A 64,439-nucleotide genomic window follows, 5' to 3' on the forward strand; every position below is an offset into this window, starting at 1 on the left:
CCGGCTTTTTTTTTTTTTTTTTCTTCCTTCCACGCATCTTTCCTCTTGCTTGTGCACATTGCTCGTGAAAGCACATACACGCGTTATCAATCATCCTGTGATAGTCTTCAAACATTTGCATGGTCAGAATCGACAGAATGATCTGCTGAAGATCAGCAGGGAGCTTCAGCCGCGCTGAGAACGGTAATAGATCGGCAGTTAGCTGCAGCTGTGCTGAGACATCCTAGCCAACGAGACCAGTTGCTTTAGCTTTACTCTGGGAATCCAAGTTAAAGTCCAGCCAGGCAATCGGAAGCAGTATAGTCTGAGTGATATACGTATCCAGAACTGGCCAGTGAATAAGCCACATCGTCATTGTGCTTTTTATTATCTAATCAATGATGACCTGGCTAAGACATCGTATCGTCCATTGAAAATATTGTTTTATCGGTTCAGATAACAATTAGGCCTGTGACGTAAGGAGGAGCTAAAAAGGACAATGCCTTGCTTGATTTAAAGGCTTTATATAAAGTCTTAGAGTTCTCCTCCTGACTCTCCTAGCTTTCCAAAACTACCAACCACCCTACACCCTACAATTTCGCTTATCAAATTGTCGCCATGTCCTGTAAACTATTTGTTGGGTAAGTGCTAGCCTAGCATGACTCTCAGATCCCTCTGTTGACAATACATAGCGGTCTTGCCTGGGCTTCAACAAGCGACAGCCTCCGACAGCTCTTTTCAGAATTTGGTGAAGTTCTAGATTCGGTTAGTCATATAATTTCGACGATACTTGCGGAATAATAATCTCAATCAACAGATCGTAATGAGCGACCGCGAGACTGGGCGATCAAGAGGCTTTGGCTTTGTTACATTCAGTAACCAGGATGAGGCTGAGGCTGCAATCAATGCTCTGAATGAGCAGGAGTAAGTAGCAACTCGTGCTCTACTGTTATCTATTACTTACCGGTTAATACTTAGGTTTGAAGGTCGCCAGATTAGGGTAAGTATGGCAAATGCCGGTGGTGGCCGTGGCGGTGGCCGTGGCGGGTATTCCGGGGGCCGTGGTGGGTATTCCGGTGGTGGCTATTAATAAGACGGCGATTGTCGGGTTTCTGACTAAATTGACGTCTATAGTACTGAATCTATTAAAGACAGATCTAGCAGTTTTGATAACAGAACAGAGGTAACTTGATACCGTCTTCTATTAGTCCCAGTGTGGACTGCCTTCAGCAACACTATCTGCAATGAACCCTTTAGCAAATGTAAAGTCTCTGCCTCGACAGGCTGTCAGATGGCTGTAATGTTGATATCTATCATTATGAACATCGGCTTGTGGCAATTCAATCGGGCGTATTAGTGGAGGAATAGAAGAATTGTTGGGGGAGAACAGATTGGATTCAGCGACGAAATGGAACAACTTGGGATTGTCAGATTACCGGAAGCTGCAAAAGCGTCTCTTTGCCAGTAGTCTTTGGAAGACTGCTACTAAGAGGCGGGGCATTAACTGTATCTTTGCAGTCTTTGCAGTATCCTAGACAGCACAAGTGACCAGTGAACGAGATATTTACTGCTCTGGCGAAAGAACGCAAAGGTTGTTTGTTAATGCTATCTAGGGCACAAAGGAAATGTGCTGATGGGCGACAAGGTGAAGGGTTACTGACCTAAAACAACTTCAGAATGAACCGCAGTTTATCCCATCCAATATTGTTACAGCTCGGACCAGTGATACTATAAAGGGAATAAGACCAAAGACAATAAACCGATGAGTGGTATAGCAGATCCTGGCTTACCTCAGCTGTAAGGGCTGAATTGTATAACTACATTCAAAAACAAAAGAAACATGTCGATGGGCAACAGGTGAGCTATTGGGTCTACAGACTGTATCAGACATCATATCCTGACATGTTTTGTCGAGGCTCTCGTTGTAGAAAACAGCGAAGGCCACAATGTGAGCGACGAGTAGATACGGCCAGATAAAGCGAATTGCAGAGAACACAGTCTTGCAAGTAAAAATAACAATGACTCCGAGGATGGTGAAGAATGCGACGTAGCGCCAGTACTGCGCCGGTGAGCCATAGCTGCTAAGGAACTCGTTGAAGTAAGCAATAGCTACCCACACAAAATCCGGAATGTTGTTATCGATAGAGTGATAGATGCCGGATGCCTTGATGTGATCCACGAAAAGTGAGTAAATGATGATGAATGAGTTAATGCAGTAGCCAACGCAGATATCTACGATATAGCTGACGATTTTGTCGAAGAAAGACATGATGAATGATTTCCTTTCGGCCTGAAGTAGTTGTTTGGGGGCGCTTCGGCTGTTGGTGGAGACTTGGTAAGATACCTATTGGGTGAGTTGGGATTGCTGAAGTTTAAAATTAGCGAGAGGGGCAGAGTATTTATATAACTCGAGTACAGGATGTTCATACTGAAATGGTCTTGTTCTGGAATGTAGAAGTTCAACAAATAAACTATATATTCTCTCATTCTATTGTACCTATTCTTCAGGACAAGAGCTATACTGTCTCAAAGCACAATAAGGAGATAGACCACAACTTATTGTTCAATGTCTCATTTGTGGATATCCAGTACACCAGCTTGTTCACCTAGGATAAAAAGTAAGAACGTCAAGTAAACCAGAGAAGGTGCTGCTGCTGCTAGTAGAGTTACCATAGCCAGAACAGTCACTAGAGATGAGCCTGTTCCGTCTGAAACACTGCGCAGTGTATCGTGTATTATAGATGTGTTCGGTATTGTCCTGCCGTTGTGGTCAAAAGGACTGTCTAGACTCCTTGGCGTTGGCCCGAAGCGAGATAATACCCGTCTCGCTTAGCATCTCAGCCTCTCTACTAACCCAATCCATCCCATAGACCCCATAAATAGCACAGAAGGATCAGAATCAAACCACCTTACATTCCAAAGAAGCAATCACAATCTACATGCAAGCTCGCAATTGACCCACAATGTCCCAAATCCTACTTGACTCCGAGGTATAAAACAACGCGTAGTAAGCCTCTTGAATCATCGTCACTCAACGCTCATTACTGTATTTCTGCAAATCATCACACTCGTTCAACTCAAAATGGCTCGATCAATCGCCCTTACCGCACTTCTCTTCGCTCTGCCTATCGCAGCTGAGATCACCAACACCCCTGTCAATTCCGCCACTGCCACTGTCGACACGCAAGATGCGATCTCGTCGGTCGAGTCCTCAATCACCTCCCTTGAAAACACTATCCCTATGACGACTGCTGCCCCCGAAACAACCCTGAACTCGGACGATATTACCATGGTAGTCTACTCCACTCAAACCCGAAGTAATGGTATAGATTATATGGCATCAGCGTATACTCGGGTCAATGGAACTTTCCCCCCAGCTGCTTACCCTACCGATGTCGTCGACAATGCTGGATCTGGATTGGTGGTTAAGTCTGCCGGACTTGTTGGTGGACTTGCTTGTGCTCTTGCCGCTATGCTCTAGGCGAATTTTGTTGGATACACATAAGGATATATTTACTGTTGCTCGAGCGTGTAGTTAGCCTGTCTCAACGCCCCATTAGTCCCTCGCGGCAGTAAAGCTTTCCGATAGTTTCTCTTCTTATTAACTCTCTTACTATAATCCACTTAGAAGCACCTCACTGCAACGCTTCCTTGTCTTCAACGTCTTCATCATACTAAAGCTTCAATTACTGGGTATGTTCAGATCATTAATTACTTTTGGTGAGATAAGTTTCAGACGATAGGGGATAAGGAAAAACGCTTTATCGATAAGATAACATGTTATCGATAAGAAGAACTGATAGCTGTTAAGGAAAAGAGTAAGTGAAGTGATTATCGAAGAGAAAATGGCTGATCGTCCCGCGCTAATCACATACAACTTTTGTTCTAAATTGCCATCCTTGGTGAGCGATGCACTATTTCATTCAAGTCTACAATACAACAAGTAAAACCCCTTATAACTTAATTCAATGGTAGATATACGAAGCCTGACAAAATGACACGCTGAGCTGAATGCAGTTCTCCTGCAAGAATCACCAAATATTGTTACGGAAACTACCCTACAAAGTCAACTTACTCCAACAGCACAGTGCAATTCCCCAGCCCAGTACCAAGAGTGGAGCGTTCAAGCGCTCAGACATCTCAGTGGAGGGCTTGTCCGGCGAGGCAGACAAGCGAAGAGCGCAGTTCTTTGTCAAGACCGAGAGGCTAGCAGGGTCCCCTTGTTTCACGCTCCAAACTAGCTCCCGTCCTTTCTTGTACCGGCACAGGTCTGCGCTCTGGAAATTGTTAGTGGAGGTGAGCACTGTGAATTAATCCCTGCAACAGAACGCGCGATCAGAGCGCGCTATCCCAGCCTCCCCATTTCAATATCTGGCAGGCAATAGAACACAAATGCGGTGAAAGGTGAGGCGCTCCTGTGTCGTTGCGATTGTCATCTGCCCTGTCATACTCCGCCAAACACCTGTTCCAAATAACACTACTATTGATCTATTACTTTCTCGTGCAATCCAGATGTGCATTACACATCGACGTCAGTTATTCGCGTTGACACAATTTTATTTCGCTTGTCTATGTGATGCTGCAGAATCACATTTCAACTCAACAGCTGTGAAATGGATGATTATACTGCATGTCTACATCAGACATTAAAGATCAATTGAACAGTTTACCCTAGAGCTTCCAATACAAAAACGTAACGCTGCAGATCGTGATAACGTTAATTTCACAGGTCCCCATCAGTTGGCATTGCAACCTTTCCTTCCCCGGAATGTGGACCGGACGAGCCGCTCCGATGTTTCCTCCACTTGGTCGAAACGCAGCTGCAGATCCACCGTTTACACTTGCATCTACTTCGACTCTATAGTCTAATTGCAAGGAGACACTATCGGTGTCTGCCGCAATACTAACAGCGTTTAGTTTGACTTTAGTCCTCGAAGCATTTTATCAGTTGCTGCCAAGTTCAAAACTTGGCTGGACATGAAGTCAATTCGCAGTACATGAGTCAGATCCCAGTTTATCAGTAATGTCACTCAATATACCAGAGTAAAACAATGTAGTCTGGGATATAAGACCTAAGCGTCAAATTGATATCACAACACAGATAATTCATCTCAAATTAATGACGCAGGGATCGACCCACGTGTTCATGTGATGGACGAACGTTTCAACTGTTCTTCGGATAAGGCTGCAAAACAAAGCATAGACCACATGCTAGTCTGCGCATCTTCGACTTCATCTCAAGATGATTGTTCCCGGTGCAACCGAGCGCAGCACTGCGAAGATTTTCTCCATCAAGGTAAAACACCAGACTTTAAATCTTGCAGTAGTATAATCTACATCAGCTACGCTTACCATAGCGCGACAGATATCGCTATGATGTTTGTTTCAAACAAAGGGCCAGCCTTATGCGAAACGTGTTTTCCTTCCCATGGTCCGAATTACAACGGATGAGATCATCGTGGTAGCTCAAGCCTCAGTTGACAATCAGGAAACATAAATACTCGGTCCTCTGCGCCAGTTCATCAATTATTCTCACAGCAATCCATTCATTCAATCATTCAATCATTCCATTACATTCTTTCCACCTCTTCAACAACAAACTTTTTGTCACTCTTTGACTTTATCTACTTCTCTTTCCCTCTTTACTTTATACCCTTACCTTTTCTCAAAATGAAGTTCTTCACTGTCTTCTCTGCTATCCTTGCCTCTGGCACTGCCATGGCTGCCTCTGTTCCCAACAGTATGTTCTGCCCTCACTATCATTGAAGCTTGTTCTAACATCATATAGCCCGCGGCCTGTCTTCCACTCTTGCCACCCGAAACGTCGAGGTCCAGGCTAGCCCTGAGACCAGGGATGTCAAGGTAATTTCACCGATCCAAGACACCGAGGAAGCTACTGACTGTCTGAACAGGATGACATTACCTCTTTCTTTGACTCTATCATCCCTACCTCTGATGAGAAGAGCCAGACTCCCGAGGGAGTTGAGAAGCGTGATGTTCTCGAGAACATTGTCGGTGGCGTGAAGGGCCTTGTCCCAGGCGCCAATGCATCCCAGCAAAAGACAGACTACAACAAGCTCATCAACCATGGCTACAACGTCACTGCTGAATACTTCGGCTCCGTCGATCTCAACGCCAAGGCTAATGTCGGCATCGAGTGGGCTATCGGCAAGATCACCACCGTAAGTCATCCCCAACCAGACACATAAAGCACATACTAATACATCCACAGACCATTCCTGGGGCTTCTATCTTCATATCTCTTCTCAGCGGCTTCAAGATCGCACTTGGCAAGCTTGACCTGAACGCTTGGGCTTCAAGCGCTCTGGCCATTGTCGGCAAATTCGTTTCTTCCACCGACTTCAATGCTGCTATTACCGCTGCTATCAAGTTCTGCGAGAACATTGCCAGCCAGGTCTCTGCTGCTTCGGCTTCGGCTTCGGCTTAGGCTAAGGCTTACGGTTACGCTGGAATGATTGAATGATGCCTGGGCGGGTACTAGGTAGTTAGATTGCAATACACCACTATTGACTAGTGAATCTACTTCTTGTGATTTGGACATTTTGTGCTATATGTAAGAGTGGGAGGGAGGGCAAATGTGATGCCAGGTGATCGATGAAGACATGGAAAGTCAGATTGGGCTTGAGTATCCTACGGTTATTACTTTGCCCTGATGTCTCTAGCGCTCTCCGTTCTTTTTCAGCCATTTCCCTTTGGACCAAATTGATTCCATCAACCGAGATAAAAATCCGCGATCTGACGACACTGTACTGACATCGCGCTCAGTAGCATAGCGAACATGAGTTACCAAACCTGGATTATACGATAGCTTCACGCTTCTAAAAATTGTCAGCGTCAGTGTCAGTATGCAAAAAGAGGTCGAACGTACCTTTCTTCGGTAGAATGAACGTTGCTGCTGAAGTGGTCCACCTCAAAGACTGGTAATAGAGCTGGATGAAATCGATCGCCTGAACCTCTACGCCATATTCTTAGATGGGCGGCATCAACTATATGACCGTCTTCGCTATCAGAAGCGCAAGCCACTATATAGTCGTCTTCAATATCGGTATCGGAAACAAGAGGCATGCTTAGAGTGATGTTCTGGACCTGCTTCAGGGGTGCCAGCGCCTCTTTAATGGACTCAACGCCTAACTGTGTGATGTCATATGGACTTTGGTCCATGTTGTCGGCGTTCTCGTCAAGGAGCAATACAGTCGAGCGAGCAGCTATCCAGACATTGAGGGCTGTGAGGTTCTGTAAAAGATCCAGTCGTAATGCATGAAAGTCAGAGGAACTGTGTCGCTCTTGCAATTCCGGAGTGATGATTGGAGACGAAGAAGGCAACAGCATGGGGAAGACTGGCTCTAACGATAGCTCGATATGTCTGCCATACGTGCGAAATCCAGGTGGTGGAATAGCCACTTGGCAATCTTGGTTCCAGCGATCGGGCACTTTACAGAAACCCACAAACAAGTTTAGAGCAACGATGTCTGTGAAGATAAAGGTCGTGGATTCATATATCGACTGGATGCATTCTGAAGATCTGGCAAAGAATAAGCGACATGTCTGTGGTTTTGAATGTTGGTCTCACATAGTGCGGCATGTTAAGAGCATACTTAAATAGGGGCTCCATGTCGCTGACCCTTCCGAAGTTTGACTCCAGCAAGGTGTAGGAGAAGAACACATGGTAACGCCTGGGCTTGCATCGTCACCATATACCTGTCCGATGCGTTCTCCGCAAGCAAAGTGATTCTTCCAGGCAGAATATAGCTGCAGAGCATAGGTCTCATTGCTGAAACTCTCACCCAACGCAACCCCAAGCTCCATCCTGGTTTTATTTATGGCCTGTTGAAGGCCATCTTCTACTTCAAATGGCGTCGTACATTGCCATCGGCAGAAGTGAGATTTCGTTACGTCATTCTTGTCATGGTGCCAAATGATGTGTTGGCGAAGGCCGCAAGAACGCCATAGCTCGAGATATACCTTGTCGCGAAGTTCACGAGGAAAACGCGTAATAAACGAGGACTGAAGCTGTGAATCAAATGACTGTTCGGACATTTTCGATTAGTGTTGAGGATGTTAAGCTTATGTTCAAGCGGGGAATATGGTGTTTTTTTTAAGAACACACTTCCCCCACCTTTCTCTTTTGCAGATCATTGACGAAACACCGCCTCTCACCCCCAAATACGATGGACTGCCAGGTGGAATATCATAGTGCATCCTGAAAGCACCGATATGCGATATGGAGACATGAAAAGCTAGCACGCCTCAACAAAGAACCCAAAAGTCATTTTCTCATCAGTCATTCCTTGTCAAAAGAAAGCTATTAATGAATGGTATGCAATGGAAACGCTCAGCTATGTATGCAAGACAGCCGCAGGCAGAGTCTGAAAGAATGAAGTGGAGGGCATTGTTCCTTCTACGTTGTGGCGGTTGTGGCGCTTCGCAATAATCGCTTAGCACAAACGGGATGTAGAAAGACCAGACGTTGAATCATTTTGGATCAAATCGACAAGTGTGAGCAGACAAAGAATTTCAGTCAGCCACAGCTCACTCACCATGAATGTCATGTTCAGCCCTGCCAAGTCTTTGATAGCCCATCTATGACGGATCCTATCTTTTTAAGCAATTATAGGACGTTTGAATGAGATGAACTGAGTTAAATAGTAACGGAGCCCGTTGTTGAAATCCCATCTTTTGTGGTTATACTTCTGTACAATTACAAACAAGCATCAACACCAAATCAACATCATGTGCGAAACCAACTCAGTCACGTTGATCTGTAACGTCCCCGTCGAAATCTACTTCCCTCGCAAGAAAACACATATCTGCCCAGAATCCACTTCTGCGCTCAAATTCACGGCTTCATTATCTACCACCTCCTCCAACAATTGCGCGACAACAACCCAGCCACCATCATTACCAACGACAAATTCATCATGTGAATGCTTCTTGGGGTTTGCAACCTTGACTTCAAACCGATCGCCTGCATTATCGTCCCCGCTCTCAAGACCAGCATCAAATCCATTTGGCGCAAGATTGTTCAGTTCGAGATGGTCAACAAGGCTTGCGGAAAGTGGACTTTTGACAGAAGGTACCACTTTGAATCGATTGAGGCACTTGGGATTTGGTACAAGACTATTCTGGGTGAACCCAACGCCTTTGAAAATGGACGACCGGTGTTGAGCTCCAAGGTATGTTATATGTGAATCTAGGGAATGAATGATGGCAGTAACTAGGAGAAGAAGAACGAGAAGCAGATGAAGAGACTCCAAATCAAAGAGCCCAAGAGGGTTTACATACAGGAAGAAAAGAAGGGGCACGTGCCTGGGAAGGATAGAGGATCTTCGCTTTCGTAAAAGCCTCACGAGGCATGCCTCCAAAAATCAACCAAGGATTGATCAGAATGGAGCGGCGTTTGGCTTATTAAGCTGACCCTTTCACCTCTGACTGCCATTGCTCCTGGGTCCAAGTCTCAGGGTCTTGAAGGCTTACCAGAAGTCATGCACCAAGGTAGGTTTTGCAACGGCAAAGCCGCAAAGGAGTTGTAACCATATCAATAGCTATGAGTTGTATGTATTGCTTTATTTGTAGTTATCAAAATCAACACCCTCAACCAACTGATCTTGAGTGATACAAACGCTTGATGATGGAAGTGAGAGAAAGAGTGGAGCCGTCCGATTCGGGATCAAAATATCCTTATCCCAATCCCTCCGAGCTCCCAATGACCAACGACTGGGCCCCTGGCTCACCTCTCTATGCTGATTGATGTTTCCAGAGGGTTCGCTGACTGTCCACAATCGAATACCCAGCCAGCCAGCTCACGGGGAGACTTGGCCACGCATGTCTTAAAGCTGCATCGGCCTCTCGACAGCCCGAGCCCGATGTTTCAGTTCCAGCCACATACCAGTTCTGCCAGCCTATCCCACTGACAGCGTTCCAGCCTGTGCGGATACTGGCGCTTCCAAACCGGCTCAAAGGTACTTTTCTCTTTCCCCCTCTCAGTCTCCTCCTTAGATGAGGTATTCCTGAGTATACATGAGCTGGCACTGTGGCTTGATGTATGTCTTGCTGGTTGGAGATGGCGCTGAGGCTGGACATCAGCTGCAACGGATCGGACCGTTAGTTATCTCCTGTCAGTATGGGGTCAGGTCGTCAGAATGATTGGTGGCCGAGAGCATCAGTTTCAGCGAGCATAGAACAGCGGTCAGCTTATTCCATTTGACACCCTGGAGCTTAGAACACATTTATTGTGCTACCCATCTGTCTGTGCTCTGTGAGTTACTCAATTGACCAAAACTCATACTCCACAGACCATGGATAGAAATTTTGCTAGACCGACGGCAATGCGTCATCGAGCAGATATCCCACGATTGGAATCTATCATCTGCAATGGCCGCCAAGGCCAGGAAAAGCCATTTTCTAAGCGACGTAGTGCAGAAGGCCTCAAAATCAAGCCACACCTCGTATTCGTATCTGTGCAACAAAGCGGTTAAACCTGGCTCCACCGCTTCAGGTGTCCTGTAACATGCAAACACAGCGGCTTGTACATCATCGCATAGCAATTATTCCTCCATTCTAAACGCATTTGGATGAAGGAAGGCTGTTGTGTTTGCAGATCGTCTTGATCATGTCGAGGTTCGTACCGCGCCCGTTTCTTTTGCATTGTGGCCTGTGGCACGTGGCATTTACTACCGTACAGTCCAGGAAGTCTAGGCTATTGCCCACATGAATCCCCAATGTACTCTTTCTCGCGTGCGGCACACCGATGAAGCCCTGCCCGGCTATGTAGTAGAGAGATAACGGCCCTGTAATATCAGGGAGAAACACGTACTGGAGAAGTTCTCCACGCCATGACATTATAGTGCACAATCTCACTTTTTGCCCTTCAAGGCACTCAGAACAATCGCTCTCAAATGTAACTCGATTCCAACTAGCTAGACCATGAGAGCAGAGTCAAAGACAATTGTTTCCCAATATGTCGATAGCATTTCTTTTTCTCGCTGCAAACTGCGGCCTGCAAGGGGCCACCTACTACTGCAGCATCAATCAAGCCTGATGAATAGGGCTCGTTCGTCGTTCGCCCTGGATGGTAAATTTGCTGCGGCTTCCGTCACACGAAAGCCTTGGATCATGGTCAACGTGAGTTATAAGTACGGCATCAATATGCCGTAGAGATGAATACGATATGTCAATCTATACAATGGCTTCTATCATGTCTGACGTTTCACCTGTATTTCCCTATCTTGGGCGCAAGGACTGTTTGGACAATTCTTACATACTATCTCAGCCACTCTCCCCAATCGGCTCCATCACTTCTACAATGGAGTCTGTGAGTTTCTGCTCATCAGATTCCTCTTGCTCGCCTCCTCCCTTTGCCGATTCCTGTATTCCCGTCAAGCGGAAGTTATCGGAGCTTTACGCGGATGAGCAACCTTGCACCCTCTTGCCTCCCGCAAAACGTGTCAAGGTCGATGATGATCCCAATCTGCCACGCGTGCAGATGACTTGTATGAAGCTGTTCCTACTTGGAGTGTAAGTCCATAATGATTCATCACAACTGGTGTTGAGTACTAACCATGCAGATTGAAATCGTATCACAGAACCCCTAGCCCAGTTCCTAAAAGAAAGGCCGCGCAGACCAAGATGAGCCACGGAACAATTACCCATGTACTTCAGCGACTGGATTGTCTTGGCATGGTTGCTCAGAACATCAACAATGCGCTTGACCAAATAGAAAGGAATGTACATGTCCTTGCATCGTATATGGGGGATGAAGCCGGCAAGATCCCTGATAGTTTCAAGCTGGCCCGTTTTGGTTGTAAGAAGTTACTGAGTGCTTATAATGAGAGGCTTAACTATCTGGATGAGCTGAGTTGAGGGGTGTGAGCAAACAAGGTTTAATTAGAGGGCACTAGCAACGGGCCGCCCCGGGTTGAGATGGTGTGTTCTTGGGACATGCGATGCGCCAGGTCAGAAGTTAGTCTCAGATAGCAGGCACAACAAATGCTATGATGGTCCAGTTCCACAGTATCGAGCAACCCCCCGAAATCGCTCCCGCCTGTTGCATGATCCACACACTCGTGAAGACTGAACACCAGGTCAGTATTTCCACGGTTATGGCACGTGTTTAACAGAGAAATTCTCCTCGGTGGATGAGACAGCCAAAATAAAGTAAGTGGTTGGGCGCTATCCAAGTTACTTCTATGCCGCACAGGTCAAGGTGACGAAGCCAGTACCTTTGTTACTGCCCCCATCTCCATTGTCTCACTCGCCCCGCTGGGCAATCCAGACAACAACCTCTGTAGGATTTGATTGGAGCACTGCAGTTCCGGAAACACGCAGAAGACGAGACTCGCTTATGCAGCATTAATACGTTCTTGATCAATCACACATAATAACAAATCATCGCATTGCAAACTATTGTTAATTGTCTCGATATCATACAGCGCTTTGCATCATGGCAACTCCATTCTCAACCCGAACCTCCACAAGATCGTCACACTCTAGCATTAAAGGTGGAATCATCATCTGGAAGCTGTCCCGAGGCACACGACCATCCTCACATATCTTCCTGAACTCTTCACAGTCGCCAAGGCACCACCACATACCCCTAGGCTCCATTTTTAAACCATAACGTCCATCTGGAAGCTCAGAAAGGAAATTGCTTACATCAACATCCCTCACAAGCGGCACACCGGGTCTCAAGGTCGTTAGGACATCCAATTCTGGTCTTGAGTCATGTTGCGGTAGTCTTCCACCGCAAAGACCTGGGCTCCGCGGTCCCTGCACAATCCCGTTTGTAGAAAGGTCGAGTATCTGGATCGTTTCTTCGGGCGCCGGATTCTCATCGAGGATCCTAGGACGGTTATCATCGGGCGTAACATCGTAAGCGCCGTGTTGGACGAGGAAACTCTGACGACCGCGTGTCTGGACGCTAACAGGCTCAGATCCCATGTTGGTAACAGAAATGGCAAGCCAGGTAGCATTGTCGCTTGTCTTCAGCTGCATCTTGGTTTGTAACTCTGGTGGCCACAGAAGAGACTCCATGACTTCAAAGATTGCCTGGCCATCGACTCTACGGCTAATCAACTGACATCGATCTGTTTGTCGCGGCTCTTTTTTGTCGACGAAATCGTATGCGCTCGGTCCAAGCTGCCAGCCGGATACATTTTGAACTGCATATTCTTTTCCTGCTTTGAAGAATGAAGCAAGTTCACTGTTGGGCTCAACACGGTAGTGATATTCTGTTATCCAGTTTCTCCAATTCCCTGCTCTCCCAACTGGGGAGAGTAGAGTGAAATATTGATCTGGACTGTCGATATTATCGAGTTCCCCGACATCGAGTCGTACGTATTGCTTCGTTCTTGGGTTATACTCTCGCAATTGCAGAAGGTCGTTGGACAGCGCGTATGGGACATCGAAGATAGTTCCTTTTGTATGGATACGTAGTGGTCGAGGGTCCGTATCGTCGCGGCGGCAAATACCGAAGATGATAGTAAATGGAAGTCTGCCTGACTGGTCGAAGACTCGATAGTTTCGGCTGATGACGGTCCAGACCTTGAGTGATGCCATAGTGGAAGTTCTTTGTCTCTCGGCGTAAGGCAGGATACTAATCGACAATACAGACAAAGCTATCCAAATGCGAGAGTTGGAATTGCAGGTTCAGGGTTACTGTGGTAGGTTTGCAAGAGTTGATGCAAATGTTGAGTTCCGGGAATTTGGGCTGTGGTCATCGTTGCGTCATCTAGCCGCCGCCATCAACCCGTCTGACCCAATGCTATGCTTCGCCTGTCCAATGAGTTCGGACTTGACCGAGCATAAAACTGGAACGTTGTTTGTGACAGCTAATGAGTCACACTCGATGATCTGCAAATGAACAAGCCTCTGTCGATCTTACATCACAGCATCCAGGAATCCACCATAGGCGAGCAGGTGATGTCTCAAGAAATACTAGGCAACTGAAAGTCACTCTTTTGAAGTTGTGCTATTGCGACGGCTGTGTAGTAAGACCCTCATCTTCGGTAATTACTTCATGGGGTAAGTCATCTACAACGCAAAGCAAAAGTTCTGTTGTTGGTTCTGAGGAAACGCAGAATTACAACACCGTCTACCGAAATAAGGTAGGATCTGCAATCAGGAGATTTATGTTAGTAAGGAATATCGTCAGAGGCTCAAAGCGCGCTCGGAAACTCTACTGCATGTCAACTCTTGGCAACCAACCAACACTCAAATCTCCAACCAACGCAGTCGGAATATTCTTCAGCACTGCTGGAATCGAGATCGCTGCTACGTAGGGATTCTGATATCACGACTTGACAACATCCAAGCAAGAAGAAGCTCGAGACTAAACAAAACTTCAGTCACATAATTCCAAGTTCCTGTCCTAATTGGGTTTCCCAGTATAATGATTTGTGAAGTTGATACCATTCTCTGTATACATACTTCGGCTCTAGTTCCTAGAGTTTGAAGCTCCTATAGGGAAATAAAAGATATCGCTCGGACTGAGAAGAAACAGGGCATTGGCATTAAAGCCTTGTGCTTTGACTTTGTTGGTTCTGGGATAAATCGAGGTGGAGGTGAGGTAGTAACGTAGGGATCCTCATCTTGAAAGTGTTGGGTCTGCCATAGCCAGAGATATCGGCGCATACCATGGCAAGTTCGAGTCATTGGAATCAAACACCGGACAATTGGATCTGTTCGATTAGCATCATACGACCAGAGCCATGAATTATAAATAGTCTAGAGAGATCACTGCTAGAGAAGAATACTATCCAACAATCTACACTTTCATCATTATCATGTCTTTCATCAAAGGTCTCCTCTTTTCAACCTCACTGGCAATTGCCAACGCCAAACCAATATCTCCTTCCAAAGTTGTGAGAGCCGCTGCCTCACCCTCCACCTTTCCGCTTGGTGATGCTTGTGAAAACGAGTGGAAGTATCTCAACTTTGACTCTGGCAGCGATGCTGATAAGGCTCACCTTCAGAAACTGCACGATGTCATCTGTAATGGAGAGCTCCGTGCCGTTGCTGCGTGGGGAGTTCAGGCTGCGGAGGACAGTAAAAAGTCCACCAATGTCGCCTACGATGTCTTCTTCAGCGCGGAGGAAGATATACCAGCCACGATCCAAGACGTTCTGAGCCGTATCGCTGGCCAGAGCACTACCGAGGGAAAAATTGGAAAGATAGTAGGGACGATGATTGTCGATAATAACGGTAAGTGTGCTGCTATTCCTGATACGGTTGATGTACTAAGAGACCTAGACTTTAAGGGACGTTGTGACGGCAAAGAGACAGAGGCCTACACTGATACGGACACGGATAAACGCGAGAAGATCCATTTCTGCGATCTTGGCTATGATAAGCCAATTGGTGGAGGAGACATCCAGTGTAGCAGCCTCGACAAATACCCTAGCATCAAGATCGATACGTTTTCCCGCGTCGCTCTACATGAGACACTTCACTACAGTACAGTTGGACCGGCCTCTAAGCTAGACTCACAGATTGTCGACCAGAAGAACCGGGATGGGGACTATGCGTATGGACCGGAACGCGCCCATGGCCTCAACGATCCAGACCAGGATGGTCAGCCTGGTAAAGCGGAGAGTAACGCTGATAATTATGCCTGGATGGCGGTAACTTCCTGGGTCAGCTACTTATGTACTCCTGAGGATGAGCAGGATGCCTGGGACAGTTATTTTTCCGAGGATCCGCCTGAGTATTAGATGCTGGATAATGTACCTGCTTGGAGTGACTAGAGACTGGTGTACGGTCGTTTTTAGAACACTGTCCGAGTGGAAAAGCTGCATCAACCATTAATAGTATGGCAACTGGGAGGAGATTTAATCCATCAAAGCTGCTCAAACAAGGAGTATCTATTACTTGTAGTAAATGATTGTCCTCTACGACTGTTCATCCGTCGTCTGCTCCATTAATTATTTCGCTGTGTCAAGATTCATTCTCAACGTTAACCTGTTCCTCCAAAGGATGCCTTAACCCAAGCCCGATATCGGTCTCGATCCATTGTCTGAACGCCTTCAACGATGTAAGAAGCTGATTAGCGCCATCAGCGTCTCAACATCGCCAACGTCCAGCTCCTGCGCAATCACGATCCAGGCTCCATGCAGCGGGGCAAACCAGAGATACCACGGCCCTCCAATCACCTGGATCATTGGAGCTGTAGAAATCCTCTTTACACCAAATACAGAGATAAGTCTGAACCATGATGTTGTACAGAGCGACAATGGGACTGTTCGCCTACTTCCAGACGTTGCCAACTTGGTTTCGATGCAGATCGCGACAGGAGCGAAGCATAATGGCGGGTAGTCAGTTTGGTTGATAAACTGCGTCTCCTTCAGTTGACCCCAGGCTATCTTTGCAGTTATCTTTAATGAACTGAAGATACTCATGTGACATATCGGCGCTATTCGCTACCCGTAGCCATCCTCCAGTGAGCCAGATGTGGAATGTGAAGGTAGCTATCTTGCTCTCAAGCTCAGCTGCTCTTCCAATATGAACTGCCCGACTAGTCAGGGACAGTGCCACTGGCTATAGTGGGTACCTCCGAAGTTATTTGAGTTCATCTTATCCTGTACTCGGGCCATTGAACAGCTAGCTTGTGCACCGGATATGAAAGTTTAGAAAAGCCTAATTGGTTAACAGTCACGCTGTTTAGTTACCAGGCAAAACACTAACATACTTAAAAGACTCGTCTCGCATGTAGCTTCCTCAGTGTTCACAATATTTAATGGAGCTGTTGAAAGCCATAATCGATGCAGAGCTAGCCTGTTCAAGAGTACAACTGTTGAGTGCATGGACCTTCAAGGATTCTCAGCTGCTTAGAGTGGTTCGCTAGCGTGCAGTATGGTGGTTACGTGGCCCCGGGCTTTAAACCCGGTTCATTGGTAGTTGTTGATCCATGTCTAGAGCCGTAATCACTTGGCCAAGGGATCTGGGCCGATTGATCGCCGTATTATTTGAGAGACCTTAGAAAAAACTTCGTCTGTCCAGAGCGGTCTGTCTGTTCAGAACGCCTCAAGTGTCGATATGGTCTTGGATGCCAAGATGAATGACCCAAAACGTCATGGAAAGAGCCTGTCGGTTTTGGAGTTGAGAGGCTTTCGATCTACTAATCTTTGCCAGTTGGTTAATACTGTATGGTCTCAAACATTCTTCCACATTACCCACAGCCCATGATCCTCCAATTCGATCCTTCTTAGCAGGCCTAACTGGTCAAGTTTTTCCGTCGCTCGCGTTTGGTAGTGCTTGAGTGAAACAAGAAGCCCAATTCGAGTCTAGATTAGATAGTTGTCTGCGTGAGACATGGTATACTCGGTCATCGTTGATCTCGGTGCCCTGACTTTCCGTCTTAAAGCATCGTACCTTGTGCTCATCGTTCCAACGTTTCGTAGTTTGCTTGTAACCTCGCCCTTCCCTGCTCGCTCTCATTCTTTCGCTCGATACGCTTTTTATTTAGACGACGCACTGTCGTCTTACGTTGGATTTTCGACGGGGCGTCGAGGTTCCGGGCGATGATGGAGAGGATGGGTCAAATAGAGCATCTGTTTTTGCCGGAGAGATTAGCCTATACCTACACTTAGTTTTGAAGAGAAGTTACTCAAGCGTAGGAAGGGGGATAACGGGTGAGTCAGTGCTGATTTTGGGAAAACATTGTGCGGGTGGAAAAGGATCAGAAGGTCATGTCTGGTTTTCATAGCTCGAAAGTTGTGACCCAGTGCTCGGCAGCGCGGGAGGATGATGAGTCCGTGGCAGGTGAAAACTGCATTCGATGAAGATATAGAGACGAGAAAATCAGAGTCGGCCAAGGTTTAAGCCATGCACAGTTTTCGGCAAACGAACGATATGGAGAGGTCAAGGGTCATAAATTTGAAAGACTACCGGGTCCCTCGCACTAAAGGCGGTTCAGTGATTGATCCACTGGAGAGCGCAAAGCATTAGTGGGTCGTGGCGTCAAAAAAGACCTATCCATTCAACTTTAGCGCCTACCGACCGTCATCACGACGGGAAATGATACGAAACCTAGGCCTGTCAAACTCGCCCGTCACGGTGCTGGATACATTGAGCCGAGACTATAAGAGACGAAACAGTTTGGTCATTTCGAATGGGCCTAGACTAGTACATAGGTTATTTTATTATAATATCCTAAACCTAGCTTATCCCCCTGAACTAAGAGACGAAAGAATGTGCAAATTTAGACCTAAGAATCCTAACCCTTAGAGGGGGTCTCGTCTGGTACCCTCCCGTTTAGAAAATGGTCGTTCGAATCAAGTGTTGGACATGTGGCCATCGTGACCATGTAAGATGATTGGTCCTGTTACCCACGGGGCTCCAGTCTATGCTAGGAAGGAAGAGAGGTAGTGTAAACAGGGTATTTTACGATTTTTATCTCATTCATCCATGGGGAGGGTGGTCCCTCTGAGTTAACAAGGTGGTAAACTTTCAGGACGAGCATTCTTCTGATGCGTTATCTGAGCCTCTAATGAGAGATGCAGTCAATTTCTATGAACCCAGAGCGGCGCGTTGCAAGTGCGGGAAGCAAGGGGACGACATACAAGAGACATTTGTCCAACAACTCATTCCACAACCTGCGAGGTCGATACATACAGACAAACACGTGCTGCACCACTTCGGCGTCACTTTAACCATCAATTCATTGTTCTCTTGGAATGTCGAGGTCGACAGGAGGGAACAATGCGTTGTCAATGGACAAACTGGGCATCTGACAATGGAAGATCATTGCTCGGCATGTTCAGTGGAACATTAAGACTTCAGCAATTTCGTTCAGCAGTTACAGCACCCGCATTTAGTGGACCCCAGCGCTGACGCTTGGTAAGGGCTGCTCAGCCAGCGCAAACAAGGATCGGTAGGGCTGACACCTATCGCAAATCGGAATCCGAACATTCGTTGTCAGATTTGGAGGCCACAAGCAAGGCAACGATGTTTACTCATCGAGATGGTCGCCAAGACCACCGGTTGTGACCAGAGTGTAATAAAAAAGAAGTGAAAAAGGCAACGGTCTGGACACACCGGTACGACTAATTGACAGACAATATCAGCATGGTTTGCAGCAAGGTCGTTCAGCTTGGGCAGGCTGTGACTTGTTGGGTCTATCTAAGCCTCTTTACCGTTGGACAGTGCTTACTTGTTCGGGCAATCATACCAATGAGCAGTACCCACAACAGGTGATCACGATAACTGTGTTGGTCAGCAACGGTAGACTGACGTAGACAGTGACACAGGGTTATCCGTTGCGGCCTCGACGTTTATGGTCTCACTTCATATATCCCCGCTCCGTCTGCTCGATTTCCAAATAGCAACCGGCACGCAGAATCACTTCTTCCCAGTTCCCCAAGACTTCAATATGTCTATTGTGGGGCCCTTGGAAGACGCAGACTCTTCCCAAATTCACTTGCTCAAAGAACATATTCCGCCTTACTCGTCAGCGACTTCGTACGTCAACCGTGATATTACAGAAGAACAAGAGCATCTTGCATACATTGAGGAGTCGAACGCTGGCTTCAGGTCTACAAAACCATCTGACAATGGATATCAACTCGACGGCCCATCTCGGGCGCCTTGTGCCACTGGTATCACAATCCGTAAGGCATCACGCTACAAGCGAAACTCGAAAGGCAGAGAATTAGCGAAATTGAATAAGAAAGAAAGCATCCTATGGGTCTGGAGACTGGAGCCGGTTCTGATGTGTGTTGGGACTGGGTTCTTTGCTGCCATTTGCTTAATCTTAAACAAGTATAACGGAGAAGAGCTACCAGATTGGGACTTAATGGGCCTTACCCTCAACACACTGATATCTATCCTTGGAACGTTCTTTCGTGCCATCGTGGCGCTAATTACCTTCGAGATCATTGCGCAGCGCAAGTGGACTTGGCTCTCGCACGACAGCTTCAAACCCAGGCGGGACGTTGAGATATTTGACAGTGCCTCGCGAGGCATGTTTGGATGTCTGCGTCTAGTCCCTGTTATTATGATTCGGGACCTCGTGGCACTGGGTGCTATCGCCGTTGCAGTACTAACACTAGGCATTGGCTCCTTTACTCAGCAGTCAATCCAAACATACCAATGTCTTCGAGAGATGCGGCCGGAAGATGGAACAGCCACTATAGCTGTCGCAAATACCATTCAGTTGGAAGACTTCACTACTCTCATGGCTAATTTGCAATTGAACGTCAAGATGAAAATAGCGATGAGCGACGCAATGGTATCACCAAATGACGTCAGTTCGTTATTCAACTACCCTTCTGGAAACTGCACCTTTGCGACTTACTCCGACTCTCAAGACAATACAAATCTTTTATCACATTCAAGTCTTGGTATGTGCAGCAGATGTATCGATCTATATAACCTGGTCCGACATGAGAGACCCTCCGGACCCACACTCCCGATCAATTATTCACTGCCCGTCGAGGTTGGTGGAGAGAGGATGAGAATTGCTCTTGGGGATATCCAGGAGTTGGAACACGGCACATATATTAACGTTGCAACAGGAATGAACCTATCTTGGACCCACCAGGTTGCCACGCCTGACTTGCTGAACCGCGCACGTTGGTCTATCGCAAATATTACCTTGCTAGGCATATCCGAAGACCATTGCGGCATCGGACCGGATTCAAACATAACCTGTCCAAATACATGTAGTGAGGAGTCTCGAGAGAATCGGAGTTGCTTCGTGGATTCAAGGCGACTCAATGGACGGCCCACCGATTATGCAGCGGCCGCCTGCATCATATATCCCTGCATAAGATACTACCGCGCACAGTTTAGAGATTCTAAACCAGAGGAGACGGTGGTTTGGGATGTCCCTATGAGGAAGCAGTGGTTGTACGGACCACTCTTGTCGGCAGGATCTGGGCCCTTGAGAGCCGACTGGAAAGGTATCATGCAGCCATGTCTGGTCAACGGCACCTTGTTCACAACATTGAATATGTCCTCCCCATCGCATACCATTCCTAACCCCAGGGAATTGGTATTCCACGCTAAGAATTGGGCTTCTGAGTCTATGATCAGCTTGTATGTAGGGCCTCCCAGCATGATTTTGCCAAGACCGTTTCATCGTCGGCACTCTTTATCAATAATACTATATCTATGCAGCACATAGAAGATACAATGGAGTCTGTCGCCATGCGAATCACAAATGAAATGCGAAAGGTTGGACGAGGCCCTTTCTCAGACGCACAGCCCCTCGTGAACGGCACTGCTTGGGGAAGTCGTATTTGCGCTCGCATAGCATGGAAATGGCTTGTATTACCAGGAGCATTACTCGTGGTGTCGTCGCTGTTGCTGGTATTGACCGTGGCGAGGGATACGAACAGAAGGAATGCCTGGAAGAGCTCGATCCTTCCCTTTCTACTCATGGATCATCCTGGCGTGGAGATAATGGGATTGAGAGATTTGGACAAGACTGCCGGTAGCCTGGAGGTGAAGATACAGAATTGGCAGAAGTCAGGATCAAACAGACGAAGGGAAGAAGAAATCCAAAAGCGAGGAAGTCTTGATTGGCAGTTTGAAGGCCAGGGATAGGTACAGGAGGATCGATCAGGAACTCATCCAGCAGTATGAAGTTGGCCTCCCAAGAGACTTCGGCCAGTAGTTTAGTCCGTGGCAAGAGCAACGGCTAATGAGGCATTGACCACAATTGGTTCACAACGTCGCACTTGAAGACTGATTTCGACGAACACCTATTGCTATGAGTGGTGCGTTCAAGTGCAGTTGGTCCACCGCTCGTCAAAAGTCAGAACTTGTTGGTAAACTGGCAAGTATCGCAAGCGACGCTGAAGTTGGGCTTGTGAATGATTGGCAGATCATTACAGCTCAAACGCCAGGCCGGTGGCCTACCGAAGTACCTGGTCGCAAACAAAGAGCATTGTCGAACAGATTGGCGCAGAGGGGGATCACGATGGAGTCGCGAGTGTGACGAAATGTGGATGGGAGCTGGTTTTCAGAGTTAGTGGACTTAGCGCTGGAAATATAGGGCGTCTCTGTGTTGGCCAGGCCCTACCCTGCGGAAGACTGGTAGGACGAGATTTTTTCAACCCTCGGTCATAACCATATTGGAGATGAATTGGCTGCCTAATCGATGAATTCTTTATATCTTGTGCCCATCAGAATTGGTGCAAGTTCAAGAGGCCTTGGTCAAAAACTGTTCGTGTGTTGTTGATTAGGAATGTTTGGTGAGCAAAACTTCTCGCTAAGTTCTCGCCACCATCTTTACCAGCACCCCAGCCATGATTGCTGTCGCTAACCGCCTCCCCCAAACTCTCCATAGGTGACAGCCCACAGCATACAGATTTGTATCCAATTCTCCATCAGCTCCCATCGACGATACGCTCTGTCCAAACATGCAAATAAAGATTACCATGCGACTCAATCTACGATGGCACTTTTTTCCACGTCGAGATCCTTTAATCATAATGAGGTCCATGAGTGGTTAGCTGTCAAGTTGTGTCCAACTAATCACTTTGTCTAGGAATCAGAAAGGCCACTGCAACAACGACAGTTTAAAAGTGCGGTCCATCGACGGTGAACATTTGCAGCTACTGTTGTGCGATGAATGGGAGTCGCTGCTCACAGCGCCAGTAACGAATTGCCCGTCGAATATGATCTATATAGACAAGGCTTAGTCCTGACGACCAGACAGCTTACAATCAACAACTCAGACAGCGCACCTCACAGATCAACAACATCACAACATTGATCATCTTATCAATACAACCCACCCCGAACAAATAACATGTGTACCAAGACTTGGGTTACTACCCTATGCATGGAATGCAAGAAGACGAAGCTGGGGACTGACGAGATGTTGGTGCCTTGCGGGAGAGGATGTACTAGTCCCAGTCAGGGAACTCGAGACGTCGTAAGTGCCTACGACAGGTGTACTCAATGCCTCGACAAGCAGCGGGACAGCAACATGGACGCGCTCAAGGGTTATCAGAAGGAGTTGGACAAGGGAAAGGTAAAGCGAACCGGTAGTCGTATGGGCAAATGATTCGATGCATACAAGGTGGGGAGGGCATTGTGGTTTCAAAAAGTTGGCTATGAGAGACGATAGTTAGGAATTGAGAACTTCAGGATGTCTTGTGACTACTTGTCCGCTGTGAAACGTCGGTATTCACTACAGCAGTGTCTTGAAAAAAGACGAAAATTGCTAGTCTAAGGTCGCGTAGGATGACTCAACGTTCATAGAGCTCAATGTCGCTGCCTCAAGTTATCTAAAATGTTTTTTTTTTCATTGACCAAACTCCAGATAGCGTGTGCGATGTACTACCCTACTGCTTTTCCTCCGGAACTCTTAGAATCATGACTCAAAATACCAACCAACCTATCCCTCTTGATACACTTCTCAAACGAAAAGCTACTCGCCAACTCCTCAAGCTCATCCTTACTCTTGTCTCTGAACAGCTCCGCCAACTCCCAACCCACATACTCACTCATAAGACATTCCCGAATAACTCGTTCAAACTGACGCTCGAATGTCCAGATCTTGGGATACTTGGTATCTCTGTACTTCTCCAGCACCTCATCCTTCAAACCCTGGATGAACGGCTCGTACAGATGCTTGACGCCATCTTTATTGACGACGCCCCAGAAGTCAAGACCCAGACGCTGTTTCTTCGTCACAAAAGGTGCAATGAGTCGCATGTAGGGGGACTCAGGGTCAAGGTACACCATTCCTTGATAACCAATGTCCTTGTACAGCCAAATTGACCAGCTGACATCTGTCTCTCTGTAGATAGCAAGTTGTTCCTGCAAAAGATTGAAGCGCTTCTCGTTGGTCTTTACACCTTCCTCTCCCTCCTTATGCTCATTCTGATATACAGGACCGAACTCGCCGTTCCAGATAGGTACGTTCTTCTCTCTCATGAACTGCACCTTGCGCTCGAAGCTACTGCGTAACTTGGCGTTTTGATCGTCTGTGCCCTCGTATTGCTCTCCGATGGGAAAGCCGAGGAAGCTATAGTCGTGGCAGGCATACACAGCGTTGGGAAAAGGCTTGTTGGGGAAGGCGCGGAAGTCCATGGCGTAGGTGTTGCCGTCGATAAATATCATGTGGTCGGGGTCAACGGCTCTGACCTCCTTCTCAACGCGTTCGTACCACTTAATCAGTCTATCGCCGTAGTGGCCTGAAGGAGTCTTGGACTCATCGGCAGGTTCGTTAAGGAGATTGTAGCCAGCGATGGAGGGGTTACTCTTGTAGTGTTTGGCCAAAGCTACCCAGAGTTTAGTAGCCCGGTCTTGATGGTCCTTGAAATCCCAGAATGCTGCGCAGGAGAGACCAGAGTCGCTATGCCAATCCTGATTCTGACCGCCAGGAACGGCATGCAGATCAAGAACAGCATAAAGGTTGTGTCTGGCACAGATATCCACACAACGATCCAACCAATCGAATCCCGATTGCTTGAGATTGTCGGGTTCCATATCATCGATGAAATGACGATAATTAAATGGGATACGAATGCAGTTGAGACCCAGTGAAGCGAAGTAAGCAGCATCTGAGTCTGTGAAGAAGTGGTGGAGAAGTCTATCGAAGAAGTAATTGGCCTTCTCTTCACCGAGAACTTCTGCCATTTGCTGGCGATGTTGGAATTCGTGGCCTGCATAGCCTGTTATGAAGTTCTCCATGTTGAGCATGCCGCCGATGGCGGTGCCTTTGAGAATGACTTGGTTACCCGAGGGGTCGACGATCTTGCTTCCCTCTGTGTGGAGCATCTTGCAGGTTGTAGACTGAGGTCGAGCCTCGTAGGAGCCGGAAGCATCTGTTGTTACGACCATGATGAGGATTGGCAGAATAGAGAAGGGATGGGGATAAAACGGATATCATGAAGTGTTTGATGGATGGAAGCCAGTATTGGTCTTGACCTAAATACTTTGAACGTCCTCAAGTGGAGTCACCAGAGGATTCGTTACGGGCGACACTCCCCGATAGTCTTTTACCTCGACACCACCATAAATCATACCCCGCACGTAGTGGACCAATTCATGACATGCCAAGAGTCGGGGAAGTCGTAAGACTAGTAAAAGACAAAATTATTGAAACAGTTTATGTCGTTATCATTACTGATATTTTCTTACATCAATCAAGTCTCAAGCATCCGGCAAGCCATGCAGGACCTCCTCCAAGAAATTCCGATGATTCGCCAACCCTGGCACATCAACCTCCCACGCTCTCAAAACCTGCATTATCCTCTCACACGCATCATGCCACCCAGCTGGCATTCCCGAGCGCAATAGCCGAGCAGCAAGCAAAACTGTCGCAGAACGCACAAGCGCCCGGATCATAAGCCAAGTGCCGTGATGACGATGTAAGAAACCAGCTTCGTTGACCTCTACGTTCAACACGTGATACTCTAATCCTTTGTCTACAAATCGTCTGCCCGGAATGGGTGTTGGGATTCCTTGTTCAAGTGCTGCAAGATGGGCCATGACGAATGGCCAGTAGAGACGTTCGTAGAAGTTGACCAGATGGCCGCGTAGAACGAAGCAACAGACGTTGTCTTCTACTGGGGTTGATGATATGGATAACTCTGGCGGAAGGCTTTCGGACCATTCGTTTGCTTGCGTCTCGTACGATGGGACGAGAAGAGCAAGCTGTCTTAAGAAGTCCATATTGCAGCTCGAAGCACGATGTAATTCCATGATGTCATTACACGTCCTACTGGAAATTCTCCTCAGACAAATTTCGGACAGATAGAACAACCAAGCTGTATTCTGTCTGCGAGACGCCGTAGTCTTGGTCGACTCAAGAGGGTGAGGCGGCGTAGGGAAGAATGGAGGGTACAGCACACTCGAGGCATAAGGCATGCTAAAATCTGGAAGAGATAATTCCCCTCGAAGCTCTCGTTCAGACTTCCAAGCCGACCAGTACACAGCCTCTTGCTGAGTTTCACCCAGTTGTTGATCTGGTTCCGAGACACTTGCTCTTTGGAGAAAAGGTAATGTTTGACATGTCGCCAACGCTTGAGAAAAGTAGCGCCAAGCTTCGAATGGTCGAAAGGTGCTCATGAGAAACACTCCCGAAAGAAAGAAGCATTGTGCGGATATAATATCCGACCTGGCCATGAGAGTTCCAATCCTCTTCTGGGCTGCTTGGAACAAAGCTTGCGCCTCCAAATATGGGGTCGAATCAGCTCGAAGATGGTAAGTCGCATCAAGAGGCGTAGCGATTTTTCCCAAAGCACAGATGAGTAACGTCAAGCATGAATCGGGGGACCAGTCGATTCCCTCTATGATAACATTGAGAACTACCCTTCTCGCGGCTGCTTCTTCCAGAATGGGATTCTTGCAGTGGATATGATCAAAGAAGTTATCCAAGAGCACTTTGACACCCTGGGTATCGATGTCTGATAGAGATGAACAGCCCGGGGAATAAGACGGAGATGGTTGGGGAGGGTCGTTTTGCAGGGTTGTATGGGCTGACATGTCGCGGGAGAGAACAGACCAAAGAAGCAGAGACTCCATTTTTTCTGGCAAGATGCTCCTCAGGGGAATTCCAGACAGCTCCCCCTCTCCAGGTACATCTTCAGGTGTTAGTTCCCGAACTGTCGGGGCTTCATTTCTGGTCTCCCTCAAAACCTTCTCCAGGTCGTCCAGGCGCTCTAGAATCTTGAGACTTGCGGGGTCAAACGAGGAGAGATCAACCGGGGACTGGATACAGTTCGCCCCGACGCGGAGACAATAGGAGCATGATGGCTTGAGGTTATCGCATTTTGTCTTTCGACTTCGGCAGACTTGACAGGCTGTGTTGGCTCGTTTGCGGGGGTAGAAGGCTGTTCCACGTGGAGCTGGTCTCTTGCGGCGTTCCGGTTGTTGGGGATCGGCTGACGCTTGCGGAGTCATTTTGTCATTGAAGAGTACAGTAGTAGGAAGCGGATGAAGTGTGAAGGACAGCGAGGGATTTCGTCGCGGAGTATCGCTCTTTTTTACTTTCGGAGCGTGCCACCGCTACTCATCGGGGAATGTCGCTCATAAGGTACGAAGTGGGACTAGTCTTCCCCCGCGATCCCCAGGTTGGAGCGACAGACGATCGCTCCACTACCCCAGACTGGCTTAGACCCAGCTAAACACCTTGTTTTTTTCTTCAGCTGAGACTTGAATCTTCTTGTCATGCGATCTCATCCGATACGACATCAAGATGGAACGCTATATATAAGAAAGAGATGACCCTCTGGTTCATCTCCACCCAGCACTGCATCCACAACCGATCAATCCAACATGGAGTCCTCCGGCAAGTCAGATCTCGAGCTCCAGGCCAAAGTTTCTGGAACGGAATTCGTCAACGATAAGTCCAATGCTCTTCAGGTAGACCGCCAAGCTGAGCATGAACTCACTCTCAAGCAATGCTTTCGCCAACATCCAAAGATCATTCTCTGGTGCTTCTACTGGTCCATCGCTGCTATCGGATGGTAAAGACACGAGACTCTCTACACGCAATGACTAACAACCTTAGGGGATTTGATGCACAAATCAACGGCGCCATGATCTCCGTCGCCTCCTTCCGCCGTGACTTCGGCTACGTACAAGACGGCCAAGCGATCCTCCCCGCCGACTGGCAGACAGCCTTCAACACCATCACCTCCGTAGGTGGTTTCTTTGGTGGATTTATCTGCTCCTACATCTGCGACAAAGTCGGTCGAAAGAACTCCCTCGCCATGGCCCTCCTCTTAGCGACCGGCGGTACAATCGGAGAATGCATGTCCCACACCAATGTTGCCTTCCTCATGTCCAAGCTCGTCCTCGGTCTTGCGTTGGGTTTCTTCCTTACCCTTGCTCCGCTGGCTACGTCTGAGATCTCACCCGTTGTACTTCGTGGCATTGCGACTGCAGGTGTCAACCTTGGCATCGCGATCGGTCAGCTTGTTTCGAACAGTGTCATCAAGGCTTTTGGAGAACGAACGGATCAGTGGGCTTGGAGAGGCGCTCTCGCTACTCAGGGCATCTTCATCGTCCTTCTTGCGGCTGGACTGCCTTTCGCGCCCGAGACACCGTGGTATCTCGTTCGCAAGGGTAAGATCGAAGAGGCCAAGAAGTCCATCATCAAGCTGTACGGTTCATCTGTCAACGTTGATGCCAAGCTGGCTACCGTTCAAGAGACTATTGCTGAGGAGCAAGCGGCTTCTGTTGAACAACCATCGTGGGCGCAATGTTTCAAAGGAACAGACCTCATTCGAACCATGATCAGCATGGGAGTGTTCATCTGCCAGCACTTTGTCGGAATCATCTTTGTTCTTGGCTACTCGACCTACTTCTTCCAACTTGCTGGTCTTGAGGAGTCCCGCAGCTTCGACCTTGGTGTTGGCGTCACAGCATGTGGTGTTCTTGGTAACATCTGCAGTTGGTTCGTTGTCAATTCTTTCGGTCGACGCAAAGTCTTTCTCTCTGGTATGGGAGGTCTGACTATCCTCCTGTTCCTCATTGGCATCATGGATGTGGTTCCTACCGCGGCTGCCAAATGGGTCCAGGCTGCTTGCACAGTCATTTACGCCTACGTTTACTTCGCCACCGTTGGTGCCATGGCTTTTGCAGTGCTGGGTGAGACAGCTTCTTTGGCACTCAAGGCTAAGACCATGGCTTTGGCTACTGCTACCCAGTCCGTCATGGGTGTCGCTATGAACTTTGCTATCCCATACATGGTGAACCCTGATCAGGGCAACCTCAAGGGCAAAGTTGGCTTTATATTTGGTGGACTTGGGCTTCTTGGTTTCGCCTGGAGCTGGATCTTTGTTCCCGAGCTCAAGGGCCGACGATACGACGAGATTGACCACATGTTTCATAACAAGGTTAGACCTCGCAAGATGGGAGAGCACAAGCTGTGAGCTTCCACAGCTCACTGGGATGAAAGTACAAAACCGTGTCTCCTTATAGGTAATATTATATGTGGAGGTAATTTTCGCTTTGATAGCCATTTAGTTCAATTGAATTCACTACTTATTTTTTTCCTTGGCCTTGTCCGTGAAGTATATCGGAAGAACCAGCCGCCAAGATCATGAGTGATGAAGTCATTTGGTCACCTAAGGCTAGTTTAGACAAGCTCTTAGGCGACTTTATTTCAGCTTCCTAAGTCTAAGAGGACAGTTCTTTTCTCACCCACCTATTAACCAAAAGTGGACTATGGGAGTTCAGACGATCAATGGCTGGTCATAAGTGTGGATCTTTTATTGATCAAAATACGATGGTATTCCTTTTACTGCTCGTCTACTCTTAACACTTGTTGCCACTCTGAGCGACGCCAGCATTCCCTTGGTTTCCAGCGTTTCCGTTGTTGCCGGTGTTGGCTCCGGGAAAACCGTTGTTACCACCGCCGTTTCCGGTGTTTCCTCCGGGGAAGCCAGTGTTTCCGCCGGCATCACCACCAACATTTCCTCCCGCGTTACCATCAGTGTTTCCACCAGCGTTGCCGCCTGCATTGCCTCCACTGTTTCCTCCGTTGCCAGCATCGTTACCGGCCTCTCCGCCGCTTCCAGCACCAGTGTCAGTATCGTTACCAGCATTTCCACCAGCTCCAACTCCAGTGCCGAAGAGCTTAGAGTTGACAAACTCCAAAGCTTCCTTGCCATAGAGCTCAACGTATTGCTGGTGATGAGCTGAATCATTGCCGTTGCAGCAGAAAGGATCTTCGGCGTCGCAGTAAATCTTGACCTTGTCGGCGTTGGGGCAAGTGAAGCCTTCGGGTCGAGCATCGAACTGGGATCTGTTAGCTTATGCTATATGTGGATGTCATGTCTAGATAAACTTACGCCGCCTGCATCGCAAGTACCCACTCCATAAGCAAGACCATTGATGTAACGAGGGTTACCCAACATGACGACAGCCTTGACTTGATTGACCGCGCTAGCCGAGAGAGGAACTGTGGAATCGGAGATGGAAGCTCCATTGTCTGGTCCTCCACAGATGTTGTTATCCATGATTTGACCGCCCTGGTAATCAGTTAGTCAAATAAGAGAAAACGAAGAGGTAAACATACCTGAGAATAGCCAATCATGACAATCTTCGTATCGGGACACCTCTCACTAAGAGCATTGACAGCTTTGGTGACAGCCTCAGTACCCTGTTTCGCGGAAGCACCATACTCGACATTCCCACAAGAGGCCTGACCACCGCAGGCAGGATAGTCAATGGCTTCTGAAGTCGCGCCCGCATGATCAGCCACGATCATGTCAATCAGCTTACCAGCCGAACCAAGACCCGGTGCCACGGATGTCTCACGAGCACCAAAGATGTGAATCTCGGGACATGACTGACCCTGCGCCTTGGCTGCCAGAGCGTTGGCCAGGATGAGAAGGCTGGAATTAATTGAGGCACGCATCTTGTCTATACAGATCAACTGTTTGAGATTGGGAGGAAAGTCGCCAACAGGATTTCATTGAGCTTTTATCTAAATACTAAAGGGCACTTGTTGCAACGTGCGCATGAATGATCCGCCTTGAATCGACCCACGATAACCCGTTTCCCCGTCCCACATATCCGGTTGTTTCAGCCGTAACGGAGAAATGTTCTACAACAAGCTTAGTGGATTGGTGGATTTATCGAGATTAGCCTTGTTTGAAACGACTTGTGTTTTGTGATCAGCAATGTTTATGCGTTTTGGATCCACATGACGCGACTGGACCATGGAATTAGCTGCCGACGGGCCGAAGATGTCATTTTCAGGTGTTGCAGATATATATAATTAAATGACCTGGGATGATGTGACGTTTGAACTTTTGGTACCTATGGTTAAATAAGTTCTCAGCTGAAGTTCGTCTCTGGCTTGATGGGATGGAGCCCCACCAGGCGACGCGCTTGAACAATTGAAGCAATTCTCGCGAATGCTGGTCTGAACAGATTCCTCTGATACGTTCAAGAAGTTTCTTCGACTTATCCTATTACGTTCTATCATCAGTCGTAGTTGCTGAGCGCATCTGATGAACGGCGGTGGATTACCCGGTTAAGTAGTATAAAAAGATAAGCCGTGATGTGTGGTGCCACCAGGCGACGAAGTCGGTGGGAGTCGCACAACCTTACTGGGAAGCAATCAAGGTGTATTTTAAATTTTGTATTAACACTGCGGCGAAAGTTATCCTGCAAACACAGTTTCCAATAACAGCTCTGATCCGCCATGCTGGTACCGCAATCACCACTGCGTTTCTTGGCATCTTACCCTACACTAAGGTCGTCATTATTCCAACAGCGATCTACCGTACTTGGACTTTTTGACTAGAGAGTAGAGATCCGAAGACTTTGCAGAGCCTCGAGACATGTATATTATGCTTGAGTGTATTATAAGAGTCCCTTTAATAGTCCTCACATGGGAGGTGAAGTTGCATGCTGAAACGGGAGTTAAAGATTGAAAAACCGTTGCTGAGTAAGTTATAGCAGTGAGTGTGAAGATCGATGTGGCAAAAGAACGCATACGTAAGCACTGCGTTCAATCACGAATCAAATGAGCTGCAACAGCAAGAAGGAGGATGATAAGGGCTGCCTTCAATTCAACTTTCTAGAAGCGATATCCCGTTCCCAGAGTGGCAACAGAGGCACGGTGTGGGCGATTGAGACGTCGATGAGTCCAGGTACGACACTACTGGCTGAATAAGTGGCTGGTGTCTCAATCTTATCAAGTGATTTGTTTACTTCTTGTAAAGTTAATGAAGCTATTTTCCAACTTACCTGGTGAGGCGAAGTTACCGTCGCCTCCCTTCTAAGACGTTGGATCTTATGACTCAGACTATTGTTAAGGCTCCGATAAGCCAAGATCATCACCTCAAGAGATCGCGTCTTTGTTTCTGCATTCCTTTCCGTTCATGACCACCCTCAATTACCGCAAGTCCAACCTCAAAGTTCCTCCACCTACTGGACGGCCCAAAATCACATCTGAAATCCGATTTGGCTGTTGAAGTTACGTGCCATCTGCTGTGGTTCAAACCGACAACATCCCAAATCCATTGTATGTAGATTTAGAATCTTGGATTCCACTCTTTGGACCCCCAACGACTTCAAAAACTACACTGAAATCTATCAATTCATGGAGTTCTGGTCATTAGAGGATGAGCAGCTTCCAAGCGATGTCATTTGTATCGCTGAAGGTTTTGGGGCCGGCGACCGCAATTTATGGCCTCTTGTCAAAGGTTGCGAGATGATTGAGCAGGTGTCAAAGGCTGGTAAGACATTTGCGATCCCAGTCAAAGACTTCCTTTCCAATGTCAAGGAAACAGTATAAAACCTTAAAGCTGATACCTGTGGGTACCAGGATTACAACCGAGGCGGAGAAAGCACCGGAGCGCGAAGGAAAAGAACGAATCACTTTTGGTGATGAGAACAGTCAAACTCAACAATGGGAAACAGACCTAGACGTAAAATGTGTGGGGCAGATGTATCATGACCACGGCTAGCCACATTCATTCAATCGGGAGGCCGCTTCTAGAGCTATTGATAACTGGTTGGAGTTTTCAGGCGCAGATTGGACGAAAAGGTCACGAGGCTATGGCTGGGAGCAAAGCCCGAGCGATTGGATTGTATGCATATGAATGCGTGTGAATATGTACGGATTCGAATATTCCTCCACCATCCGACTCTTCCCTGGGCGCGAAACCCAGGCGTGTCTAAGATAACGCGTCCAGAAGAACGTCAACTAAACACATTGAGTACGTCCCTGAGCAGTAATAGGGCTGATTCCAAATCCTTTGCCGCCAGCATTGCATCTTTGGCTTCGCTGAGTCAAGGCACCGCCATCCCAAGGCAGTGGCTTGGCGGCATTTGCGCACTTCTCTTCGCAGCTTCCGGCTCCCTGTTATGGCAAAGGTGCCCAGGTCAGCACCTACTCTTTTCTTTTTCACATCTGCATTGTAAGGGGGGAGCAAGTGACTATGACTTACTGTTTGAACACAGCAGTGAGATGCATCAGGGAAAAGACACTGGCACCATATAGCAGCCTGGGCAGAGGTGGCGGCGAGGATAGTGGCGAGAATTGCGAGACGGACCATTCTGGCGATTTAGAGATGGTGAAGGTAGACTAGAAGATGGGTGATAGAGTGCAGAGTTGTGCTAAGGCTCGTATCGTTCACTATGGGAATGGGACACCCAGACTTTTAAAGGCCTCTCCCGGGACATCAAGTGTAGTATCTTTGTGACTCGGCTAAAATCCGGTATCCTTCTTTGACAGCAGCAAGGGTATCGTGCCGAAGTCCGTGAAGCTCGTGTTAGTCGCAACGGTCTCTGGGTTTACCCCAGCAAACGGAAGTCTGTAGGGCCGAAAGTCTCAATTCCACGAATCGGTAGATACATCAATACACTATCAGCTTTTCCGGCTTTCTTGGCGCTGGGAGATCTTTGCAACGTTGCCGATGGATATTTCATCATCCATGCTAGTTCCATCTCAAGGTCCCACGTGGGTATCTAAGATAAGTATGTACTTCGTAGACCATTTAACGACAACGCTTCAGTCAAACACCTCCTAAATATATCCATTAGTAGAATAACAGATATAGATTTTGCACTGATAATTGTCAACAATCATTCAATTATTCAACAAACTGCTCTCTGATACCTATACGGCTGTGAGACGGCCTATACGAAAACCAACTTTACAAACGAATATTCGAATGTGGCACCATGTCGGCAGTTGCAACAGGGAAATTGGGGTGGGACTTTGTTAAACGCTATTCTGTGGGTTGTTGTCGGTGAGATAGATAGTGACTTGTTCGGCCAAGATGCCGGGCTGACACTGACATATGCGGGGAATGACATCTACAGGGTACAGGGTTCACACTTATATTGCGCGATATCTCCAGGACATCCTAGTAACCCTCAGGGTATGAGAATTGAGAAGAATTGACGCTCAAGCATAAAAGACGAAATAATTTAATCACTTTATGGCAGCTTGAACCAGTACTTAGGTTGCTTTATTATGTTGCCTACATGGTAGCAACGAATATTCTCTTGGAGACACTCACAAGACTATGCAAAAATGAGGTGTAGTAGTCTAGACACTGACGTGAATGTGACTTCGTTTGGTTGTGACATCTAATTAATGAGAATCGACGAGATAGGCCAACCCTTTCTTCCACCACTACTTCTCACAAATATGGATAGCCTGCACGTGGACAGATAACTGGCCTCGAGTATCAGTTCATCTGGTACGATAGAAGCGGCTTGGCAGTCCACTGACGTGCTCCACTGCGGAACTCGGCCTGAACTCTAATGGCGTGCTGAGTCAATTCCCTTGTCTCGTCTCTTTGAACTTCTAGATACCTGGTTGAGAACCCGGTTGGTACCACTGGAACATGTTGTACACAGATCCGTCACAAGAGCTTTGTTTCTATCCGTAATATGGGAATAGGGTCAATAGCTACTTAAGCGTCAGTCAACCCAGGAGTAATTTACCTCCGCATCCTTCTTTATCTACACCCAACAAAGCACCGACATCAAAACCAGCACAAAACCACCAACATGGTCCGACTTTCCGTCCTCGCTGTTATTTTTACTGCCATTAGCAGCGCTGCTGCCATCAACCTGACAAAGGTTTGCCAGTGCCTCTATGCGGATGGCTCCCACTGTTGTGTTCTTGTAAGTCATATAATCTGGATACCCTCTCTATGTTATAGTGGCCTGACCCGTTGAATGTGCATAGCTCCCTCAGGGCTCCTGCCAAGATGAATGCCGTTACGCTGGTAAGGGCGACAACAAGTGTAACGCTGATGGAAAGTACTCTAATGTGAGCTGGTTTACTGGTGTTGGTCGTCGCAAGTGCGGTCCTGAATAATGGGAGGGAAGAATGACGAGTGGAAATTGGGCAACTGGAAGATAAAATAGAGCATCAAGACTACGAAGGGCCTGTAATAGCTATAGAATCTGTTGTAAGATAAAGATGTGTAATTAACATCTCATACTCGGGCGACGGCTACTACAAATGTTCAATTGCACGACTAAACCAGACTTTACTCGTACACTAGCGACGTTAAAAACCCCTATGACCAAGAGCACATCCAAAGGTGCCTGACTGAGCCTGGCGGATGGGGAGCAGACCTTAAGATGAAACAATTCTATGCGCCGCCAAGGCGCTCAGATATAGTCGATTTGGTTTTGTTACGATCACCTTACAAAACAACCTCAGCCTTATTAGCCGGGTCCCGTAACCTAGCTAAACCCCGGCTTATTAGACCTTCGTAAGGGATAATACCCCTTATTACCCACAACCTCGTTTTAGACTCTTTAAGCTTTAGTACAATATTATTATTAAACCTACCTAGCCTCCTAACTAACTATTACACGTATATAATAATTATTATCCCCCCCTCTAGAGGAAGCTATCCTTAGCTTTAATTTACTTTAAATTATATTAGTAATTAAATATACATAGGTTATAGCTAAATTATAGTTCTCCTATAGTTAGGTAGCTATTATCTTTGCTTATTATAGCTAATAGTAGTAGCTCCTTTTACTATCTCCTAGTACTAGTATATTGTAATAGTTAGGTTTCTAAATAGGTAAACTAGTCTATTCTAAGTTTATATTTAATAGAGTTATAAAGTATAGTACTAAGTAATATATTAATATTACATCTCTTAATAGTAAATAAAAGGTATTTAAATAAAGAAGTATTATTAATAGCTATTAAGCTAAGTATACTAATACTAAGTAAATATATATAATATATTTAATAAGTAAGTACTTTAGTAAAGCAAGTACTTTAAAAATCCTTACTATTATCTTTTAATTACTAATAAAAGTAATATAACCTATTTAATTAATTAAAATTACTTACTATACTCTTTTCTAGATACCTTTAGAACTACCTAATAGATCCTTATATTATACCTAGTTTTACTATATATACTATATTATTAAATACCTAGTTTAACTAACCTTCCTTAACTACTACTTCTTAATAACTTACTTACTATCTATATATTAATATCTATCTAATTAATTAATTACTTATAATACTTTCTTTATAGTTATAGGGTTTCCTTTTTATAATTTAGTTCTTTTTAACTTTTAGTACTAGCTTAGCTTCTTATTTCCCTTTTAAAAGTTTTAAATCTTATTTCTTATTAGGATAGTTTTATATATAGTTCTTTTTACTATCTTAGTAAGAGATTAAATAACCTTAATAATTAACTCTAGAAAGTTATTATAATACCTTTTAAGTTAACTCTTAAGGTATTTAGTTTAAGATTAAGCCTTATTTACTATTATTAAGGTTTTTAAAGTCTAAGGAAAGAAAGGCTTAGCTACTTCCTTAGAAGGTAATATAGTTTATAGCTATATATTAAGCTTTAAGATAATATAATTAGGGTTAAAGGGAGTAAGCCTAGTTTCTTTAAAGCTTTCTTATATATTACTTTTAGTAAAAGTAGCTTTAAAAGTAGTATAAAAGGTATTAAAGAACTTAGTCTTAGAAATATAGGTTATAAAGTATTTAATTAGATACTTTATCCTTTACCTATATACCTTCTTAAGTATTATAAAATACCTAATATTAAGAGGCTAAAGTAGATAAGATATATAAGTAAGTATATAAAAGGTAATAATCTTATTATTCTTATAATATTTTTTAAAGTTAATAAAGTAATAACTTTTATAACTATTAAGGATTAAAAGGTAATAGAAACTAATTAATTACTTAACTATAGACTTATTAAAGTACTTTAGCTAGTTAAGACTTAGCTAGTTATTTATCTATTTGTTTTAGCTTAATATAATAGCCTAATTACTAGGGAGATTGTATTTTTAGTACTAATTTGTAAGGTAATATTAGCTTATACTAATAATAAATAGTAAGATTAATTAATCTTTAGTATTAATTACCTAGATTATAGTAATTTATTTATAGTTTCCTAGCTATATTAATTTTAGTTTTCTTTACCTTTCTAAGCTTATAATAACTATTTTAAACTATATAATACCTATTATAAAGATAGTTTTATTAAAGTTCTAAATATTATTTAATTAAATACTATACTTTGTAATTATATTCTTTATAAGCTAAAATTAGCTATAAATAATTATAGGATCTTTATATTTAGCTTTTTAGTAGTTATATCTTTAAAATAAATATATCTTTAGCTCTAGTTATTACTTAATAAAGTTATAAGCCTAGTATATATTAATAGGGAGTATATTATAGTTAGTAAGAAGGGAATTAGCTATTTCTTTTATAAAATATAATTATAAGGGAAATCCTTGTAAATCTAGGTTAAGAATAAATTACACTATTATATTCTCTTTCTAATTAGATAGCTTTTATAAATTTAGTATTAAATTGTATTATAATTAAATACTAATCTAGTAGTAATATAAAGTAAAGTAGTCAACTTTATAGATATCTATAGTATATTATAGGATTAGTTTAGGGTTATTTTAAATAGCTTAAAGAGTAAGAAGAATCCTAGCCTTATTTAAGGGTTATAATATATTAGGTAGTTAGGAATTAATTAATTAAATAGTTAAATATAAGGTTAAGGGATTTTTAAAGTACTTACTTTACTAAAGCACTTACTTATTAAATATATTATACTACTATAATTATAAAGGGAATAATAATAAGCTAGAATACTATTAGTCCTAGTATAATATAGTCCTAGGCTACTATTAGTTTATATAAGTATTAGTCTTTTAATAATTAGTTATATTATTAAAGGTTAGTATAAGTAAGGAAATAAAAAATATAAAGTATATATATATAACTACTTTAATTATAATATAATCTCTCCTTTCCTAGGGTCTTATTCCTAAGGCCTATTACCTTAATTAATATTATTCTTCTTTTAGTAAATCCTAACTTAAACCTTTTATTATTATATTATACTATATTTAACTATAATATATATAATAAGCAAGTATTATAATTAAGTAAGTATTATACTTTTCTATATATTCTTTATCATTTATATAATAAGATTTCTATAATTTAAGGATAACCCCTTTAGGGTAGGTTAAAGTATAGGCTTATCTTAATAAAAGTTACCTATATTAACTAAACTCTAACTATTGCTAATAAAGCTTTAACTTATATATACAGAAGGCTACTATATAAGGTATAGTAGCCTAGCTCTCTTCCTTCTTTCTATACCTATACCTATACCTCTTATACTACTATATAAGCATATAGTAAGTTAGTTAACCTTTACCTATTACTATATATTACTAACTCGTTTTATAGTAATACTAACTAAATACTGCAGTATTACTCTAATTACTAATTAGTACTATAAGCTTAATAATAAAGAACTTAATAAGCTAAAGATTACAAAGGCCCTTATATTAATTTTACTAGGGTCTATCTTTATATAAATAGCTATAGAGCTAGTAGTAGACCTTAATAAGGAGTATACTAATAAAGGGAAAGTAGCCTTAGTAGCTTTTAACTATAGATTTCTCCTTTTTATTTACCTTAATACTAAGGTACCTTAGCTTCTTAATAAGCTAGTATTCTTAAATAGACTAATAATAAAGCTTAAGATAAAGGTAGCTTTAACTAGTAATAAAAGTTAGTTTTTAAAAAAGGTTAATAAAGACTATTACCTATACTAGTTTATTTTCTTAACTAAGTAAGTAAACTATATAGTTATTGTTATAGTTAGGGCTCGGTAGGCAGGTAGACAGGGAACGCTTTAGGTAGAGTTAGATCTATTGCTATAGATAGGTACTATAGGCAGGTTAGGCTCTATTAACAAGACATAGCTTAAGGAGCTACGTTTAGGATCTAACTAGCGGTCTAGCTAAGGTTGCAGTAATAACGTATTGCTATGTAATCTAACCTACACTTGGGTATAGGGTAAGCAGGTCTGGTCTTGCGCTGTAATAGTTATAGAAATTACTAAAAGAGCCCTAGTAGTTAATATAAGGCTATAATTACTAACTTAATAATATATAGTATTCTTAGAGGGAAAGAATTAGATATATAAGGTTTTAAAAAGGGATTATATTTATATATTATTTATATATTAGTAAAAGTTAAAGTTAAGGTTACTTAAAGTTAAAAATAATAACTAGCTTATTAGTAGTTTAATTAATCTAAGTTATATAATAAGTTATATACCTTCCTTAACTTTTACTACTACCTTAGCTAATATATATAACTAAGTGTTATTAATAGTATTATTAATAGTAATTATATTTCTTATAAGTATAGTTAATTATTTCTTTCTTTACATATAGTAGATTATAAATATAGTCTCTTAGAATAGGTCTTAATACTTTCTAAGCTTTATTTTTAAAAAAGCTTATAGTATATTATACTTTATATTCTTATAGAGAAATCGCTTGTTATTGCAGCTAAGATGCTCTTTAGTAGCTATTTTCCTAGCTAGCCCTTCTAATATAGTTATCTCTCTGTTTAGAAATTATATACAATTCCCTTGCTAAAATAGCTAAAGAAGCTAATAGCTAAAGGCTGCTAGCTTAACCCTCTGTAGGACTAGGTTAGAATTAGGTATAACTAGGACTAAGGCTACCTAGAAGATATCTATATTCTATAAAAGTAGCTATAGGGCTTCTTTAATCTCTATAGGCTTAAGGTATATATTATCTTTATAGTAGTAGGCCCTTATAGGTGTAATACTAGTATACCTTACTAGAATTAATATAGCTATAAAATAGGTTAGTAGTATAGAGTAATAGGGGTTTATTAACTTACTATATGTAATATTAGGTATAGTTATAGAAGGAAGGAAGGGGGCTAGGCTACTGTGCCTTATATAGTAGCCTTTTATATATGTAACTGTGTTAGCAATAGTTAGAGTTTAGTTAATATAGGCAACTTTAGATAAGATAAGCCTACGCTTTAACCTACTCTAGAGGGGTTAACTATAAATTATACTTTATATTCCTTAGTATTAAACTATATAAAGTAATATATTTAGTAGTTATATATACTAGTAAGAAATTCTTATAGTTTATTTAACTTACCTTTATAGGGATCTAGTTAATAAGGGTAAAGGATTTCTCTTAAGTCTTTTCTAGTAGTAATAAAGGTAGTAGTATATTTAATATACTTTTTGTAAAGGTTCTAGCTTTATTTAGCCTCTTTATTTAGTCTTTTAGTAAGGTTAGTTATATTAGCTATCTTATTTTCTAGGTCTTTAATTTAGTTTCTAGCTATTTTTAAGTTAAACTGAGCTATATTAAGAAGTTTATTATATTACTTACTAAGCTTATAAATCTTTTACTTAAGCTTAGTAACTTTATTTTTATAACTACTTAAGTAAGTAAAAGTAATATTTACTTTATTCTTATCTTTAGTATTTATAAAAAGGTTAACTTTCTTTTTCTAGGTAAGGTTAGTATTTAGTAGTATTACCTAAGGTATCTATTAGCTATACTAAGTAGTAAAAGGTTAGTTTAAAGTAATAGAAGCTATTATATAAATATTACTTAGTATTATATAGTATAATTTAAATAAAAGCTATTAATATATAATAGTTATAATTTCTAAGAAATAAACTAGTTTATACTAGGTTTATATTAGTAAATACATAGGGTATAAGTACTAAGTATTATAAAGTATTATATCTTTTAATAGTAAATAAAGTAAGTTAAGTATATTTAAGTAAAGAAGTCTTATTAATAGCTAGTAAGCTAAGTATTTTATTTAGTACTAAGTAAATATATATATATATAATAATCTTACTAGTATAATTATAAGCTTTAAGAGAAGGCTTATAATTACTTAGGTAAGTTAGTAAGTAAGTTTATAGTTAGTATTATAAGCTTAGGTAAGGCGTATATAGGTATAGGTAAGCTAAGCTCTAATTAGTAAAAAAATATAAGGTATATATAATATAACTACAGGGATTGTAATAAAGATATATTTATAGTATAGAAAATAAATTATTTAATATATACTACTTTTTAAAGTAACTTAAGACTTAGCTACTAATACTATAAGTAATAGTATTTTAAGATTTATAAGATTTACTATTAGCTTTATCTTAGTTAATTTACTTATATTTTATAATAGAAAATAAAGAAATCTACCTTTAATTTTATATAATAGCTATATTTAAACTTAAGTAAATTATTCTTAGAAATAAATAGTTATTTCTATTAATGTAAAAAGTACCTTATTACTAGGGTTTAGACTAACTAAGTAACCGGTAGCTCTGTCTAAATACCTAGTAGCATCTTCGTACTTTGTTAGGATCTCCAGTGCATGTAAGACCCTTACAGCACTCATATGCACCGTTGTTACAGATGTCTCCTTCGGTTCGGCAAGCGCGTTCCTTCTTACATTCCCGAGCGGCTGAAACTTTAGGGTTCACCCAGGTGCAAACATCACTGCAGCACTGCAAGTCAACCCGGCAAGCTTTGCCGAGAGCACGGCATTCGTCCATCTTGCATACTTTGAAAGGCTTGTCGTCCACATCGCGGCAAAAGTAAATACCGCAGCAATCTAAAGAAGAGCTGCACTCTTCGCCAAAATCTTTGCATTTACCAAAACCCTAGAAACATATTAGTGGCCTGAGGAATTGAAAGGCATGTTCATACTACAAACATCACCTGGTCTTCTCACGTCATCGTCGTCAAAGTCTTGTGCGTAGACAATAGCGACGAGCATTGCAAAGGTGCCGAGAACCGGTAACTTCATATTGACGGAACAAAGCTTTTGTAGGTAACTGATAGAAGATCTGTTGTTGGTATTTGTGGTAGTGCAGTGTTCAAGTTGTTAATTTTGTAGATTGATATTTGGGGTGATAGAAGAGGGCTTTTATACCTCTTATCTGCTTTGCTAGATAATGCATTGTCTAGTAGCATTAGTAAAATTAACTCTTTAGTTAGCACTGGTACATTAATTTGCTAATAGGATACAAGGAATTCTAAGGAATATCTTGTACCCAGCCCCCTGGACCCCTAGAATACTAGAGAGGGAGACTCCTCCCGTTATTTAATAATACGCTACTTTATATTTCCGGGTTAAAAATCAGAGTAACAGAAGAGAACAGCCTCTAGCCAAACTAACTTAGCTTTTAAATATGTGGACTGAGACACGGCAGAGAGAAAGGGCAATTAAAGGATCCAGGATATAGAAAAGAGAATAAGAGTAAAGGAGACAACAGCCTATACCTAAACTGACTTAGTTTCTAAGTATGTAGACTGAGACAAAGCAGAGATAAAGTGCAGGTAAAGGATTTAAGATATAGGAAAGAAACTAAAGGTTGGCTAAGAGATAGTAAGGAAAGTGAACTAATAAAGTAAAGATTAAAATATATCTCTAGTAGAGTTGAATTTAAACTGTAGTACTAGGTTATTGCATTAGATATATAGGTTATAATAAACAGGGAATAATATATTATAAATATACGCTTGTTGTATAAGAGTTGTACAGGTCATAAGTGATCGGGACAGTTCGCTAGTGTAGGCACTTGTCTTAGTTCTGTTTGACCCCACCTTTGTGCATTGGCCGCGGATTTGCTTCTGCTCATTCCCATTCGTTGATGAAGCCCAGCAGGCGGTTGTAAGGGAGGGTAAGTGTGGATTCGTGTCATTCCAAGGACGCTACAACTGCATATTCACAAGATGTGTTCATAAGATGTCAAGTATCATTTCTTACATTGCAATCTGTGTTTCAAGTCAGGAACTAATGATAAGCCATGCACCTTCTCTTAAGCAGTGTTCAATGTACTAAATCATTCAGATATCATTGACAGGGTCGATCAGGTGCATTTCCATTACCGTGTAACGGACTACATCTCTTACTGGCGTCAGCATTGCATCGGATAAAATGAGGCCTGTACTGAGACATAGTATTCCAAGATCAATTTGACGATAACTTCCTTGGAAAAAGTCCATTGGAGTCTCAGCAAAGTATAGCTGACTTTTGACGAGCGATCTGTTTGACTCACCGCCAATTACTCTTTCCCAATATGAATCTGAGTGCATGGCAAGTTAATGGCGTTCTACTCGCCACTGTGTCAAGTTTCGAATTTGGATTGGTTCATTGATTTGCCGGCATTGTTCTCTCTTGTCTCACAGACTAGCGGTGAGACTTATGCATAGTCATGACCGAGACAAACGTCTCGGCAACTTGAATCCTTGGTTTTCTGCTTTTCAGCGTAAGCAGTCTTGAATTTCGTGTTTCACAGGGTATGTCCTTTATCAGCTGCGTATATTTTACCAATCATTCAGATTCATCAACTGGGGAGGCTTGAACCGTTAACCATGGTGCGTAGGCCAGTCTCGCTAGTGGTAGATATTTTTTAATTAACCCAGTGTCTTGCAGAGATGTTTTAGTAACATAACACGGATTCTCTTACACTCTGAAAAGTTAGTGTCTTAGAGAAATTATGAGCTCATTTTAGGAAGACGCCTCCATTTCGAAAAAAAAAGGTGCATTTGAGACTTCATTTTTAACTACCTCATGTCATATACGTATACCCAAAGCAGATCCAAACAAAACAAGCAAGTTCATTTGTCTGAAAACGAGACAGTGGCGTGAGGCAGTGCATAACAGACGATATGCCCAGCGGGCAAGATAGACCTACGGCACTCGAAATGGGAAGTCTTTGGGGACCACAATGGAGGCCCAGTGACACCAGACTATGGTAGATGTTGGCAAAGTCTCTTCAGACTCCCCTACAGAGTTTCGACTGCTTGTAAAGCAATGCCAGAGAGTCGAGACTATAAGTGACGGTTACTTTTACATTGATAGACATGCCTCTCTACTTGACTTTGTGCCCCAATAGGAGGATAAGTATGGGCAAGTGGAGACTAGCGTTGAGCCACCAACATTCCTATATCGTTCCTCGCTCTGTTTACGCTGGAGTCGCCATACATGTACAGAGTGGCGTTTCCGTGTGATGAAATCATGAAAGAGGGGAAAACCTTGAGTTTGGGGCTGTGTCTAGGACATACATATGCAAGAGTCCCAAAACGCCAATTCTGTCTATAGGATTCCATCTTGTGTTTCAACATGCCGCGACTCACGGAGGGTAAGGATGAAAAACATGCTTTGACGTGTGAATTATTGGAGGACCAAGAAACATAAATAGCTTGCTGTCTCTAGCATATTCAGTCCTCATCTTCAGATAAACGTTCAAGTCAGACATCCTCATTACAAAATCCTCACCTCCAAACATCATCATCATGAGTGATGAGCAAGTCAACAGCAAGGAGCCCATCTTGGAAGAGGGCAAGTTCGAAGATGCCACTGTTAGTGGAAACACCATTTATGTAAGTTAAATTTATATTTTACGTCTACTTGTGAAGTCCTTCTTCTTTGCTAACTCTCATGTCAGATTCGCTGGGATGTCAAGGGTGGCGGTGATCGTGATCACTATCCCGGTTTTGACACCTGGGAGCCTTTGGAAGGCACTCCGTAATATCACCCAGAGTCATATATTATTTCTAATAACTAATTTCGAATGCAGAAACATTCAGGGTCTGACTGTCCGCTCCGCCGTCAACGTCTGGATCTATCTTAACAAGTAAGCTGTCTCTTTACAACTTTGTGTGAGGGTTCATGCTAAATATAGATAGTGATAGTACCGACAACAGATTCTCCGGCCCAACTGAAGGCAAAAAGAAGATCGACGCTCGACGTACCTCTAAGTACAAGGTTGTGCAACGTTGATTTATCTCAAGTGCTATGGTTTGCTTATTCCAAATGTTTATATCATTAAAATTGATTCAGATCTTAGCAATGTAGCAATGCAGAATATGCTGCTCAATGCATAAGAAGAGATAAATTACTTATAGTCACTTATTATTCACCAATAAATAAACCCTGGCCAGGTATCTAAATTTCCTAATCTACTTGTAAAGTTATGTAGCAGAGCATTGTATAGATAGTTCAAGTTAATCTATAACTAAAAGCTTTTAATTACTGTAAACTCATATAAAGGCAAGGGTATTAACATTAGCCTTAATATTAGTGAATTCTCTATAATAAGCTACATCAAACTATATATCTACAAAGAGATGGTATGGTGGCAGAGATGGTATGGTGGCAGAGATGGTATTTTTGTCGGAGGACTCATCTACCGGTGCGTAGTTGACACGGGACATACCGGGTCGTCGAGAGCGACTGGCAGCAAGGCTAGGCGGTGTTGAGGTGGTTGGCTGAGGAGCTGATCGTGGAGTTTTTACTCTAGCCAAGGCTTTCCAAATTGGTCCCAAGTCTACTCCATTCTCCTTGGTGCGGTTATGCGCTGTCGTAAGTCCCGTTCGTTCGAGTGCAGACTTTTGGGGGTGTTCGTGGATGCCGGCTAGCGACACGATGGATTGAGGGACGGAGACTGTATGCTAGGCGGAAGACAGAGCGCTGAGTAGATTTGCTTTGGACGAGACAGCGTTTTGCGAGTGTTGTTTTCGTCCCACACGCAGGTGGCTCAATGAGCGAGCGTGGTCTCAGAGCGAACGGCGGCCATCGAGGCTATCGATCGGTTGAATGAGGGCTGGGCTCGAGGAAGCTGTCGGGTGGAGGCGTAAATCGGGGTATTCGACGGCGATTTCGGGATATCGAGAAGTAACATAATGGTGGTCTTGTGTGAGAAGGTCGTAAAGATGGTTAGCAGTTTGTCTGCGAATGGCGACACGTGAAATGGAAAGCGCGTGGAAGTTGGAGTGTCGCAAAGGAAAAGGGCGAAAATTTGGAGTCGAGTCGGGCTGTTGAGCCTCGGAAATCGATGACGTCAGCAGCTCAATCGGCAAGAGCAAAATCCTACAGGAGAGGTGCTCAAATGCTGTCAAGTGTCAAAAAGAAAATGGGCGACTGGCGCAAACGTCTCGAACGAATGACAGGTAAGCAGCATGACCAAACAAGCAATTGGTCGATTAAGCTTTTGATGGCGCAGATCATTTGTGGGTAGAGCTATACAGGCGGAGTTGGCTGTTAAAAGTTGAACCGTGCATCCATCGCTGGGACTGCTGTTTTGGAGAGTTTGCGGCGACACATCAGCCAGTTTGATTGAGCTCAGCCTTTCATTCACAGTTTTCCATCAACTTTAATCCAATTCCACCTGCTTATTTTCTACATTAATTGCATCATCCTCAACTTTTTCCTTTTTCCTTTTTCCAGTGTTCTATTCCGCTCTGCATCTGTCCCAGTGTCCCCCAATCAATCAGCACATTTTTTCTCCAATTGTCATCATCAAACAACGACAAACAGTTTTTGCCTTCTTTCAACATCGTCACTAACAGCAAGAATGACCGCCTCTCCACGAGAAGCAGTGTCTCAAAACAAGATGAACAATGAAACTGCGCCTGGTTTGTCCATTCGGGATCTGCTGATTCGAAACCCCGGGTTCGCTATCCATCCTCTTGAGTGGACCGCGCACCATCTTGAGCTCGTGAACTGCCATTTCCAGGATGCCAGTGTACCCCCAGACGCCAAAACGCCTGTACACCAAGAGGACTCCATCAAGAAACTGAAAGATCTGCTCGATGTTTACTGCTGGAGGTCCCAATTGTTTATCGACCTTCTCACCAATGAGAGAAGCCCCTTCGAACATATGGAGTATGTCGTACCCATCTCGTCGCCCGTGGTTCTTTTCCCTTACTAACGCTCTGTCCGTATCTAGGGGTAAACCAGGATTTTATTTCGACAGACGCAGAGTGCTTCTAGCCGATTGAACTGTCTTAGTTCTCAAGTCATCGGCCACAGAGGAAACCGTCGTCCCCACCGCGCCACTCGTTGTCGCCTTTCTGGATTACGATACTGTCATACGGGCGCGTGAGCAGCGATTTCCCTCAGGTGACTCATGGACTCTGAACGAGCCATCTCGGGAATGGAACAAACGCAAACTTCGACTCTGCACGCCTAAGATCTGGAACCGAGATCCATACCTCCTCTGCGTCATGCTAGCTTTGGCACAGTACAAATGGGTTTTATTTGAAAGCGAACGCTATCCTGTATGTTTCAATCACTCCATCGAGGCCTTTGCTAACTCTTCCTTAGGTTCGTCTTGTTGTCCACACATCCGATGACAAGGTGAATGCTCATGTGTTCCAGGCCGACTTTCCCATAGGTGTCGTCGACCAAATGATGACTCCTTCGACTAGAACGAACGACACCTGGCCTACGATCTACCATACCAAGATCGCATACGAGCCATATGGCACCTTCGCTGACCGCTTGACCTCGCACCTCCTGAATGTCAACATCCAGACAGCAGCTAAACGAGATGAGGCGGGCAGCAAGACGGTTAAGTCAGAGCTTAGCATTCGCACAGCTGCGTTGGTATGAAATTGGGATCGCTGTCTTTTCTTGTTCCTTAGCCTCACCATTATGTTCGGTAGTAAGAGAAAGGCTTTGTACAAGCATCGAAAACATAGACCTTCGAAAGTGTATATGTCTTGAGGGAAATCTGAACTCTCATTCTCTAGAGCGCGGGTGAAACTTGTCGGGTTCCTTCAGGTAAACCGACGGTAATCACAAAGAGAACTAATATTGGCAACACCGAATCGATTAACGACTACAGTCAAACTTCCCAACCTGCCTGAAGTCACGTCGTGATAGGGTTCTGGACTTCAGCCGTCTCGTCGCTGTCCATTCGGCTCAGTGGTGCTGGCGATTTTCGTTTGGGGCTCACACCATCAGTAATTACTGGTCTTGTGCCACGAAACGCATGTTGGGATGAGTGCCAATTTCAAGTCGATTGTCGGCGTTGGCGATTGGGCATTTGTTCTCGGGGACAGTCAACGTATTCGGTGGGTTCGTAGCCTAGGAAAGAACTTGTCAGCTGTCAGTAAAGGGGCCCTAAAGGACGAAAGTATTTGACCATCTTATGCAAACTTAGGTCAGGAAATATCGCAGTTTAGATTTGCAATCTAAGACTTGGAGGACATCTCCTATAAGGCCACGTGGGCGCATTTATCTAAACGTTGTCTTGCTGGTAGTTGGACGTAATGATGAGGGCAGCCAGGTTCAAATGGCATTTTCTCCAGTTGCCGCGAAGAGGCAGGTAAAAGCAGGACCGCCTGTGAACACCTTTCTGAACAAGCGCTACTTCCTTTGATCTGCCGTCAATTCATCAGCATTAAAGACGAGCATGAACACTGTTCTAGTCATTATCCTTTTGCGGCGGCCACCAGCGACTGCGCCACAGTTGATGGCACTCCTCAACCTCTCTACGAGAATTTCTGTACCGAGATCAATCGTTTCGCTCCTTCAAGTCCAGTTTGTTTGATGATGTTGCAAGAAGAAACAGGCCACTGATACTCGGTAGGGCCCGTCACCTGATACGGTTGACCGATGCCTTCAAGGAGGCTCATGCGCGCGCTTTGCTCTCCCAAATCAACAAGCTTCACCTCGCCGGCCGCGATCCCTCCCTCCCTGCTGTATCATCGTGACACTACAGCTGTCAAGGACAGTTATAGTCGCAACTCTGCTCTCCATACGTCTTCTCGCTTACTGCGACCAGATCCGTCATGGCATTACGAACGATGACAGCATTTGCTGCTATGCCTCAACTCTGGTTGCAGCTGCTTGATGTTCTCACGTCGCGGTCGAACAAAACATGACAACTAGATGACCGGTACAAGTTCTCGATAGGTCGATTCTTTCCCTTCCATACCCTTTTCCATGTGCCAATGCACTCACTTGTCGCTAGGTATCATGTATGCACATTACTCTTCCCGTCCCGCGACGACCAAGCCTTTCTGAAGTTACCAACAACCACGAAGCGCGCTCTAGCCATACGAAGTATCATAGAAATACTACTGTTGTCAGTGCGAGCTGAGCATACCTACAATTCAACTGCTAAGCGCGCTCTTCTCTTCCGACTATCCCATCTCGAGTCCGCGTCGTATTTTTCACATTTGTACCTGTTACAGAAGACAAGCGCCTCGGACCCTGTCACTGTCGATCGCGCCGCTATGCCGTTCGAAAAGGACACCGAATATGACCTCAATTCTCGAGCATTATTGGTCCCCAACACCCAAGCGTATGGTACCTCGATCCCTCTGACCATCTGGCGTCCCAAGTCTATTCTTCCAAAGAGCCTGACATTTCAGTATATGCATCCCCCTGATATCCCGCGTCGCTAGAGAAGGGATGAGGGATTCCCCAAGCGCCAGGCAACCCTTGGTTCCGATGACTTGGACTGCGTTCTATCCTTGTGAGTTGAAGCTTGAGCCGAGCGTGGCAATGAAGGCGTCGTCGGGTTCCGACGGGGCGGAGTTCATGAAGTGAACGGTAGTGATATTAGAGGGGTAAGCAATTGCAAAAGACGTATCCAGTAAGCAGAACTTGTGCGTAAGCCAGAAATGCCTTTCTATCAAGTCGTGGGCTCTGCATCTTGCTTTATCGCAACACTTACACTCCCATCGATGCTCTCCCGCCTTTCTCAGTCCTCTCCATTCCCTGGCATGGTATCCTTTGACTCCTGATCAATCATTTGATGGGGCACTTGACCTTAGGTGAACACGGCGATAATTTACTAACTTACAGACAAATCGCAGCTGATGGCTAGCATATCATGGATCTCATACAGCCGTACTTTTCAATTGTAATAAGGGTCGTGCTGGACCGATGTGAGTTATGAAACTTGTCCTTGTTGCTATTGAAGACTCCAAGAGAGGTTAGTGAAGCATCTAGAATTGTTCTTCACCTATGTTTGTCAACGTCGGACTTTCACTCGTGTTTCCTTTCGAACGGATACGAAAAGGCTTCCACTCTCGGTCTTTTCTCGCACTAGATGCACAGCGGCAACTCCTCTCCAGGGTGTTGGCGAATTAGCCCCGAAAGGCATAACGGACGAAATTATTTGGTCATCTTAGACCAGCACTTAGCCTATTTTATACTGGCACCCCAGAGTACAGTTCATCCGTTGCCCATCTACCCGGTAATCACTTCTTCAAAGAGTCATATTAATCGCCCTTGGAAAGCGAATAACCCATGCATCTGTTCTTCCACCCATTGGGCTGCGCCCTTGCCCTGCATGCCGCACCTCGTAAGGATGACTGATCATCTCGGCCCTGCATGCCGGATCCGCTGTTCGGACCCTGGCCGCTGTTGGAGATTGGTGGATATCGATGGTATTCAAGATGGCCGCGGGGTTACACTACCGATACAGGCTGGCTCCGACTTGGCGGGTCCGGGGGTCAAGATCTTATTGCTGACAGCAGATATAATTTTCAACCTAGTAGAATATTTCTGCTGACCTCTTTCTTTTCTTCTCCACCTCGCACTTCGTCCTTTTCCATTCTCTCTACCTAATCCTTTAACTGAGCCCGTAGAGAGCAGTCTAACCATGCACATCTCGTCTGCAATTTTCGCCGCCGTGCTGGGCGCCTCAAGTCTTGTCGCCTCAGCTCCTACCGACCAATCATCAGGAACTGATTTGGTGCTGTCTCTCAACGAGAAGGCGACGTCTGCGCTGAAAAAGGGAGACGTAAAGTCCAACGGACGTTCCGGATCCAAGAAATGCACCATCTTCAACGCCGCTGTTCGACGCGATTGGTGAGTGACCCAGCAGGCTGTCTCAGACCTTCGTTAATCTCCTACAGGAAAACGCTTTCCAAGAAGGACAAGAAGGCGTACATTGGTGCTGTGCTTTGCCTGCGAAAGAAGCCTTCCAAGGCCGACCCTGCTTTTGCGCCCGGTGCTCGAACCAGATATGATGACTTTGTTGCTGTCCATATCAACCAAACCTTGAGCATTCATGGCACAGTCAGTGACCTCTTCCCTTAAACATCAGACGGCTAACAGACAAAGGGCAACTTCCTCACCTGGCATCGGTACTACACTTGGGCCTACGAGAAGGCCCTTCAAGATGAGTGCGGTTACAAGGGCACCCAGCCTGTACGTAGATCCTCTCATACCAGTGAAGGTCCGCTTACGAACATCACAGTACTGGAATTGGTTCGAGACCGGTGACTTTGCCACGAACCCTCTCTTTGATGGTTCTGACACAAGCATGAGCGGCGACGGCAAGTTCTTCAAGCACAACGGTTCAGTCTCTGGCGGAGGAAACATCTTTCTTCCTAGTGGTAACGGTGGCGGCTGTATCGAGACGGGTCCTTTTGCTGGCGAAGTCGCCAATCTGGGTCCTCCTTCCCCAGGGATGGACGGCATGGAAGCGACCAAGACGCCTCTGAACTACAACCCGCGTTGTCTTCGCCGTGACCTTACCTCCTACGCCGTCGAGCAGTGGATGACGCTACCAAATCTCTACAACGTCACCCTCGGAAGAGCTTCCCATTCCATTAAAGCCATGCAAGACGAATTTCAAGGTCGGTTTGGAGACAGGTTCTTAGGCATGCACGCTGCCGGCCATTTCATTATGGGAGGCGATGCGTCGGATCTCTACTCGTCTCCCAATGACCCCGTGTTCTTCTTACATCACGCCATGGTCGATTACGTGTACTGGATCTGGCAGGCGTTGCATCCCAAGCAAGCCAAGGATATTGCGGGCACAATCACCATCTCCAACCGACCTCCCAGCAGAGACGCTCTGAAGTCGGATCCCCTGAACATGGGAGTTAATGCGCCCTTGATTGCTATTGACGATGCCCTTGATACCCTCAGTGGTGCGCCTTTTTGCTATATCTATCTTTAAAAGTCACAGTGTTGGATGTAGGTGCTGCGGTTGAAGGGGTAATGAAGGGTTCGGTAGACACTGCGTTACACTATTAGAATACTCTACATACTTGTCTCATCACATTTGTTTCTGGCTCTGCCGTAAATAAACCTTCAACTTGTCGGTCCTTTTTTAGGAAGGGGGGACAACAGGAGATTTACTAGGAGCAGGCCGCTGGAACCGTACGGATAAATAAGACGTTGAAAACATAGTTCTTAGTTCTACTCCTCTGGGTGCAATGCCGCATAAGGCTCCATTGTGTCAAGCCAAGCTCGTTGATGTTCGAGGCACCAGTCTTGTGTGAGAAGAAATGCATGATAATGCATCTGTTTACCATCACAGTGAACTTTGAAAGCAGTGGTCTCTAAGGTTGGGTGGCATAGGAATGCGGGTATTTTAAAATGGTTAACAAGGGAGCATGCCAAGCAATGTTGATGTTTTCAGCCCTTTGTCATTGGACACCTTACTTTCAGCTTCCCCATGTGGCTTGAGACTTTCGTCACCATCACCTCATTTTGAGATCTCACACTTTGTATTTATTGGTTATCTTATCCTTGGCATTGAGAGCTGAAGGCTCTAGTTGATTCTTGTGGAGAATGCCTTGTCTTTTGGCACAAGGACCCCGTTCAATAAATGATTGCCGATGCACTTTCGTCTGGCAGCTACGCTGTCCTCCCTTCTTTACCAACCCTACATAGAGCACGAATATAAGATATAGTACGATGACATATCGTGATGACTTACAGGACATCGGTACCGCTCCATCGCTTCAACTCATGAGTCAAGAAACGAAGCGTCCAAGGGCTATATCCCAGGACGTTCATGCTCAGCATGAGGCTAGCAGGAGTTCAGAATACGCCGCCACTTCAACGAAAGTTGCGCCCGGGCATTTGTCGTCCACGTTGCTATCGAACATAGTCCCAACATCTATCAACAGACGATATTCGTGGTGGCAGAGCATTGGCCCAGTCAGCGCTTCGATCCTCATCGTGGCAACCCTGGTTATACTAATCTCATTCTTCATTCTTCTTGTCCTATGGTGTGGAGCTGAGGATGCTATTAACCGCAAGACACCTAGTTTTCCAAGTTTTTGGAGGATGATTGTCTTGAGACAGTGGACCACACGAGTTATCACCATTTGCTCCGCCGCAATTCGGACTTCTATATCCCTGCAGATCGGTGTGCTAGTTTCTGCTTTAGCAGCTATTGTACTCGAAACGTCTGGAGCGCGGATGATGGATATACCATTGTTATCCATTGAAAGAATACAGTCAAACCCATTCGGTATCCTGCCTGCTGTCTTGAGGCAAACTTTAAACGGGCTGGCAGGAGCTTTGCACTCCTTCATTATCGTTACATCAGTCATCATCTTACTTGTCTCCAACCTGAACTCTACAGTATTACTTTCAGACTTGGGACCTGCTCGAATTGCTGGACAGCCTACCATTAACGACAGTTTCATTTCATATACCACATATGCCGATCAACTTGACACAACCGTTGTATCCTGGAAGTCGAAGCCTGCGGCGCAGTGGCGGTTCGCTGAAGCACGAATTGGCCCAAACAGATACGGGGACACTGGAAGGGTCTATCGTGCCTTTCTGCCTTTTCCAAACGTTACTACAAGAACATCACTTGAGTACTATTCAGGACCTGCTGTGGTCGCCAACACAAGAACCGTTTGCGTTCCCCTTCCACAGGATAACTTCACCATCGAAACTAAAAGACGGGGAGATTTTATCGAGAATGGACCAACACTTTGGTTACGGCAGAAATTGCAATATTCAACCAGGGAATGTGCAGTCATTCCAGCGGATGAGGGGAGAGGATGGCCTACTACTTTGTGTGCTGGTGAAACACTGGATTTCGAGAATCAGTTCATTGATGAGCTAGAGAGTGATAAAACAATGCGACTCGAGAATGAAGAAATTCGAATGAGAAAAATTGTCATCCTGAACACAACGGCTGATATTGAGTCACTATACGAGAATAACACCATTCTTCAACCCAGGACGCCCAAGCGGCTCCAAAGACTGTCGTTGAAAGAAGATGGTCCATGGACAAGAATCTACGACAGTACCGGTCTTGAGATAATAGCTGCTACTTCTTGTTACTATAACATCCGAAAGGCGGGCATCTACAACGTCACCATGACCGGAGACGCCATCCGCGAGGAGCCTCAATGGGACCCTAATACCAATCACACAACGACTCATGGTGATGACTGGGAGGGCTTCTGGAAAGACAAAACCAAGGAGATTTTATACCAGTTCGGCGTGGGAGTTGACGCTAACGACACGGCGAAACGTGGCATTCTAAAACTTAACATTGCCTCCCGGGCGAATACGACGGATCAGATTAGCATTACAGGGCCGTTATTTGAAGAGCCTCTGCTGACAGTTCTGGACGAGATGTCGCTGGAATCGAACACGACATGGAAAATGGGATACGGGGTACCGTGGCAGGCACATGAATCACATACCCTGGTTTTCCAAAATATACTACAGGAAACTGGTGATCCAGCGCTTGCAGTTCAAAGTGTATTAACCAGACTTCATCAGGCGACATACTATAGCCTTATGGATGGCTATGATCTTGCATACCCAGTCACTACTATCCATGTAACAGAGACAATCGTCCCAGTCCAATGGTTGGGGCTCGCTCTCGTTATCAGCATGGCCGCTCTACATCTTGTCCAAGTCTTTGTTATAATGACTATCTTTCTAATGAGGACAAGGCTCTCTGCTCTGGGAAACGCGTGGCTAGCTGTCGCACAGGCAACACACGTTACTAATGCCCTTGAGTCAGCTGAGAATGACTTGGACAAAGAGATTGAAGAAAGGGCAGAGGCCACTGGGCACGATAAAAACATTTATGTCTTATCTCGTTGTGAACAAGAGGGGAAGATGGAGGTTCGTCACATTCGAGGGAGAGGCTGAGTCACAGGCCAGGAACAAGGTCGTTGGGGATGTAAAGCCAAAATACTGAGCCTTTTCCTCTGCAAGAGAAACGTAGAGCAGACAGACGTTGTATTGAGAACCCTGTTGATGTGAACCTTTCCACGTTAAAAATGGCTGGGGAGAGCGTGCGACAGCCTAATTATGTATTCCCGTGTCTTGACGCTTATTGTCTCTCCGGCAGCATCGATCTCATAACCCACGCCCTTTTCTTCACACAGTATCAAGCTCATCCTGCTTGCGTTTCTATCCCCGCGGCTCCTTCCTCCTCCGCATCCTTTATCTTGAGACCAGCGAGCTACTGTCGCACCACTCGTTCCGAGAAGGTCGCGTGGGGTGCGAATGGGACCTGGACGTGCTTTGTCGCAGGCCAGACGAGGTTGTGCATGACATCGGTCGGGTTATCGAGGGCGTGGAGGAGGCTGGGGGGATATTAGCGCGGAAGATGTGTGTGTTTGTTTGGTCGGGCTCAATGGTAACTAGCAACCGGACCTAGGGAATGGATCGTTAGTAAAATAAGGGACTAGGACAGTTAATTTGACGTATGAAGAGTGTTTCTGGCGTGTTCTTTCGTTTGCGATAAAGGAGTTGGGCCAGAAACAGGAAATGGCAGACCAATTACGGATTCTCGAGCCACAACATAGGAGTGAACTCGCGCACTCGACGCTGGTAGACTCTGCTGGCAGGAATATTGAAGGCCCCATCAACAGGGTAGCTCTGAGGGTTGAGGGTCGTCGACACTGCTTGAAACGTTTCTCATACAGAGGGTGGCCAAAGATAGGCTGCTACGCAAGTTTGAGTTTCTTGCTCATGTTCTTGACTTCCCACTCTGGCATATGCAGCCCAAGCTTGTTGTGGAGGGCTGCGCTGTCAACAGCACCCTGAGCTTGCATCAACAAGTCAATGCAGGCAAGCTTAGTGCAGCTGAATCGGCCATTGGACAGCTATTTAGTGTAGTCTTCTGTATCATCTGACTTGTTGTTGCTAACAGGCGAAAGCGGTGGTGGGGGGGAGAGCGGTGGACCTGAGGCGATCAAAACGGCAGTGAAGGATTTTGAGATGATTAAGAATGTAGAATACAGGGTCACAAGGAAGTGTGGGTTTTCGACGCGCAGTCTATGCAAAGACTTTGTTAAGGGCGTCTGATGTTCAACGGGACGCTTATGGGAGAGACCGAAGAATGAATGAGAGATTGCTATGGTGATTCACTTGTTGATTAGTTATTTTTATTTTACTCCCGTCAAGAGCTGCGACGCACCACCCATTGATCTATCGGTCATTGCAAGAATTCTACTGCAACAGATGTTAGAGAATTTTGAATCTCCTCCTCTCCGCGAAATCCATGGCAAGAAAAGACAGATTAATTTGACCTGCACATCGACCGGCCTCTCTGTCAGATAAAAAGGAAACGGAAGCTTTTGCCTCGACACGGGATCGAACCGTGGACCTTGTCATTACTAGTGACACGCTCTACCACTGAGCCATCGAGGCAATCTTATTGGTTGTTTGAAAATATTGGTACAGCTACTCTATATCGGGATGCTCTCTGATACGTCGAGAAAGGGTCCTTGAATAGCAACGGTAAAAGTCCGACCGAACCGCTTCTAAAAACAGGATGGAGGCTGGCGGAAACGCCCATCTATTGGCATGCTCACTAGAACTTGTCGTGACGGAGGGTATCCGTATTGAACAATAAGGTTGTTTGAAGAAACGACGTTCCGTCCGTAACAATCTGCTTGGCAAGAACATTTAATTGCGAATACGTCTGAAGAAATCAGCATTACGCCCGATGGTAAAGTAACAGTCGGAGACAAATCTAAAATTAAAAGAAGTGTAATTTGATAGCACCAATCGCAGTCGAATCACAAATGAAAGCCGACTCATGTTGAGGAACTCCAACACGACCTCTGCATAGGGTAGCCTCAAACAAATTTTACAGGGTTCAGAGCAACGAGTCATTAAACGGGACTAACAGTAGGTCAAGGAGGATGAAGTCAACAGTCGTAAGGATTAAAGAAGCAGGCTATCCATGGGAAATTTCCCTCATTTATATAGTTATATTTCATCAATTCATTTCCTTCTGCCCTGGAAGGCAGCTGTTGCTTGACCATCGGTTTGTCCCTCGGGTCGACAATCTAGGCTGTCAATTGCGAGCCACCTTCACAACAAAGACCAAAGAAGATTATGGGAGTATTAAGTGCTACAACAAGACCTGCCCAACGATCAAGTACCTATTTCTCAGCACCACACTCATCTGCCAGCAATCCAGATGAACCAGTTGCTGCGTACGCGAGCTCAATAGCGATGGAAAGATCTGGGTGTTTTCAAATTTTTGAAAGGCACAGGCGACGTATCCTTGACGATGTCAATACAGGAATACCTAGGTATATGCCAGCACGCTGATGGGCAGGGCTGGAAATTCATGTCGTGTTGGAGCAGCCATAGGTCTCTTCGCTCTCAGGATAGTGTTCAGCTGGAAAGGTCCCATTGAGATATGTGTGGCTTCGATTTGCATGACGTTGGTATACCGTCAACGGCCGTGTAGCACAATTGCCCGTGGGGACGCGGACACGCAGCCTCAGCGTCGCCGGAGATGAATCCCCAACAGTCTCAGCCCCAGGCTCAGCTCACTTTTGTTCTTGCATATGTGATGGGTGCAGTGGCTTTCCAATACCCCCCCGGCCTAAAGCTCCTGTACAGTTCTTCAAGCCGCGGAAATTGGTCCGGTCTCAATTTTTGCTTTTCCGGACAAAGCAGTAAGCAAGGTGTAATCTGAAGGAGGATGGAAGCCGTGATTGACCTTGAGTTTTGTTGTGTTGCGACATCGACATTCCTCACGCTAGTTTCGGCTGCCGGACTCCGATGGATATTTTGCTCCGGTTGATTTTTATTGGATCACTCAATGATGTGGCTGAATACGACTGCCATGCGCGACGGAGCATTTTGCCAAATGTGATTGATGCTGATCTCAGGTCAAGAAGCCCCATCTCCATTGATTCTGTGATACACAGGTCCACCAATAATTTTCCCATCTTTCAGCTTCAGCATTCCCTTGCCAACTGCACACATTAGCCTTGTTCCCTCAACGCATCAGCCCGCTTTCTGACTATTCATGCATTCGCACCCTTTGCCTTTCCAGTCCATTGGCTTCTTGAAAGCTCTCCCTTGACTCCCATTGCCGTGTCGTCTTTCTCGGTGAATACTCTGGCCGTTGGGTATGCACGTTGACGGATCTGTTTTTTTTTTTTTCCTCTGTTTTTCTTGCTGTCGTATCCTATCGACAGACTAGTGATATGGGGATGATATGACGGTGTACCTAGCGTGAACTTTCTGTTGCGATCCCGCTTCGGTACATAAAATTACTTCTATAAGCAGAATAACTTGAACACATTTGTAAACCCTGCAGATCTATCATCTAACCTTATTGCTAATACCGGGGCTTGTGGATGTTATGACCCCGCTAGGTCCAGAACTATGCAACTTCTAGTCGAGAAGCCACCACCTATGTAATGCAATTCGTCGGCTCGAACTTGGACTAGTGGATATAGACGGAGATATGCAAAGATGTTGCCCCTGCTGTATTGCTCCTTAACACCACCATGAGCTCCGTTCTTAACCCCAAACGCGTTAAACCGGGATCCAGCGCTACCTTTCGCCTGACTTCTGATTGCTGGACCCTCACTGAGGTTCGCATTACGTACTAAGGGGGCTTAAACTCAAGAACGCCAAGGTAGTCCTGGCTACATGTCAAGAATTCTCCGCGCACGAGACAGTGTCTCGGACACCGTATCCCCGTACTAAGGCTGGCCATCAGAAGTAAATGAATTTGGGCGTTTGAATACCGGATTAACCAGAGCTTCATAGTGAAAGCGATGAATACTGAGACTGGAGTGCGGGGCAGCTATCCGAGTGACAAAAGTTCTTATGAGAAGGGGATATATAACTTGAACTTGAACTTTCCATCATCATCCCATCTTTCTTCTTCCCTTAACATCTTCTGTTCAATCTTCGACGCGATTCCCCATTAAAGCATCCGCTGTTTAGTTCCATTTCGGCAGCCAAACAGCGGATGCCGACTATCAGGGCTTCCCACTTCCTCCGCAAACTGTATCACTGCGTCCCTGAACAACCAACCATACCAGCATCGGGTACTTGGTGTTTGAAATATCTATAGCCAGTGCTTTAGTCGCCTGTCTAGTCTGCGTCCCCCGAATGCCATCCATCGTGGGCTGCCTCTGCCTAGCGAGGGTCCGTATATCCCTCCTTCTCTTGCCCTTTCACGCCCTGTCTTGTATTGTTCCAACTAATCTCATTTTAGTGGCCATATTCACCTCAATCGCCGCGAACACCGTTGGATTCGCTTCTATATGTTGTGGACCATGAACATCCAAGTCCGGCAAAGATCTCATCCATGAGTGGGGGTATGAGGTTCGACTGTTCGATCGCCACCATGCTCTCCTGAGGTGGTCTCCTGACCCATATTCTGAAGCGACTCTGGGGTGTCAGATGCAATGTGCTGCTTTCGCCACAGCCGACGAAGCAACCGAAACTTGCTGAGGCTGCGGCACCTCGGTGGTACAAATCGCATAATGTCATCAATGGTGACCCTTGGTATTTGCTTAGATTGTTGAGATGTTATTTGGCTTCTCAAAAACCTGAAGCAGCCCACACGCCACCATTGAACTTCATACTCTTGCATTCGTATTATCATGACCCTGGATAACCCTTATGTAGTAGTGTTAACGTTCTCTGCTTGCCATCGATATTGACTACGTCGCAATGCAGTCAACGGCGACGTATAGGTGGTTGGTCAGGTTATCAAGGTTGCGTTTAAACCTCAATCAGCCTATATGCCACCGTTAACGTGTATTCCGATGTGACCGGAGTCGGTGGGCAAGCCGCTAACTGTAATACTACTACATAAGGGTTATTCGGGCTCTTGACATATAGAACTGCAAGCGTATGTAGAGGATACTTGGTTTTGTAAATCGAACAAGGCCGAAAAAGACAACGCTGGTGTAAGGAGTAGAATAGTGGGATGGCTGTCAATGCCCGGCATATTGTCGCTATCAGCGTCGAAGGGAGGAAATTTGGTCGATCTAAGGTGGGAGGTCGTCTCTTCACGATTTATTATAACTTCTTCCGATAGTTTCCGTACAACGAAGCTCTGGATTTCTGCGGAGTGCAAACAATTTGATAGGCCTTTGTTCACGGATCATAGAGATGACAAAAGCTTAAAGAAAATAAATACTTACTTCCATTGTTTCTTTCAGTATATACCTGCTAACCCTCAATGCCAACATTTTGACACATGAAGCCTAACCAACGATCATTGGCTTAGGCTACCATAGTAGCGTTTTGCGGGGAGTTACATATATCTTCATGTCACTCTTCTCTTCAAAAATCCCAAGACACACCCTCACGCTAGCACCCACTACAGAGGGACGAAGGCAGGGCAGGAGAGGCGCATCAGTCAAATGCGACTAGACTGCAATGACAGACAACTAGCCAGCATTGTAGCGAGAGTCGTATCCTTCAATCCTCTCGGTTCTTCGAGAGTTTTGAGATGAAGCAACATCTACATAACAGTCCCCCCGCTAATTGATGACCCGTTGTACAGCATCAGCACAAGGTTGAAGTCTGCCAGCCTGCAGACAGCTTCGTCACTTATGGAAACGGTACAGAAAAACGAAACCTCGCAATGATACCAACGGTTCTGACATCCGGGCTCTCTTTTCACAAAGGTCTTGTGATAGAAGTGAAATGAGGAAGGTCCAAAGCTACAGTCTATATTAGAAGTACACAAGCGGTTTTCACCCTGTAAGTGCGACAAGAGTGTCAAGGTCCTGGTCCGTGGCTCCCAAAGCAAGTAGGTAACCAAGAGATTGTGTTTGAATGCTTAGACCGCTAGAATAAAATGACACAATTCCTCCTTAACTCGTATAATTAACCTAATTATCTTGTCTCTTATGCCTTCGGGAGCCTAATCTTCCGACGGCCTACACTCCATCTATTGCGAGGTCTTCATGTTCGGGGTCTGGAACCCATAACGGTCGATCATAGTGGAAATGACGAAGATATCAGCTCCTAGCTTCCCGGTAGTTGGGAAAATCCAGCTGCCTGTACCTTGGGTCAAACACATCCACCTCAATCCCAACATCATAAAAAACATAAAATCGTTTCTCGGTGTAGAACGGATCACTCCCAATCGTAAAAGGATTCTCTTCTCCGTCGTACATATAGCTCTCAGCCTCAGCACTTACATCAACCACCTTTCCACCCCTGCGTTCAACCAAGACTTTGATCTTGGGCTGGTTGTCTCTCGGTCGGTCCTGCCAACCGAGTGTAGAGCGCATGTCTTCGAATAAACCTCGGTAGCAGTCTCTGTACCATGGCGTAAACTCCAAAAAGCTGAGCTCGATTGACTTGAGTGTTGGTGGCAGGGCGGCTAGAAAGTCTCTCACGTGATCTTGTTTGACGAAAAGCCGTGACAGAGAAAGATGACGGAGGTTGGACCACTTTTCAATGGGTAGGGTGGTACGGAGGGGAAAGCAGTGCTCGTCTCTACCGATCATGCCCCAAAAGTCGTTGTCTTGAAAGTCGATGTTTGTTGAGAGGCTAACGTGTTGTAAATCTGTCGCCATGCTGAGAAGCTTTTGAACGTTGTCGTAAAGCAGAGCCGAATCATCAGGGTCCTCGATACCACTGTAGTCGAGAGGTAGATCGAATCGTTTCAAGCTAGGGTGGCTCAGAATGGTGACGAGGTCTTTGTACTCGGTACTGTCTGTGTTCTCAAAGAGATGGATGTTGATACCGGCAAGGAGATAGTTGACATCGATAGAGAATTCGTTTATGCTGCTGTTAGGGTTCTGGCGTAGATGTCGAGCTACCGCGCGAGTAAGAACAGAGAAGCCACGCCAATTCTGTGTTTCATCGCCGTCCCAAGGTTCTGTCCAGAAGGGTTTCCGATGCGGATCAGTGCCGGGCCAACCTCGTGCACGAGGATAGACAAGGTTTTTGGGAAGGGATCTGATGGTGGGCGTGTGGTAAAACGGCTCCAACTGTCTGCCGTGAGTCGCGATGGTGAGCTCGACTCTTGTCAAATTGGGAAAACGGGTCAAGCCGTATCTCAATGCGTCAATGTCCCGATCTTGGGAGATGACGTCGGTTTGAGCTTGTAATAACTGTTGGTATATTTTGTAGGATTCTTGACAATCGTCCGAAATCTCGATGTGAGCAAGAGTCCCAGTGTCTTTTACCAAGATCTCTCTGGCCTTCTTGAGCTCTTCCTCGTACAAATGCTGATACCAATGGGGGACTCCTATGGCAGACTGAGAACCATGATCTTGCGGCCCAGTCGCGTATTCATCCCAGAAACGCGCATCATCATAAATAATTTCTCGAACGCCCAGTCTCAATTTATCGTCTTGTGCGATAGTCGTGAAAACCTCGATGTCGCGTGGGTTAGTAGAGAGGAATAGGCGGTCAAAACGAAGCTGAGCGACTTTGGACAAGAAAGTGCATGTCTGGCGTAGATTCTTGATGGATTGATTGGATAGGCTGGATATGATTTGGTCGAGAAGTTCAATTGGGAGATGACTAAAGAGCCGGGCGGCCTCTTGATGCTGAAGACATGAGGTCATATTTGTCACTGGCCAACATGTGGCAGCCTCTTCTGCATGAGAAAGTCAATTCACTGTCAATTAATTCTAAAGTGGTGGGTTCATACCCCGCGCTGAAAGTTTCTTATCAGATAACTAACCGCTCTCATCCATGCTAATTGAACCCGCCCAGCAGCAAGATCAAACCGCCAACAGTGCACGAATGATCGATCATGAAGTGAGGACCATCAAGTCGAACTTAGATTCTGATTCAATTCAAACGAGTACAAGAGATAGCTTGCGCAAGGCCGGATCACAGTGTGTTGTTCATTGGGGTATGGTTGTCTACCCGTAGTCAAGGTCCACTGACAGCGTTACCAATTGTGTCCATGCATTGCTGTCCCGTCTCGTTGATCATAGATATCCAGATAGACTCATACATAGAAACAAAGCCAATACTTCCCTCAAAGACCTCTCTTCAGCTCGCCGGCTGGTGTATGTACAGAAACACTCCAGACATATGAAAGACAAGTACTACTCATATCGAAGCTATGCCAATCAGCCGCTTCCCTACCTCAACAGTGGCAGACAGCTTCTGCTCAGTCGCAAGTCTCTCATTGGCTTGCTGAATCTCCTTCTTGACCTCCTCAACCAATGCCAGCATTTCAGCCTCGCGGACCCGAAGACTGGGTAGATCAGCTTCGTCCTCGCCATTGGGCGATAGACATCGAAGCTGTTTGTGGACCAAGTCAACAACGGTATCGGTCATGCCTGATATATTGAGACTGCGGCGATCGTCAAAACCCTCGCAAGTCGGGCCAGGGGATTCGAGGACCTGCTCAGACCAGTAGGCATGAGCTCGTTGGTAGACCATCACATCCTGGATGTAGTCTTGGTGCTGTTGGAGATCGACCTCGAGCGCTTTTTGCTTCTCCTCGCTGTCGCTCAGGGCCTTGGTGGCGTCTTCCACCGTGGAGCGAGGCTGTTCAGCAAGTTGGGCTGGAAGTGTGGCGGTGATGTGCTGGATACAGGAGAGCATCTCATCAAGCGTCGAGGCCATGGTAAATGTTCCTTCGGGGGACTCTCGGCGTCGCTTTGCGGGGGAAGTAGTCGGGGAGGAGCAGCCATCGGCATCGAGGAGAGAGAGGAGAGCGACGCTTGGGGTTTCGAATGAGGAGGGTAGGTCACGGCCTTGCAGCCAGTTGTCGATTGCTGCTAGAACAAAGACGCCGCAGGAGCTGCCATCTTCCTGTTCGGGTCCAGACTATAAACAGATTGCAGTCAGTAAAAAGCACGAGTAATTAAATGCCAACAGGACAGAGGCGAGAGACATACCACTTCTGTGAAAGCGAAGGCTTCAGCGCTCGAGTCGAACCAAGTAGCAAGGCGTTTCGCGTCCTTGCGGTTGCGGGGAGACGGAAGAGGATTGTACTACTGCACCTGCTTCCTGTCGATGTCAACCTTGGCCACCGTCCAATGTGTATTGTCGTGGTTCAGCGGCATGATGACGGTGCCAGTGGTGAGCTTGGGAGGGGGTCGGGCGAGAGTAGGCCGCGAGAACTTGATGTAGCCCGGGTTGAAGACCTTCATGGTGTGGTAGGCGGGAAGAAGCTTGGCGAGAGACTCGATAGCCTCGTCATTCAGCCACTCCTTATTCTCGAGCTGCTGTCGAATCTTGACGGGGTTGCAGAAGGCATCGTACGTTCGCTTGCCCGCCTGCTTCTCGGTAGTAGGCTCGGGGGTATCATCGTCCGAGGAGTCATTTGTAACAAGGTCGAGGAGTTCAGAGTCTGCGACTTCCACATCGGTAGGACTGCTGACTTGCTCGCGTAGGTACTCTTTGAGGTCTTGAGATGCACCCTCAAGCGTCTCCTCGGAGGAGGGTTTGTGGTCGGAAGCTGGGCTTGCAATAGTGGTGTTCGGTGGAGTAGGAGGAGTGGTGACAGGAGACTGGACAATAAACACGGGAGAGTGTGGAGCGTCGGTCGCTTGGAGGGTTGCTTCGGCGCAACTAGAGTTCTACTCTACTGCGCCATCGACACTACAAACTGTTTCATCGTGGAGGAGGCTTCCGTCGTGCTGTTGAGACTCGGGCGGCGACGGTTGTTTAGACATGGTGAATCGCAAATGCGAAAGTTGCAAAGCCTTGTCGATTGGGCGCTTGGCGTATAAGACGGGCGGAAACAAGGTGAGGCGCGCGGATGAGAAGGCGATACGCGATACAAAGGATCGGTAGGTGCGAGGAGGAACGCTATTGTTGGGGCGCTTTAGAAAGACTCGACGCGAGAGAGTTTTCGTATTGTTATGATTTCGACGAGCTACCGCGTTTACCCCGCGTTTTCTCTTTTTTGTCTTTTTTTTTTTTTTTT

At 45.3% G+C, this 64,439-nt stretch overlaps 19 protein-coding genes across 19 annotated transcripts; 12 read left to right on the forward strand and 7 right to left on the reverse strand.

The window, feature by feature from the left end:
* Positions 1-597: 597 nt before the first annotated feature.
* On the forward strand, positions 598-1,069 carry FIESC28_00063 (uncharacterized protein; the record flags this gene model as incomplete). Its single annotated transcript, XM_031154214.1, has 4 exons — positions 598-620; positions 672-744; positions 797-903; positions 958-1,069. 4 exons carry the CDS (start codon positions 598-600, stop codon positions 1,067-1,069), a joined length of 315 nt encoding a protein of 104 aa, XP_031021710.1.
* A 1,992-nt stretch (positions 1,070-3,061) lies between these two features.
* On the forward strand, positions 3,062-3,460 carry FIESC28_00064 (uncharacterized protein; the record flags this gene model as incomplete). The annotated part of the gene is made up of 1 exon (XM_031154215.1): positions 3,062-3,460. The coding sequence occupies one exon, from the start codon at positions 3,062-3,064 to the stop codon at positions 3,458-3,460; it is 399 nt and encodes a 132-aa protein (XP_031021711.1).
* Positions 3,461-5,649: 2,189 nt separating this feature from the next.
* Positions 5,650-6,427, forward strand: FIESC28_00065 (uncharacterized protein; the record flags this gene model as incomplete). The annotated part of the gene is made up of 4 exons (XM_031154216.1): positions 5,650-5,719; positions 5,768-5,841; positions 5,892-6,161; positions 6,212-6,427. The coding sequence occupies 4 exons, from the start codon at positions 5,650-5,652 to the stop codon at positions 6,425-6,427; spliced, it is 630 nt and encodes a 209-aa protein (XP_031021712.1).
* A 231-nt stretch (positions 6,428-6,658) lies between these two features.
* On the reverse strand, positions 6,659-8,037 carry FIESC28_00066 (uncharacterized protein; the record flags this gene model as incomplete). Its single annotated transcript, XM_031154217.1, has 3 exons — positions 6,659-6,818; positions 6,869-7,469; positions 7,596-8,037. 3 exons carry the CDS (start codon positions 8,035-8,037, stop codon positions 6,659-6,661), a joined length of 1,203 nt encoding a protein of 400 aa, XP_031021713.1.
* Positions 8,038-11,302: 3,265 nt separating this feature from the next.
* FIESC28_00067 (uncharacterized protein) lies at positions 11,303-11,859 on the forward strand (the record flags this gene model as incomplete). Its single annotated transcript, XM_031154218.1, has 2 exons — positions 11,303-11,514; positions 11,565-11,859. 2 exons carry the CDS (start codon positions 11,303-11,305, stop codon positions 11,857-11,859), a joined length of 507 nt encoding a protein of 168 aa, XP_031021714.1.
* Positions 11,860-12,420: 561 nt separating this feature from the next.
* FIESC28_00068 (uncharacterized protein) lies at positions 12,421-13,554 on the reverse strand (the record flags this gene model as incomplete). Its single annotated transcript, XM_031154219.1, has 1 exon — positions 12,421-13,554. One exon carries the CDS (start codon positions 13,552-13,554, stop codon positions 12,421-12,423), a length of 1,134 nt encoding a protein of 377 aa, XP_031021715.1.
* Positions 13,555-14,780: 1,226 nt separating this feature from the next.
* FIESC28_00069 (uncharacterized protein) lies at positions 14,781-15,707 on the forward strand (the record flags this gene model as incomplete). Its single annotated transcript, XM_031154220.1, has 1 exon — positions 14,781-15,707. One exon carries the CDS (start codon positions 14,781-14,783, stop codon positions 15,705-15,707), a length of 927 nt encoding a protein of 308 aa, XP_031021716.1.
* A 3,656-nt stretch (positions 15,708-19,363) lies between these two features.
* FIESC28_00070 (uncharacterized protein) lies at positions 19,364-21,431 on the forward strand (the record flags this gene model as incomplete). The annotated part of the gene is made up of 2 exons (XM_031154221.1): positions 19,364-21,030; positions 21,272-21,431. The coding sequence occupies 2 exons, from the start codon at positions 19,364-19,366 to the stop codon at positions 21,429-21,431; spliced, it is 1,827 nt and encodes a 608-aa protein (XP_031021717.1).
* A 1,852-nt stretch (positions 21,432-23,283) lies between these two features.
* Positions 23,284-24,792, reverse strand: FIESC28_00071 (uncharacterized protein; the record flags this gene model as incomplete). The annotated part of the gene is made up of 1 exon (XM_031154222.1): positions 23,284-24,792. One exon carries the CDS (start codon positions 24,790-24,792, stop codon positions 23,284-23,286), a length of 1,509 nt encoding a protein of 502 aa, XP_031021718.1.
* Positions 24,793-25,104: 312 nt separating this feature from the next.
* On the reverse strand, positions 25,105-26,856 carry FIESC28_00072 (uncharacterized protein; the record flags this gene model as incomplete). The annotated part of the gene is made up of 1 exon (XM_031154223.1): positions 25,105-26,856. One exon carries the CDS (start codon positions 26,854-26,856, stop codon positions 25,105-25,107), a length of 1,752 nt encoding a protein of 583 aa, XP_031021719.1.
* Positions 26,857-27,231: 375 nt separating this feature from the next.
* Positions 27,232-28,832, forward strand: FIESC28_00073 (uncharacterized protein; the record flags this gene model as incomplete). The annotated part of the gene is made up of 2 exons (XM_031154224.1): positions 27,232-27,422; positions 27,467-28,832. The coding sequence occupies 2 exons, from the start codon at positions 27,232-27,234 to the stop codon at positions 28,830-28,832; spliced, it is 1,557 nt and encodes a 518-aa protein (XP_031021720.1).
* Positions 28,833-29,217: 385 nt separating this feature from the next.
* FIESC28_00074 (uncharacterized protein) lies at positions 29,218-30,322 on the reverse strand (the record flags this gene model as incomplete). Its single annotated transcript, XM_031154225.1, has 3 exons — positions 29,218-29,700; positions 29,754-29,933; positions 29,981-30,322. 3 exons carry the CDS (start codon positions 30,320-30,322, stop codon positions 29,218-29,220), a joined length of 1,005 nt encoding a protein of 334 aa, XP_031021721.1.
* Positions 30,323-32,623: 2,301 nt separating this feature from the next.
* On the reverse strand, positions 32,624-32,975 carry FIESC28_00075 (uncharacterized protein; the record flags this gene model as incomplete). Its single annotated transcript, XM_031154226.1, has 2 exons — positions 32,624-32,779; positions 32,868-32,975. 2 exons carry the CDS (start codon positions 32,973-32,975, stop codon positions 32,624-32,626), a joined length of 264 nt encoding a protein of 87 aa, XP_031021722.1.
* Positions 32,976-34,440: 1,465 nt separating this feature from the next.
* FIESC28_00076 (uncharacterized protein) lies at positions 34,441-34,753 on the forward strand (the record flags this gene model as incomplete). The annotated part of the gene is made up of 2 exons (XM_031154227.1): positions 34,441-34,557; positions 34,622-34,753. 2 exons carry the CDS (start codon positions 34,441-34,443, stop codon positions 34,751-34,753), a joined length of 249 nt encoding a protein of 82 aa, XP_031021723.1.
* Positions 34,754-44,076: 9,323 nt separating this feature from the next.
* FIESC28_00077 (uncharacterized protein) lies at positions 44,077-44,563 on the forward strand (the record flags this gene model as incomplete). Its single annotated transcript, XM_031154228.1, has 4 exons — positions 44,077-44,163; positions 44,229-44,308; positions 44,361-44,417; positions 44,470-44,563. The coding sequence occupies 4 exons, from the start codon at positions 44,077-44,079 to the stop codon at positions 44,561-44,563; spliced, it is 318 nt and encodes a 105-aa protein (XP_031021724.1).
* A 1,573-nt stretch (positions 44,564-46,136) lies between these two features.
* FIESC28_00078 (uncharacterized protein) lies at positions 46,137-47,176 on the forward strand (the record flags this gene model as incomplete). Its single annotated transcript, XM_031154229.1, has 3 exons — positions 46,137-46,475; positions 46,582-46,842; positions 46,889-47,176. The coding sequence occupies 3 exons, from the start codon at positions 46,137-46,139 to the stop codon at positions 47,174-47,176; spliced, it is 888 nt and encodes a 295-aa protein (XP_031021725.1).
* A 3,007-nt stretch (positions 47,177-50,183) lies between these two features.
* Positions 50,184-51,491, forward strand: FIESC28_00079 (uncharacterized protein; the record flags this gene model as incomplete). The annotated part of the gene is made up of 4 exons (XM_031154230.1): positions 50,184-50,392; positions 50,440-50,602; positions 50,648-50,734; positions 50,784-51,491. The coding sequence occupies 4 exons, from the start codon at positions 50,184-50,186 to the stop codon at positions 51,489-51,491; spliced, it is 1,167 nt and encodes a 388-aa protein (XP_031021726.1).
* Positions 51,492-52,234: 743 nt separating this feature from the next.
* On the forward strand, positions 52,235-54,451 carry FIESC28_00080 (uncharacterized protein; the record flags this gene model as incomplete). The annotated part of the gene is made up of 1 exon (XM_031154231.1): positions 52,235-54,451. One exon carries the CDS (start codon positions 52,235-52,237, stop codon positions 54,449-54,451), a length of 2,217 nt encoding a protein of 738 aa, XP_031021727.1.
* A 6,098-nt stretch (positions 54,452-60,549) lies between these two features.
* Positions 60,550-64,185, reverse strand: FIESC28_00081 (uncharacterized protein; the record flags this gene model as incomplete). Its single annotated transcript, XM_031154232.1, has 5 exons — positions 60,550-62,094; positions 62,645-63,334; positions 63,406-63,468; positions 63,532-64,020; positions 64,120-64,185. 5 exons carry the CDS (start codon positions 64,183-64,185, stop codon positions 60,550-60,552), a joined length of 2,853 nt encoding a protein of 950 aa, XP_031021728.1.
* Between the last annotated feature and the right edge of the window lie 254 nt (positions 64,186-64,439).

This window comes from Fusarium coffeatum, assembly GCF_003316985.1.
Source record: "Fusarium coffeatum strain FIESC_28 chromosome Unknown BRIP53273_contig_2, whole genome shotgun sequence".
NCBI lineage: Eukaryota > Fungi > Ascomycota > Sordariomycetes > Hypocreales > Nectriaceae > Fusarium > Fusarium coffeatum.